Source organism: Macrosteles quadrilineatus, unplaced genomic scaffold, assembly GCF_028750875.1.
Source record: "Macrosteles quadrilineatus isolate MER2022 unplaced genomic scaffold, UCM_ALF_1.0 Scaffold_9__3_contigs__length_116548681, whole genome shotgun sequence".
NCBI classification, from domain to species: Eukaryota; Metazoa; Arthropoda; class Insecta; order Hemiptera; family Cicadellidae; genus Macrosteles; species Macrosteles quadrilineatus.
Genome location: NW_026542602.1, coordinates 71,683,477 through 71,755,565, shown reverse-complemented (window position 1 = coordinate 71,755,565; position 72,089 = coordinate 71,683,477). Strand labels below are relative to the sequence as shown.

Genomic DNA, 72,089 nt, shown 5'->3' with positions numbered 1-72,089 from the left:
GGGCGAAAATGCATTTGGCCGGCGGCTTTCGTTTGTTCAACCTTGTAACGTTGACATACGGGACAGTTCCTTACATACTTGCGCACGTCACGTCTCCAACCGGGCCAGTAGTACTGTTCGCTTACTTTTCTAGCGGTCTTCTTAACGCCGAAATGTCCAGCCGCAGGGGAGTCGTGCACCTCTCTCAAAACCACAGCCCGTTCGTCCTTAGGAACACACATTTTCCATGTCTGTTCCCGGCCATCACCTTCCGTAGTTTGCCGACCAATCGAGCGATATAATTTGCCTTCCCGAATGACATATTTGTCGTTCATCCCGGGATTGACGCTCATTTTATCCCAGAGTTTCTCGTACCACTTGTCCGACTGATTACTCGGCCTTTCGGGACCGTCTCCAGCGTCGGGACCTCCATCCAATTGAAGTGGACAGACCGCTGTCTCAATAGACGTCTCCTCGGCTACACCTACGGGGTGCCGCGATAACGCATCCGCCACCCGGTTGGCGATGCCTTTCCTGTAATGCACCTCGAAATCGTGCTGCTGGAGTTCTAACACCCAGCGTGCTAACCGGCCTGTCGGCTCCTTAAGCCGTAGCAACCATTTCAACGCTATATGGTCTGTGACGGCGATGAAGTGGTACCCCTCAATATAGGGTCGGAACTTCCTCACGGCCCACACCAACGCCAAACACTCCTTCTCTGTCACGGTAAATTTACGTTCTGAGTCAGAGAGAAGCCTACTCGCATAGCCGATAACGTTCTCCTTTCCGTCCTTCTTCTGTGTGAGCGCGGCACCGAGCCCGTCGTCCGACGCATCAACTTGCAGCACGAACGGCTTACCGAAATCGGGACAAGCTAATATCGGTGTCGTGGTCAACTTCCGTTTCAGCCCGAGGAACGCCTCCTCTTGGCTTTCAGTCCAGCTCCATTTCGTCGATTTCTTTAGTAAACAGGTCAGTGGAGTAGTAAGTCGCGCGAACTGGTCTATAAAACGTCGATACCATGACGCGAGTCCTAGGAAGCTTCTAAGGCTCTTTACGTTAGTTGGACGCGGAAATTCGGCGATTGCTTTAACCTTTTCCGGGTCTGTACCAATACCGTTCGCATTAACGACGTGGCCGAGATACTTCAGTTCGGTCCGACAGAACTGGCACTTCTCAACATTGAGCCTTAGCCCCGCCTTTCTGAGTCTACTTAGCACTTCGCACAACAAATCGAGATGTTCCTCGAAGGTTTCAGAGATCATAACGAGGTCGTCCAGGTACGCGAACGCCCTAGGCTCCAATTCCGGACCGACTACCTTATCCAACAACCTTTGAAAGGTCGCGCCAGCCGAATGAAGACCGAATGGCATCGATGTGAACTGATAAAGCCCGCGCCCAGGAACCGTAAAGGCAGTGAGAGGCCGGCTCGCCGCCGCCAACGGCACTTGCCAATATCCATTAGCCAAGTCGAGTGTGGAAATAAATCGTGCCTTTCGCAACTTTTCAAGTATGGCAGATATTCTAGGGAGGGGGTAAGCATCCTTCTCTGAACAATCATTCAGACGTTGAAAGTCTATACAGAACCGATATTTTCCACTAGGTTTCTTAATAAGCACCACAGGGGAACTCCATCCACTAGTAGATGCTTCGATTACCCCGTCACTTAGCATACGATCCACTTCAGCGTTTATCACTTCCTGCATAGCGGGATTTCGCGGGTAATACCGCTGCTTGATTGGAGTAACTCCTTTCTTTAAACGGATTTCGTGTTGGATCAGTTCCGTGCGACCAGAAACGCTTTCAAATAAAGGCAATTCGGCCTTTAGAAATTCGCCCAATCGTTTCTTTTGGCCCTCAGTCAAGTCCGATACTGCGCTTAATTCGACAATCTCGCCGGCGACGTTCGTCCTACTAGTTTCTAACGCGACGTTATACGTCACCAAGTCCAGTCGTTCGAGAGTGTCGATACCGAGAACCACGTCACTAGTGAGAGTGGGGAGATACAATGTATAGAACTCCTCATCGCGACCTTGAATCGAACCCTTAAAACGATAAGATTGGTCCGATTTCGAACAGCTACCGTTCGCGAGTCTCACTACCGTGGGAGTCGAAACAGACATAATTCCAGACCGTTCCAAGTGACGTGCAACCGCCGTGCCGATCAACGTGACTACGGCACCTGTATCTATTAGCGCGGCGAACTCTCGCCCTGCTATCGTCACTGATACGTGCGGTCGTCTGTCGTTGGTCTGAATCTGAGCGTTCTCGGTTTCCGGGAATTTCTTAATTTTCTCTAACCAAGCGCACCAGTCCGGGGAGGTCTTCGTAGTAGTCACTACTGAGGATTCAGGCGACCTCCTTCTTCCTGAACCCGTCGATCGTTTCCCTGGCACCGACAGTCGTGGGTGCGGATGCCCACCTTTTTACAATAGAAACACTTTAGAGTTCTCGGCATACGGCAGTCACGAAACATGTGGCCTTTCTTGTCACAGTTCCAACATGTGATAGTCGATTTGTCGCGCACATTATCGGGTAATCGCGAAACTGTATTGTTCTCTCGGGGTGAACCTTCGCGCTCACGCTCCGAGTAACGTCGTGGGCTCGTAGATGACGAGGTCCTCGTAAAATTACCCGTCCGGGGGTTCGGAGAGTTCTCTCGTGACCTACGTGGTCTCGCCTCTGACCGGAAGCCTACGCGCTTCTCGGTTAATCGTCCCGTCACGCCGTTCGATGACTGACACTCGTCAATCGTCGAAACTCCAAAATTATCTCCCGATTTATTATCGCGTCCTCGTCTCGGGTGATAAGCCGTTTCGGGGACCAACGCTGCTGACGGAGGGGGAGGGGGACGGAAAAGAGATTTTTCCCTAAAATAGCTCTCAACGTGTTCCGCTTGTCTGAGCATTTCGTCGACCGAGAAAAAGTCGTGTCTCCTCATCGTCAACTTATATTCGGGTCTCATATTCGTATACAAAATATTTAATTGTTCGTGCAGACTGAGGGTTCCCTTGCGTCGCATGAGAGTAGTTAAAGCCAGAACAAAGTTTCTAAAAGCTTCGCTGTCACCTTGGGTCCGACGCCGAATTTCTTCGTCTAGATTTCGCTGGTATCCCGGTGGTAGGAATTGTAGTTTGAAACTCGATCTAAATGACTCATAATTATGCCAGGAGTCTTTATAGTTTCGATACCACAACAGTGCATTACTATGTAGTAGCTCGGGGAGTGCTCGTATAATATCGTTCTTATTTATTTCGTAGGCCTCCATAAGCTCTTCCAGGCGTTCCAAGAAAGAAACGGGGTCTTTAGAGCCGTCAAAACGAACGTTCCATTTTCGAACTAAATTACACAACGCCGAGACGTCAACGCCAACCTTACGAATTACGTTCGAATTTTCGTGACACGCAGGCAAACCACTACTGAATCCGTGATTCACGCTTGCCTGTGTAGCAATACCTAGTTGTTCGCTCGCGAACCCACCGTACGGTCGCTGACCGGTACCGGGCACCGTAGTTCGATGAATCGAATCTGTAGAGTGGGAGGTGTCGAAAGCATAGTTAACACTTGGTCTGGTTAGTGTACTATACACTAACCCCTCGGAATTTGTAAAACGATCTGATTGTGTCATATTGACTGGATAATTACTGGGAGGTGTCGAAAGCATAGTTAACACTTGGTCTGGTTAGTGTACTATACACTAACCCCTCGGAATTTGTAAAACGATCTGATTGTGTCATATTGACTGGATAATTACTAGCCTGATTGTTGGCCTGATTGTTATCAGCGCGCATTGTTAGGCTTGATAACGAACGACAAACGTCCTCAAAGTTGGTTCCTGGAGGCAAACCAACTATCTCCCGTACTCTGTCAAGTTCCGCACTTCGTATGTCACTGTTACCCGGTCGCGAGTCGACATATCCCGTGTCGTACCGGTGTGGAAGTGCAGTCGCACCGTCCACGCTATCATTCACGTCCTTACCGTACACTGCTCGGGGAATGCCATGTTTCCAAAATTTACAAAACGACTTTCGAAGTTCCTCGACTGTCCCCATATTCGGCAAACCGTATCGACTCATTTCGTAACGAAGTTCATCCTTGGTTAACGTGTGAATCCACCCAATTCGCGGGTCATCCTCTGAGGGACTCTTAGACGTCAACGTACGATCAGTCGTAGTAAGTAAATTTAAAGTCGTTGGTACTATTAACTGTGACGTAGTTGTACCTACTTGAGGCTGAGTAGCCTCTGCGGTCGTAGTGGGAAAACTTAAAGTCGATGGCACAGTTGGTTGTGAAATAGTTTGTGCTACTTGAGCTTGTAAAGAACCTGCAGTCGTAGTCGTGGTTGTCGTGGTCGATTCAGTCACTGCTTTGACCGTTTTAGGCGTAGTTTTCGCGCTAACACTCGATCCTACCATTTTCGCTTTTTCTTATATTCCAAAGAAAAAAAACCACTACGATATCGATTTTACCGTTCGGGCGCCAATACGTGAAGCACGTATGAATATTACGATAATAACGAAACTTTCAAGGTCCCTGTTCGGAGGCGCCACTTTGTGAGGTGTTTATGTCGGGTAGGGCACCTATCGTAAACTTACCTCCGATTTGCTCGGACAGCTCGAGTAGTCCAGGGTCTCGCTGACAATCCTCGTCGCTCGCTTCCCACTTCTGGATCTTCGTAGATGTTAATGTCGCGCCGATCTGCTAGTACACAAGTACACACTGTGTACCTCGGCACGTCGACGCACCGTACACGAGTTGCTATTAAGGAATACACTAACTATAGTTACTCCTATAACTTGGTGTCAGCACAGCGACGCGCTGACAAGGCCAAGTCTAAGCTAACTACTAGGGCTGATAGATAAATAGGCGACGATTAGGAAATAAAATAAATAACCAGCTCCTAGGCTTAACGAAAGATCTCACTTCTCGAAATAAAACTAAAAATAATCTTCTCGGAATTAAAAGAAAACGACGCTAACTCGCGATAAGTAAATAATGAAATAAAACAAAACGTAGAAGGCACCTAGGCCAATTCTTCTTGGCTTTAAGGAAAATAAATAAAAACTCCTGATTACAATAAAACAAAACCACTTTGGATGACTAAAAGTCGGCGTATGTGACTGCGACACTACACTCGCAGCGTCGGTCGATAAACTACGTTATTCTATAATAAACTACGATAAACGTCCTAGAATAGCCAAATAAATAACGCAATTTCCCTCGCCAAAGTGGATACGGGGATGAATACAACGTATACGCTAGCTATATACAGTGTACTTACGTAACACGACACTTCCAGATTTACATCCGGGTTACTCTCGCCTTCGTCCGGATACCTTATTATTTGGTTCGCTCGCACGGCCTAAGGAGGGTTGGTTGGTGTGCGCGAACCTAACGCTCGACGCCGACTGTCCTAAGAACTGTCCACTGTCCGCTGGTCTCGGCTTCTCCCCACCACGTCTACGGCAGCGCTTCAAGGTGACAGCGGCCGAGTCTCGAACTAGGAGACATGACCAGCTGCAGTGGACATGTGTGACATTGTTGTCAAGCGCGCTCAAGCCTTCGCGGCCTTTAAATAATTAAAACGAACCCCCCAATAAAATGTGACCATTACACCCCCTTTTCACTTTGGCGAGAAAAAAAACGAACAAAAAAAAAATACCTCCTGCCTGCAGGTATCAACTCAAACATAATCCCACGAGGCGACAACCTTCGCACCCCGCACGGCGCTCTTCGCTTGGTCGAGTAACCTGACTCGTCCGACTCGTGGGCGGGGAGAACACTCTCCTCCTGCCTCCTTAACGAAACGAAAACACTCTCGTAAAACAAAATAAAAATTTAACCAAAATAGCTTCTCGCTTAGTAAGACACATATCTTTAATTCCGGCGATATTCGTCCTTTAAGAACTTTCGCCTGTAGGTGGTCCCATCTTCTCGCTGGAAGCGCACCCGGTACGTCTTGCGGACTCGTTTCCGACCTCGGTTCCTCTGTGGGTTCCGGAACCTCTTATGAGATTCTTGTGAATCAGTAGTAGTCGTGGGCCCTTGGGTAGACGTCGCTGTTCCCATTTCCGCCGATACGCGCTCCTCTCGATAAGGTCGGGGTTGGCCCCGTGCAACCGGGTCAAAATCCTCGAATGGGTCGGGACTAGAAATATCCGACAGTATCGGTGACCCCATTGGAATCGCGTTTACCGGGATTGTCACTTGAAATCCCCCCTCACGATTCACGACTCTACTACGGTTTGGAGAAGCCACCACTTCAATCGAAGACCCGTTGCCCTCTACTGATTTGCACATTTCCTCAATCTCGTCCATAAGATCATCGGCTGTAAGTGACAGAGCGGGCGACTCACCCCCCACCGCTTCTGGTGACTTCACTTCTTCCGTCTCCTGCGTCACTATTCGCTCTTCGCCGGAAGCTGCCTCCTCTCTACAAAAAATCGGGACGTATCGCGGTGACCCATACGACCTGAAGCTAACCGGGTCTATCGCTACGTCCACCACCTCTGTTGACGAGTCGGGCGCAGTCACTGTCAACCGGGATAAGTGAGATGGTTGGACACGCCCTCCGTACCGAAGATCTTGTTCCCTAGGGACGTTTACTTCCAACAGGTCGAACACTTCGTCCTCCAATCGTCCCCGTCGTAAGGCTGTCGCAACGTCACGACGCCACCGCTTTTCATCGACTTGGAGTTTCCCGAATGGCGTCGAAAGCGAGATACAAGAAACACAGGCGCACACAAATATACCCGTTGACTCCGACTTCTCAGGTCGGGGATAATCACTCGGCGTATCTAGAAATCTCCAGCTTCTCTCCTCTAAACAGTCTCCCTGTTCTTCAGCTACCTTCGCTAGGAAAGAGAAAACGATTCCCATCTCTCGACGTCGACTGACTAGTGACGGGTCATATGCACCGATCGTCGCCGAACCAGGCCTGCAGACCACAATGGCCCAGAGCCCCTTACCATCTTCACCACTTAACAACACAGGAAATAACAGCAGCGAGTGCGTTAATACGTCCATTCCCGTCGTCAACGAACGAGTACGCTCAAATCCACCATCCGCCCATTCTTGAAAAAAATTAACTGGGAACGCAAACACACTGGGTAGACTAATGTAAAATCGGCTTCGCCTCTCAATCAATCGTAAAAATGCATTCATTACGTGAGGGTTCAACGAGCACCCAGGATGCAAACAGTCCATTTCAGACGGGCAAAGCGTAATAAGAGGTCTTATACATGCCATCGTGCGCAATAACTACTAATACACTTTAGAAAAAACTGTCTCATGCACAATACACTTCACCAAGCACTACCACAAGCATCTAAGATAAGAAATTTGAAGCACAAGCAGGGTGCGAAAGCATGCAGAGCGTGCACACGAAGCAAACCTGCGAAAGAGAGTTTATTAATAAATATAAACTAATAAAATACGACAGGGAATCCTACTAAAGTATTATAATGCACTAGTCACAACCGCAACCACAAGCTAAGTATCACACAGAAATCTAAGTTTGGTGAACTAAATGAAACTACTATGAGTGGAAATGCACCTCACTAAGCGATAAACAATAAAACCGGATTAGACCTCTGACCTACTTATCATCCGAATGGAAAGGTTTAAGGTCCTTTACATGGGCCACGGTGGTTTTACCCGTTGCCACGTCCTTTATCACGTACAAATTATACCCTCGCCTTTTGCTCACTACAAAAGGGCCATCGAATTTTGGCGCGAGTTTGCTCGCGATCGCGTCGACAGCTGACGACAGTACATGGGTCCGCTTAAAAACCTGTTGACCTATTTCGTACCGAACGTCACGCCTTCGTAGATTATAAGATCTAGCCTGTTGATCAAACGCAGCTCTAAGATTCTTCTGAGTGGTGTCATACAGCCTCCGGAAACGGTCCATACGTTCCATATGTATGTCAGCCGGCGTCGGCTGTTCACCTCTCCGACTCGCGACGAACAGCGGGCCTCGAAGTGCCGCAGGGAGCCTAAGTTCACGCCCGTAACACAACATCGCGGGGGTACACTTTGTCGACTCGTGGCACGCTGTGTTTACGGCGAACGCGATCTCCTTCAGATTCGCGTCCCACGTTTGGTGATCGCCTTTCACTGACTGAGCGATAAGAGTCTTAAGCACGCGGTTACGTCGTTCGATGGGATTTGATTGCGGGCTATAGGGCGCAGTCGTCTGAAACTCGATGTCCCATTCCTTCGCCATATCTTTAATTATCCTCGAGGTAAACTGAGTACCGTTGTCCGTGATGAGTACATCCGGCGCACCAAAACGATACAAGACGAGTTCCTTGAACTTAAGCACCACCTGAGACGCAGTCGCGTCCTTCAAAGGGGCTAGTTCAGTCCACTTACTGTATTGGTCCTGAAATGCGACAACGAAGCGATTTCCTTTCTTCGAACGTGGGAGGGGACCTAATAGATCCGCGGAGACAGTATGCCACGGCCCACCAGGTGGGCGAAAATGCATTTGGCCGGCGGCTTTCGTCTGTTCAACCTTGTAACGTTGACATACGGGACAGTTCCTTACATACTTGCGCACGTCACGTCTCCAACCGGGCCAGTAGTACTGTTCGCTTACTTTTCTAGCGGTCTTCTTAACGCCGAAATGTCCAGCCGCAGGGGAGTCGTGCACCTCTCTCAAAACCACAGCCCGTTCGTCCTTAGGAACACACATTTTCCATGTCTGTTCCCGGCCATCACCTTCCGTAGTTTGCCGACCAATCGAGCGATATAATTTGCCTTCCCGAATGACATATTTGTCGTTCATCCCGGGATTGACGCTCATTTTATCCCAGAGTTTCTCGTACCACTTGTCCGACTGATTACTCGGCCTTTCGGGACCGTCTCCAGCGTCGGGACCTCCATCCAATTGAAGTGGACAGACCGCTGTCTCAATAGACGTCTCCTCGGCTACACCTACGGGGTGCCGCGATAACGCATCCGCCACCCGGTTGGCGATGCCTTTCCTGTAATGCACCTCGAAATCGTGCTGCTGGAGTTCTAACACCCAGCGTGCTAACCGGCCTGTCGGCTCCTTAAGCCGTAGCAACCATTTCAACGCTATATGGTCTGTGACGGCGATGAAGTGGTACCCCTCAATATAGGGTCGGAACTTCCTCACGGCCCACACCAACGCCAAACACTCCTTCTCTGTCACGGTAAATTTACGTTCTGAGTCAGAGAGAAGCCTACTCGCATAGCCGATAACGTTCTCCTTTCCGTCCTTCTTCTGTGTGAGCGCGGCACCGAGCCCGTCGTCCGACGCATCAACTTGCAGCACGAACGGCTTACCGAAATCGGGACAAGCTAATACCGGTGTCGTGGTCAACTTCCGTTTCAGCCCGAGGAACGCCTCCTCTTGGCTTTCAGTCCAGCTCCATTTCGTCGATTTCTTTAGTAAACAGGTCAGTGGAGTAGTAAGTCGCGCGAACTGGTCTATAAAACGTCGATACCATGACGCGAGTCCTAGGAAGCTTCTAAGGCTCTTTACGTTAGTTGGACGCGGAAATTCGGCGATTGCTTTAACCTTTTCCGGGTCTGTACCAATACCGTTCGCATTAACGACGTGGCCGAGATACTTCAGTTCGGTCCGACAGAACTGGCACTTCTCAACATTGAGCCTTAGCCCCGCCTTTCTGAGTCTACTTAGCACTTCGCACAACAAATCGAGATGTTCCTCGAAGGTTTCAGAGATCATAACGAGGTCGTCCAGGTACGCGAACGCCCTAGGCTCCAATTCCGGACCGACTACCTTATCCAACAACCTTTGAAAGGTCGCGCCAGCCGAATGAAGACCGAATGGCATCGATGTGAACTGATAAAGCCCGCGCCCAGGAACCGTAAAGGCAGTGAGAGGCCGGCTCGCCGCCGCCAACGGCACTTGCCAATATCCATTAGCCAAGTCGAGTGTGGAAATAAATCGTGCCTTTCGCAACTTTTCAAGTATGGCAGATATTCTAGGGAGGGGGTAAGCATCCTTCTCTGAACAATCATTCAGACGTTGAAAGTCTATACAGAACCGATATTTTCCACTAGGTTTCTTAATAAGCACCACAGGGGAACTCCATCCACTAGTAGATGCTTCGATTACCCCGTCACTTAGCATACGATCCACTTCAGCGTTTATCACTTCCTGCATAGCGGGATTTCGCGGGTAATACCGCTGCTTGATTGGAGTAACTCCTTTCTTTAAACGGATTTCGTGTTGGATCAGTTCCGTGCGACCAGAAACGCTTTCAAATAAAGGCAATTCGGCCTTTAGAAATTCGCCCAATCGTTTCTTTTGGCCCTCAGTCAAGTCCGATACTGCGCTTAATTCGACAATCTCGCCGGCGACGTTCGTCCTACTAGTTTCTAACGCGACGTTATACGTCACCAAGTCCAGTCGTTCGAGAGTGTCGATACCGAGAACCACGTCACTAGTGAGAGTGGGGAGATACAATGTATAGAACTCCTCATCGCGACCTTGAATCGAACCCTTAAAACGATAAGATTGGTCCGATTTCGAACAGCTACCGTTCGCGAGTCTCACTACCGTGGGAGTCGAAACAGACATAATTCCAGACCGTTCCAAGTGACGTGCAACCGCCGTGCCGATCAACGTGACTACGGCACCTGTATCTATTAGCGCGGCGAACTCTCGCCCTGCTATCGTCACTGATACGTGCGGTCGTCTGTCGTTGGTCTGAATCTGAGCGTTCTCGGTTTCCGGGAATTTCTTAATTTTCTCTAACCAAGCGCACCAGTCCGGGGAGGTCTTCGTAGTAGTCACTACTGAGGATTCAGGCGACCTCCTTCTTCCTGAACCCGTCGATCGTTTCCCTGGCACCGACAGTCGTGGGTGCGGATGCCCACCTTTTTACAATAGAAACACTTTAGAGTTCTCGGCATACGGCAGTCACGAAACATGTGGCCTTTCTTGTCACAGTTCCAACATGTGATAGTCGATTTGTCGCGCACATTATCGGGTAATCGCGAAACTGTATTGTTCTCTCGGGGTGAACCTTCGCGCTCACGCTCCGAGTAACGTCGTGGGCTCGTAGATGACGAGGTCCTCGTAAAATTACCCGTCCGGGGGTTCGGAGAGTTCTCTCGTGACCTACGTGGTCTCGCCTCTGACCGGAAGCCTACGCGCTTCTCGGTTAATCGTCCCGTCACGCCGTTCGATGACTGACACTCGTCAATCGTCGAAACTCCAAAATTATCTCCCGATTTATTATCGCGTCCTCGTCTCGGGTGATAAGCCGTTTCGGGGACCAACGCTGCTGACGGAGGGGGAGGGGGACGGAAAAGAGATTTTTCCCTAAAATAGCTCTCAACGTGTTCCGCTTGTCTGAGCATTTCGTCGACCGAGAAAAAGTCGTGTCTCCTCATCGTCAACTTATATTCGGGTCTCATATTCGTATACAAAATATTTAATTGTTCGTGCAGACTGAGGGTTCCCTTGCGTCGCATGAGAGTAGTTAAAGCCAGAACAAAGTTTCTAAAAGCTTCGCTGTCACCTTGGGTCCGACGCCGAATTTCTTCGTCTAGATTTCGCTGGTATCCCGGTGGTAGGAATTGTAGTTTGAAACTCGATCTAAATGACTCATAATTATGCCAGGAGTCTTTATAGTTTCGATACCACAACAGTGCATTACTATGTAGTAGCTCGGGGAGTGCTCGTATAATATCGTTCTTATTTATTTCGTAGGCCTCCATAAGCTCTTCCAGGCGTTCCAAGAAAGAAACGGGGTCTTTAGAGCCGTCAAAACGAACGTTCCATTTTCGAACTAAATTACACAACGCCGAGACGTCAACGCCAACCTTACGAATTACGTTCGAATTTTCGTGACACGCAGGCAAACCACTACTGAATCCGTGATTCACGCTTGCCTGTGTAGCAATACCTAGTTGTTCGCTCGCGAACCCACCGTACGGTCGCTGACCGGTACCGGGCACCGTAGTTCGATGAATCGAATCTGTAGAGTGGGAGGTGTCGAAAGCATAGTTAACACTTGGTCTGGTTAGTGTACTATACACTAACCCCTCGGAATTTGTAAAACGATCTGATTGTGTCATATTGACTGGATAATTACTGGGAGGTGTCGAAAGCATAGTTAACACTTGGTCTGGTTAGTGTACTATACACTAACCCCTCGGAATTTGTAAAACGATCTGATTGTGTCATATTGACTGGATAATTACTAGCCTGATTGTTGGCCTGATTGTTATCAGCGCGCATTGTTAGGCTTGATAACGAACGACAAACGTCCTCAAAGTTGGTTCCTGGAGGCAAACCAACTATCTCCCGTACTCTGTCAAGTTCCGCACTTCGTATGTCACTGTTACCCGGTCGCGAGTCGACATATCCCGTGTCGTACCGGTGTGGAAGTGCAGTCGCACCGTCCACGCTATCATTCACGTCCTTACCGTACACTGCTCGGGGAATGCCATGTTTCCAAAATTTACAAAACGACTTTCGAAGTTCCTCGACTGTCCCCATATTCGGCAAACCGTATCGACTCATTTCGTAACGAAGTTCATCCTTGGTTAACGTGTGAATCCACCCAATTCGCGGGTCATCCTCTGAGGGACTCTTAGACGTCAACGTACGATCAGTCGTAGTAAGTAAATTTAAAGTCGTTGGTACTATTAACTGTGACGTAGTTGTACCTACTTGAGGCTGAGTAGCCTCTGCGGTCGTAGTGGGAAAACTTAAAGTCGATGGCACAGTTGGTTGTGAAATAGTTTGTGCTACTTGAGCTTGTAAAGAACCTGCAGTCGTAGTCGTGGTTGTCGTGGTCGATTCAGTCACTGCTTTGACCGTTTTAGGCGTAGTTTTCGCGCTAACACTCGATCCTACCATTTTCGCTTTTTCTTATATTCCAAAGAAAAAAAACCACTACGATATCGATTTTACCGTTCGGGCGCCAATACGTGAAGCACGTATGAATATTACGATAATAACGAAACTTTCAAGGTCCCTGTTTGGAGGCGCCACTTTGTGAGGTGTTTATGTCGGGTAGGGCACCTATCGTAAACTTACCTCCGATTTGCTCGGACAGCTCGAGTAGTCCAGGGTCTCGCTGACAATCCTCGTCGCTCGCTTCCCACTTCTGGATCTTCGTAGATGTTAATGTCGCGCCGATCTGCTAGTACACAAGTACACACTGTGTACCTCGGCACGTCGACGCACCGTACACGAGTTGCTATTAAGGAATACACTAACTATAGTTACTCCTATAACTTGGTGTCAGCACAGCGACGCGCTGACAAGGCCAAGTCTAAGCTAACTACTAGGGCTGATAGATAAATAGGCGACGATTAGGAAATAAAATAAATAACCAGCTCCTAGGCTTAACGAAAGATCTCACTTCTCGAAATAAAACTAAAAATAATCTTCTCGGAATTAAAAGAAAACGACGCTAACTCGCGATAAGTAAATAATGAAATAAAACAAAACGTAGAAGGCACCTAGGCCAATTCTTCTTGGCTTTAAGGAAAATAAATAAAAACTCCTGATTACAATAAAACAAAACCACTTTGGATGACTAAAAGTCGGCGTATGTGACTGCGACACTACACTCGCAGCGTCGGTCGATAAACTACGTTATTCTATAATAAACTACGATAAACGTCCTAGAATAGCCAAATAAATAACGCAATTTCCCTCGCCAAAGTGGATACGGGGATGAATACAACGTATACGCTAGCTATATACAGTGTACTTACGTAACACGACACTTCCAGATTTACATCCGGGTTACTCTCGCCTTCGTCCGGATACCTTATTATTTGGTTCGCTCGCACGGCCTAAGGAGGGTTGGTTGGTGTGCGCGAACCTAACGCTCGACGCCGACTGTCCTAAGAACTGTCCACTGTCCGCTGGTCTCGGCTTCTCCCCACCACGTCTACGGCAGCGCTTCAAGGTGACAGCGGCCGAGTCTCGAACTAGGAGACATGACCAGCTGCAGTGGACATGTGTGACATTGTTGTCAAGCGCGCTCAAGCCTTCGCGGCCTTTAAATAATTAAAACGAACCCCCCAATAAAATGTGACCATTACAACCTAGGTACTCGTTAAATATAAATGTTAATTTAATAGATTAATTGAAAATCAATCCAGGCAAATGGTAATTCGATTAGTTTGCACTTTGCAGGTTTGCTGCAGCGGGTGTATTTGATTTATTGTGAGTCCAAAACTTAAGTTGAAGGCCTAGAAACATTTTTGTGTAAATTCTATTATTTTCACTGAATGACCACACATGTAGTACATATGGTAGTATTGGCATAAGCTGGTAACCCACTTCACTTTGCATGATACACAAGTCTAATGAAATTGAATGACTTGCCTATCTTAAATCTTATACCTATGCTTCATATTAGGGAATGATTTTAGCAGCAACGAGTTGGCAAGCGTTATTAAAACTAGCTGTTACCCACAGGCTTCAACCCGTTTGACTTCATAAGTATTCATAAAATTATTGATTTGTTAAGTTAAGCTGAAACAAACAAAACAGATTACAGCATTACAAACAAAATATCACACCAGATTTTAATAAGGTAATAAATTGAAATAACAACATACAAAATTAGAACAGCTGAAGTATGTTTAGCATTAAGTATATGGAAAGTTCCCTTTAGAAAGCAATTATGACCTTAAAGGGCAATTTATGAAAAATATGGATAGTTTTGCGCAAGGTTTCTCGTCATGACGAATATTTTAAGTATTGCCGCAACACGTTATTGGGCAGCTGCGTTATCGTTACAACCGTTGCCGGAAAACAACGATAATTTCCATCCCTAACCCCTACTACTTCACCTTAATATCAACATTTGTTCAAAAAACGTATTTGTACATTCCCCATAATAGCAAACCTAAGTATTAGTTAGATCTTTAACTTTACTTAAATTGGGAAAATATGCTAATATGCTTTATGGAAATATTTTTGCATAAATCCAATTTAAGACTAATTGATATTCCCTTAGTCTGCAGGTTTGCTGCTTCAGGGGTATTTCTGCTCTGATACTTTACTCTTTTCTTTGTATGTTCAGTACACGTTGATGGGTGTGATTTATTTAATTAATCATTTCCAAAATTTATTACAATTGAAGTTAGTGAACCGATTTCTGATCTATACCTTTTTCTGATTTATAGATGCTGTCAGGCGAAAGCATCGAGAAGCATCGACGGAGGATATGAGAAATTCAGTCAAGAAGTGGCTGCAGCAAGCCACGCCCAGATTGATGAAGAGGTATTTTTTCAATTTAATTTTAATTATTTCTTTGTGATTAATAAGAAATTATTATGAGTAAAGGGTGTCTATAAAATAACTCCCCATTTACTAGCACCATTTTCTGGCTCATTGCAACTCTAGATATTTTCAAATTTTATATGCCACAGCGTTGCCAAAAATAATGACCAAAAATTTACAATTGGTAGGCCTATATGAGTTGAACTGTTTGTTATTGAGAAATTAACTTCATATTTCCAATCTTTTGAGATATGTATATGTCAAACCTAAGAGTTATATAGACACCCTGTATTTAGGTTTCCATTGAAACTGTACACAGTTCTTCTGTTAGTTTGGCTATCGTACTTAATGAAAATGCCATTTAGATTATTCTAACTATATTAATAAAAACATTTACCATACCTGTGACATATTAATAGAACCAGTTAAATTCAAGGATTATTTAACCTTTTTACCTCACATTTGCCTGTCCACGTGGGCCTCAGGCCTGTGCATGGAGAGTATCATATCAAGTCAATGTCAATTATGCAGGTCAAATCAATTAGATTTCAATTTTAGTTATATATTGAGTCAAGACCCCACTGAGTGTGAGAAAAGCTACATGTATATGGTACAGTGGTGTTTGATACTCTTTGCTTGTTTCCTCTATAACATTTGTTTTGGTGCTGATTTAATTAACATCTGTTGTATTCATTCTTTTTCAAAATATACACAATACAGTCCATTAAAAGCTCTTTCTTATTTTTATTACAAGTTATTAATTTATTAAGATTATATCAGCGCAACGCAGATACCTAACAAGTGGTATTGGATGCAGCAATTTTTTTACCTTTAATGTCTCATTTCTTGCAAAATCGGCAGCTAGGTAGACTCAAGATGTATGGAGTAAAAGTGCACTATTACTCCATGCATCTTGAGGTAGACTATCTAGAAAACGCGCGGCCAAGTCAGTTTACTGAATGAGATAGAGTAGTGCTGCCACCATGCAGGCGATCCTAGCGTCGGCCGCGCAAGACTCATTTCGGCGGCAAAATTCCAATCAGACTATTTTCTGAATTTGTTTGGAAACCTAATCAAAGAAATTACTTAGGCCTAATTAATTAATTTGGAACACCGTACCTATAGTTGTTTTGCAATTAATTGGCTCACACACAGAGCGATATTTCAAAACACAACATTTATCACATCGAATAATCAGTATTTTAAGATCAAATGGAAATTATAATCCATATATTTGTCAAAGTCACATAATTTATTGCGAGAATACCTATATGACAACTTAAAAAAATACTGCAAAACATCAGTTTTATTGAGACAACAAAATATCTTTAATTTCTGTTTTTCAGGTCAAACAGACAGCCATCAACACTCGCTGCTGGAGATGTTCCTCGTGATTAATAACTGTAAAAATTTTAATTTAAACTTATGGAAATATCTTAAAAATATATAATGTTTGGTGCACTTTTTCTTTGTTTGATTTCCATTGTCAAAACTTCTCTCATAAAGATAATTTCTCAATTAGTTTATAATCAAATATAGGTGTAGAGGAATAAATTTGTTTTATTTTTTTCTCATTACAGTTTACTAAAGCTATAAATACAGTTCCATACTGTGTTAGGTCTATTATATGTTGTCCATTTAAACAAGGAGTAAGCTCTATTTAGCATTTCCTGCAATAATAATAATATTCAAGTTTTTTTTTATTAGAGGCTTTTAAATTAAATTTGCTTTGAGTAAAAATTAAACTATTGATTTAGTTAAGATATTTGCGTTTAGGGCACTAGACTTCCGATACCAAGTCTGATGATATTGCCCTACCTTACAACCTACCTTACCTTACAAAGCTACCTTACGGTTAGTTTGTAGGCATTCGACAAAGATAATGTTTAAGTAAAATACCTATTCGAAACCCATACATTTCTCAAAATGATTGTAGTCTACCATGAAATGGATAGTTGTCATAAAAAACATATTTATTTCATGCTTAGAGCTTTATTTTGGGTTTTAGTTAGTTATTAGTTACTTTTATTTTCAAACAGGAGCCAACACATTTATTTTTAATTAGCCTACAGTAAGTATATTTTTTTTAAACCTTTCATTCTCTATCTGGCAAATTAAAAAGTTTTGTTGACCAAGCAAAATTCAATTTAATTTACATACATTACTATAAAACATAAACATAAACATAATGCGCTTCATTTTGATCTGAGCTATATTTTTGATTATTTATTATTTATTTAATGGAACAAAATATATCTGTTCCAGTTTCTAACAAAATAGTACGGTGCAGTGGTGAAAAATAGCGTTCGTACCTCGGACCGAAATGGTTTTACAGCTCTCGATCGATTTAAGTTCTCGACTTCGTCTCGAACTATCTCGAGCCAGCAAAACACCTCATTTTCGGCCCTAGGTACGAAATATACTATTGTTCTGTTAAAGTTATAGAGTTGTAATTTTTCACCACACTATGATGTTTTTGGCTGTATTACATACGTTAATTGGTGGCTGAAAGTTACGTTTTGCTGGCCATGCCAGCTGTCATCGTAATTTGGGGACCGAGCAGGTTTTTACAGGCCGGGGCCGCAAAATCAGCTGTCCGCTTACTTACTTAAAACATGAAAATAACGCATTTTAAATACACAATCAAAACCCATAGCCCCATAGCATTGCAATAGAATTGTGTTATTGTCACCGTTGCCTAGCAACTATTTATTTTAATTTTTGCTGATTCCTCAAATCATTTCTTCACATAACCTTAAAGTTGTAGTTATGTTGAGTAGGCCTAATATTATAGTGTTGAATAGTGGTAATAGGGTATAGTGTGGTGAAAAATAGCGTTCGTACCACGGACCAAAATGGTTTTGCAGCTCTCGATCGATTTAAGTTCTCGACTTCGTCTCGAACTTAAAAACTATCTCGAGCCGGCAAAACCTCATTTTCGGCTTAGGTACGAAATATACTATTACAAGTACATTAAGTACTTAAATATCTTGGAAAACAAATATTTTTCAGCTGTTACTATTAACTAGCCAGTAAAAATACATTAAACATACCACTTAGCCAGTTTTGCTGTGACAGACTAAAAATAACCAGTTTTGCAACAACCATTGTTATAAAAAACCAGTTTTGCTTCAGCAAACATTTTAAAATGGTATATAAGGAGTTTAAAATAAAAGCATAGGTTTGACATATAAAACCTTTTAATAACGTTTCTAACTCCCTAGATTAGAATGACGTGAAACAATTATTTTAAAAATCAAGACTAACTCTTCAAAAGTTGATGTGTAAACAAACTTAAATTCACGTGATCATAAGCTGCGCTACCATTGGTCGGACAGCAAATGACCAGTTTTGCAACAAAAGTCGGGATGGAAAAGGTGAGTTTTGCTGCAACCGCTAAACTTAAATACCCCCGCCGCAGCAAACCTGCCGACTAAGCGAATTTCCGTTTGTCTTAATTGATTTTCAATTAAATATATTTTAATAACATTAGGTTTAACGAGTACCTAGGTTTGCTGCTACAAGAAACTAATAAAGTGTAATATTTTTTGTAAAATATAGATAGCTTAGTACAAAATAAATAAATTCGATCAATATACCAAATAAATCCATAAACAAGCAAACTACAACATTTGACAATATTCTCCATAAGAATAACACGGGAATTTTAAATTTACAATTTTTTTTTAATTTTCTCCGTAACTATTAACCGAACAAAAATACTTTTATTTACTAAATTAATTGTTTTTTAAGCTCTTTAAAAAGGTCTAAAGAGAAATTGGGAAATTTTGTGTTTTGAGGGTCAAAAGTGAGAAAAACCAATTTCAACCCCATAAAGCCCCCCGTAAAGCCCCGTTCCCATGGTCCGATCATGCTGGTTCGATAACTCATTCAAGTTTATCCCGCTTTACACCTTTAAACCAGATTTCATCAAAATCGGACAAAAATTACTCAAGTTATCGCGTTTACGGACGTATATATAAAATTTGAACAAAAATGGGGTTTTTGGCCACTGGAGACATCAAAATGAAAAAGTAAATCGGTCCCGGGTATAGGTCTTACCGTGCCACCTACGGTAATAGCTACTTCCCTATAGGGAAATTCGCTAAAACGATTTTTAAATAGGAAATAGCCAGTTCTGACATAAAGTGAGCACACGGTCTGGTGTATTGACTCCCATAGAATAATAAAACGTCAAAATCTCAATTTCGAAAAAAATGTCACTTAGCCAGTTTTACTATGACCCGCCTCATATATAAATTTGAACGGATGGTGTTTTTGGCCTCTAGGGACCGCAAAACGAAAAGAATAATCGGTCCCGCGTCCAGGTCTTACCATGAGTACTACGGTAAATAGCTTATTCCCTATATGGCAGTGGAGATATATTATGCTGAACCTTTGATTTTAGACAATAGATTAGATCGGGATTTTGAGATGTATGAATTGCTGGAAGTGCTAAATAAAGTAAAAACGGGGAAAGCGCCCGGTCTGGACAGAATTCCGTATGAATTTTACAATTTTCATTTCATTTCATTTCATTTCATATAACTTTATTCATTAAAGTACAATATATAGATAGATACAGGAATGGCGTCAAGAGTAATTTAATAAAACTAACTAACTAACTAAAATACTCATCATTATAATGCATGGCATAACAACATACCATCAATATTAATAGCTTTTCAGATCAAATAAATTAAAACAAGCAGTGCAATATGAAAGTTTATACATGAAAATATCAAAATTAAAAATATAGATAAAATTATTTTAAAACCAAAAGTTTCAATTGATATGAAACAGAGCAATTAATAACTTATAGAACTAAAACTCTTCAAAGGAGTACATAGCCTTGTTGATAAGAAACTTTTTCAATTTTGATTTAAATTTATTTTTGGAAGTTTCTAATTTGATTTCTTTAGGAAGTTTATTATAAAATTTGGAACCGGCATATTTAGGTGTCTTCGTAAAAAGTTGCAGAGTATGTACGCTTGTGGCCAGGTTTTCTCGATTTCTAGTGAAGTAATTGTGATAGTCTCCAATAAGTTGTAATTCATTAAATCTGTATTTTACTGATAATACTGTTTCATAGACATACATTCCATAAACAGTCATAATATTCTCAGTTTTAAAATATTCTTTGACTGAAGTTCTGCGTTTTAAATTGCACAAAATTCTAATAGCTTTCTTTTGCTTTTTTAGAATTGATTTTAATTTTTTCTTTTTTGCTGCACCATAAAGTGAAACTCCAAATGATATGATTGAATGTATGTACGAAAAATATATAATTTTTAAAGTTTCCTTATCACATAGGGGTTTTAATCTTGTTAACGCATAAAGGCCAGATGAAATTTTAGAAAGCAACTGATCAATATGATGATTCCAATTCAAATTTTCATCAATTTCTAATCCCAAGAATTTGATGTGGTCTTTATTTTGAATTATGTTGTTATTAACTACAATTTTTGGCAGATTTTGCGGTTTAGTTTTTCCTGCTTGGAAACACATAAAATTAGTTTTATCTGTGTTCAAACGCAAATTATTCGAATTAAAAAAACTGTTAAGTAATAATATATCAGAATTGGCCTTGGCTTCAAGTTCAGCATAGGTTCCTGCGGCTATTTTTAAATTTGCATCATCAGCATATAGGCAAAGCTTGCTAAAATCACTGAGTTGAGGAAAATTTCTCAAATAAAAGATGAATAAAAGAGGGCCTAGGATCGATCCTTGGGGCACCCCATATTTTAAAAAAATGCTCCATTGCCCTTTCTTCAAATATTGCTTGCTCTATATAATAACATATATTCAAAAGAAGAAGTTCCGGAATCTTTTAAGCGATCTATTGTTTTTCCTTTACACAAAAAAGGTGATTTAAATTTAGTTACAAATTATAGAGGCCTATCTTTTATTGAATGCATCGGTAAAATATTTTCATGTTTAATAAATAATAGGTTAGTTAAATGGGCCAATGACGAAGATATTCGTACTGAGTTTCAGGAAAAACTATTCAACAATTGATAATATTTTTAGTTTAACATGCATGGCACATTTGCAATTTTATAAACAAGAAAAGTTATACTGTTTTTTTGTAGATTTTAGCGCCGCTTTTGACACTGTAGATAGACAATCATTAATGTACAAACTTTCATCTTTAGGTGTGTCAACAAAGTTTTTGAATATTATAAAACAATATTACAACGGTACAAGTGCCTCTGTCTGGAATCGAGCAGGTGTTACAGATAGTTTTAATACAACGATAGGTCTGAGGCAAGGATGTGTGTGTAGCCCTAGTTTGTTCAATTTATTTATTAACGACATGCCGGAGGAGATTGGTGGAGGAGTTTTGTTTGAGGGAGTCAAAGTGAATATTGTAATGTATGCTGATGATATAATTTTAATTTCTCCAACAGCTACTGTCCTCCAGCATATGATCAATCGATTAGATGATTATTGTGCTCGTTGGAATCTTCGTGTAAATCTAAGTAAATCCAAAGTTATGGTGTTTCGTAAAGGAGGCAAACTGGGGTCTGCTGATCGTTGGTGGTACAGAGGCGAGCGTATTGAAGTGGTGAATGAATATACTTACCTTGGTATTACTTTAACTCCCTCATTATCTTGGATAAAACATTTTAAAGTAAAAGAAAAAGTGTCTAAATTAGCTATTAATTCACTTTGGGGAAATCTTATAAATAGCAACGAAGTCCCACTCAGTGCCAAACAATTGTGTTTTAACTCTGTCATACGATCAATTATTTGTTACGGCGCGCAAGTGTGGGGTTTCATTGACAGCGATTCTGTGGAGTCTGTTAATAAGTTTTTCATCAAGAGATTATTTCATCTTCCGAAAAACACACCAAATTATTTAATTTATATTGAATCATTAACAAATAAGATATACTTTTATTCAAGCGTGTTAAATATTAACTATCTATTAAACGTGTTATCAATGTCTGAAAGTCGTTTACCTTTTAAATTAGCCAGACAAATAGTAAACAAGAATATTTACTGGTGTAAACATTGGAAGCGTCTGGGAAACAAGCATGGCAGGGAAATAAATTTTGACGTAGACGAGGTTGGCATCCCTGTTCTACAATCACAGCTGATGAGTGTAGTGGAAGGGGAAAGGGCAGCATGGAAAAGTGATTGCGAGGGTCGAGCGCGCACTCTCTGTATCACCAACAACTCTTATCTATTAACTTCGACCTAAAAGATAAGACATACCTCGCTGACAGATATGACATAACTGTGATGTCCTGGACGATCAAGGCAAGAGCTGAGCTTATCAACCTCAACTTCAAACCGTGGCTTGTAGACAATTATCATTTGTGCACTCTTTGTAATTTACAAGAGAAAGAAGATGTTTTTTATTTTTTATCCGTTTGTCCCATTTTGAAGTCAATAAGGAAATTTTATTTTGGCTGTCCAATTTTGACACAGGAACAATATATAGAGATATTGAATGGGTGGGATTGGCGGGTCTTAAGCAATTATTTAAAAGATGCAACTTGGTCTAAAAGATGGGGGTTAATTCAAGAATTCAATCTGTGAGAATCATTTTCCCAAATGTCATTACTTTTTATTATTATTTATTAGTTTCATTAAATTGTTATTATTAATCAGTTTTGTACAAGTGCTAACCAGGTACGCCAGCCGCAACAGACGGGCTTTTTGTCCATAGTTGTATTTAGTGCTAAGAAGTTATTTTTTGTTCACTTATTTGTAAATAAAAGCACTTTTTCATTTCATTTTCATTTCATATGGGAAATTCGCTAAAATAAAATTTTTATTTAATATCTATATAAATAAAATTAGAGTTTTGTCTGTACATTGCTCAGAATTATATACTTTTAGGTTATTTTTACGTTTTATACATTAAAGAAGCAGAAACGAGTCTTATCTCAATTTCTGTCTGTCTGTCTGTCCCTTTGTCTGTAACACTCAAGATGGCATTTTACGCAATCTTCTCCGTGAAAACCAGAGTACATATCAAGATCCAAGTCATTTTAATGTATTCACTGGATTGGCGAGCGTGTCTTTAATGATTTAAATATAGCCTCACTACTTTGTAAATAAAATTACGGACGTTCAAAAATGCAGTTGGTATTTATTCCGTACAGGTGCCTCCAAACGAATTTTTAATTTTGATATCTTACTTTATAGTTTTTTACCTCCTGAATCCAAATATACCATTAATTTTCCCCGCTGATGAATATTTCTCAAGATATCGCCAAAACAAAATACTCATTCGTACCTACTCATACGTGTTGCGTAGTGCTAGCTAAGTGTTATTCTGTCTGCTACGCCGTCGCCATCACAAGTTCAGATTAAGTTAAGTGAAGAGAGTAACATGGTTGATGAGAAGAAGAACATCGTTGACTAAAGATAATAACATCGTTGTATACACGGCCGCCTTTAACCACGGCCGCAGGCAGCCGTGCTTTAACTTTGTAGAAACATATCAAGTGATTCTATAGTCAATAACTTAATGTTTACTACAATAGGAATTTCGTCACATTATGGAGATATAGACGGAATAATGGACTAATTACTCGTAGTTCTTATTTAGGCATGTCAGGGTGGTAGGTCGTGCTATATGTGAATTGGTGACTGCATTAAGTGTTTTGAAGTTAGGTTAGATTAGGAAGGTAAAGTTTAGGTTATAATGTATCGAGTTGTTAGTTTATGTCGCCTGCAGACTGTTTTTGTAAAATTAAAATCCTGAGAAAATCACTTCAAATTACTATTTCAAAAATGCTTGCATTTTTGAAATAGTAATTTGAAGTGTTTTTTCTGGATTTTAATTTTACAAAAACAGTCTGCAGGCGACATAAACTAACAACTTGATACATTATAACCTAAACTTTAACTTACCTAATCTAACCTACCTTCAAAGGACTTAATGCAGTCACCAATTCACATAAAGCACGACCTATCACCCTGACATGCCTTTTCTTACATCAAAAGGAGTTTGCTTACACATTCTAGAGGTTTGGTTAGGTTAGGTTATGTTAGAATAGCACCATTTTAGTATGTAATTTCTAAACGGCGAAATATAAATCAATAAATCATTAATAAGGATAAAATACTGGTAACAATAATATATTTTTAACTTATTGGTCTTAGAAAGTGAAAAGTGTAACTTAATCAGGTGATTTTCATATTGCAGAATCAGAGTTAGCTAATAAAAGTTGTCACTTTCATTTGCTTGACCATGATTGAAAACAAATGAATAAATGAATTTATTTCCCATAATACAAAACACTTTACAAACATAATAATTGTTGAGAAATGTAAACTGGTCACTTTTTCAAGTAGTGTGGCCAGTTAAAAGGTTAATCATACATAATAAATAATAAATTGTTGAGCCTAGCATCAGATGACAAATATTTTATCCGCCTGCTGTAACATCTGGGCAAAACTTAGACTAAGAAAATGTTAACAAAATACACATAAAATAAGGTAACAGTAACACAATCTTATACCAAAGAGTTGGCAAGATAACCTACATCCTGTTGAGAACTAAGCCAAGTGATTGTTCTTTTACAAAAGTGTTTGAAATTTGTTGTATTTTTAATATGAAGCGGAAGCTGATTGTAAAATTTTGGACCCAAGTATTGAAATGAATGTCTGAAAAAAGTTTTGTTTACTTTGGGTAATTTGATAGATTTATTTGCAAAACTTCTTGTACTGTAAGGATGATTTGGAATTATATTTTCTCTGTTTCCGCTCCGGATGAAGAACAATCTCAGGACTTTAAAAATAAAAAGATGTTGAACTGGTAGAATGCATAACTGTTGGTATAATGGAAAAGAGCTAGTTCGTTTAGGTTTTTTGAGAATTATTCGCAAGAAAAAATTTTGAGTTGTTCTAATCTTCTCTAATAATGTTTTGTAAGTACCTCCCCAGCAAGGCAAGGCATATTGTAATCTCGAATTTATCAATGCAAAATAAAGTGTTCGTAAAAGTGAAGTGTTACAAAAATTTCGTAGAAAATAGAATTTTCTAATTTGTGATCTTAATTTTGAGTGTAGTTCTAAAATATGGTGTTCAAAAGTTAGTTTTTCATCAAGCAAAACTCCCAAGTATTTAATCGATTTAACTTTTTCTAATGGTTGGCAGGTACATAAGTGGATATTGCAGGTAGGGGAATGAAAAATTAAAGGAGAAGGGGTGTCAAAACCAAAGAAGTCAAAATTAACATATTTTGTCTTACTAACATTTACTTGCATTTTGTTTATGGAGCACCATTTTCTGAGTAATAAAAGATCGTAGTTGATTGAATCTGAAAGGAGAACAGTATCATTTTGAGTGTAAAAAAGAGCAATGTCGTCTGCAAAAGCATTTATATTTCCTTTAAAATCAAGTTCAAGAAGATCGTTAATGAATATTAGGAACAGGGTTGCAGAGGTCGTTGACCCTTGGGGAACACCCGTCTGAACAATGAGTGAATCGCTAATGTTGTTGTTGATTTTAAATTGCTGCTTTCTTCCTGTAATAAAACTACGAAACCAATTTAAAGCTATGCCTCTAATTCCTGCAGCCTCTAGCTTATTGACAACAATCAGCTTAATAGTTAGGTCATTGGTTAAAACCAACGCTAGGCCGAGCTGGTTAGCTACAATCAGCTCGTTGGTTTACTTAACCCATAGTACATTCCACTTGTAAATGTCATCCATCCTACCTTGTTTATTGTAATGTTAAGTATGTTTTTACGGCGATATCTTGAGAAATATTCATCAGCGGTGAAAATTAATGGTATATTTGAATTCAGGAGGTAAAAAACTATGAAGTAAGATATCAAAATTAAAAATTCGTTTGGAGGCACCTGTACGGAATAATTACCATGCAGTTTTGTGCGATTTTTGTCAAATTTTCGTTCAATTTTTATCACATAATCGTCTATGAAATAACGAACAGCTGTTCGGATCAAGATTATTTTTTCTAGCTGTCAATGACATGTTTACAAATGTTGTTTACAAATACCGCAACTATTTCGAATCACGTTTTGAAAGCAAATCCCAACCAAGTGAGATTAAAAACGTTTTTCTTACATAACGGATTTAATTAATCGCAAGTGCAATAATATAGTCTAATAGTGTAACCGTAAATGAAATTAAATAACTAGACATCGTCCAAATCGGAACCAGAAATTCTTTGAGTATAAAATGTTTCTTGAGTTTTGACAACCAGAAAGAAGAATACCTTGAATCATTGTTGTATAGGGCTGTGACACTGAAATGATCGTCGCCAATAGCTTACAAAAAAGGTTTCCACTCATTGACGGCGCTTCAATGGCGATTGTGTAAAGTGTAAAGTAAAAAATCACAACTGCAGTGGGTGATTGTAACAGAGGTTTAACAGAGGAAGTGCTAAACTCGAATTTCCAATGTGTCACTTTCTGTTTCTACTCACCGTGTGATGCAATCGCTGGACCATACAGCCAATAGGCCCATAGCTCATATCTTGGGTACGTAAGCCTACATATTTATTCATAACAACCTTTTTGACGACGATCCTTGATACCGGTACTTTTCCATAGAATACATGGCCTACCTACTTAAAAAATAAAATTACAAATGACCAAACCCCCAACATTGTGTGATTTTCGTCACATTTCCTTCTAATGTTAATAGATATACTAATCATTGTTTAGAGAATGCGTAAGCTATTAAATAACAAAAAGTTGTTTGGGTAAGGTTGCTTCTTTTTCAAACTGACACCGATAAGTTTACGCTATAACTTTTTACGAGAAAATCCAAAAGCAAGAGATCAATAACCTCGGGACTAGATATTAATGTATTTAATTGGTCCGATTTACTGTAATTCTTAGGTAGGTTCTTACGTAGGTACTGGTTCTTTTCCTTAGAACCGGTAGTTTACAAATTAGATATCGTTGGTGTTGCACCTTATTTATTAGAGCCGTCCGTATTCAATTTAAGTGATGTCTTAACTCTGTATAAGTTTTGCTTTTTCTGCCTGGATTCCAAATCTTAGCTTACCCGGTATGCTAAGAAAATGATAACCTATTTGAGTAAAACATTTGTTGGGCAAACCATCATGAATTGTTTACGCCTTTATATTGTTTATGTATCAATAGTTCGTGGCCTTTGTTGGATTGTTGTATTGTGTTGTTTTGTTGTATGTTGGTAACGCATTAAAAATGTCCTTATTTCTCAGTGTTTCACTGAATGGACAAGAGCACCTTTGATACTGAAAATGTCAACCGGAATAAAGTGTTAAATGGTGAGGTTGAGGTAGTACTTTAAATACGTTTAAGTTAACCGATGTGGAAAGTAACTTTCAATTATAGGCCTACTTTAGGGCTACGCTTCATGGATCTATAAAACATTTTTAAGTTTAATCATTGGACATATGGACCAACACGATCCGGGTGACAATTAATTGCGAAGCATTTATTTTGGCTTAAACTGTCAGATACTGTATTTGCGAAGGTTTATATATAATAGTTTTGCCAGCATATCTGCAAATATGCAAACTAATTGCTGTTCTTAATCTTAATATAAGAAGGTTTCAACTGACTACTATAAGATCCCCGTGCATAGAACGGGCACACAGCTAGTCTTTATTAAATAAAGAACAAACGATTTTTTCAGGTGGATTTTTTAAGCTGCAATTCATTTAAGCTATACCATTATATATTATAAGAAAACCGTTGTAAGATATATCACATTTCTATGACAATCACTTATAAAGCAGTTTAAATTTTCCATTATAAGCTATGCCCCATTATCACAATTAGAAATTCACAACCCCAATCAATTCAATTCAATTCAATTTGGGAAGAAATTCGCAATTTATAAGCTAAGCTATGCCATTATAAGGTATGACACTACCAACTCGAAATCACTGGGCGCGTTCTGGGAACATGTACCGGTGCACCGCACCGGTGCATGTTATATGTATGTTCCCAGTTCCCAGTCCCAGAGGCCAGAACGCGCTCACTGACTGGCCATCCGTGTCTGCCACTCTCACAGACAGTAAAAAGAAACAAACAAATAAAAACACAAAACATAACCTCAAACCACTGGCACTGGCACTAACCACAACGTCCACAGCAGTGTTTCCATTTGAGGGATAAAAATCCCTTTCTAGGGATATTAAGGGCCTTCGAGGGATTGAAAAGGGATTGAGGGATAACTAGGGATAATCAGTGAAATTGAATGATTTTTTAGATTTTCTAGGGATTTCAGGCCTTTGACATTATAAAATTGAAATATTGATAAAATAATACATTATGGCTGTATTTCAACAACGTTAAGGACCTATTTTGGCTAATTTTGCAAGGTATTGATAACACATTGATTATACTATTTTTTCCCTAGGTTTTGGTAACAAATCTATTGTAGCACAGATAAAAGATACTCCTCGAGGTAACAGCTAACACTGCACGAAACAAGCAAAGGGCTGGAGTCGGTCGGTGGAATGGAATGGTCGATCTAGATTACTGTAATTTGTTTCTTAGTAGCCCTGTGCCCTGTGTCAATGTCGAATATGTTTGTTTTCGTTTTGATTTTGTTTGCCGGTGATTTCTGTGATGTTTTTTGCTTCGTAAGTAACTTGGTGTAACCTTTTCACCAAGGTATGGTGGCCATGTTTGAAAAAGACAATTAAGTTTGAAATTTGGACACTTGAATAGGTAATATTTTTGAAACAGTTGTAAATACTTATGAATACAAATTAAGTTATTAGTTTATAAAATTTTAAAAATAACTATTTGTTTAATTTTTTAGTTAATTAACTTGTTTTGTACAACATACACAGTTTTTAATCACGGCTACCTTCAATTCCAGGCCGGAGGCGGCCTTCGAAGTGGCAACGTTGCAAGTATAGTGTTGTAAAAGGTGTTTGATTGGAGAACGCTAAGCTAATGATATTTATATATTTTTTTTAAGAATACGAAAGCTTGGTTACTGGGCTATGAAAATGTTGACTCCACATTGAATGTACAGAAATAGATTTTCAATTTATATTGCTTTGGTTTTCGATTCTATATTATTGAGCGGAGCGAGCGAAGCTCTTATACTACACTCCTGCTTTTGTTTTACAAATACTCCTCCTGAACGGCTGAAGCGATCTTCACGAAATTTAACACAGTCATAGTACCCAACCATGGGAAGGTATAAATCTGAAATGGTACAAATCGGACCATAGGAATTTTCCCTACATGAATGCAAAATTTTAGAAATTTAACATGGGCCTTATGGGTTAATTGGTTGCCATGACATTATTTGCGAGTCAACACTAAAAAGTAAACAAGAGCCTCGACATATGTTAGTCAACAAATCTACCACATTATAACTACAGTACAAAAGAAAAAAATGTGATGAATACTAAAGAGTATATTAGTTAATTGCATGTAATACGAATTGATTAAGAATCAGTTCTTATTCTTTTTAGTCTACATTATAGTCGAATTGATAAATTTTACTGCACCAAAGGGAAAATTTGAAATTGGTTGACAATATATTTCTTACTTTTAACTGCTAAACTAAAACTAGACCTAAGTTATATGCCTATACTTAAAAACGAATTGATAATTTTAAAAATCGATTAGCCTATCTCAATTATTCGCTGTTAGGAAATGATTACACACAAAAAGTTCATGTATTTATAAAAAATGCATTCTTATCACAAAATTAAGTTATAAATGTCTAAATAAAACTGATCAGTGAAGTTAAGAGAAAATCATATTCTAACTAAATCAGAAGCAAAATTTTAAGGCCGCCGAGGAGATTTGAACCTGCGATCTCAAATAATAATCGTTATTGCCTTTTAATAATGCAGGTATCGCATAGGTTTACCATTATTCATTTGCAGGATATAGAAATTATTGAGCAGAGCGTAGCAAAGCTCTTATATCATTGACTTTAACTTCTCTTATCCTACACTCCTGCTTTTGATTAATAGCATTGAGCATAATTTACTACAAAATGAATAACCATAAGGGTTGCCAGAATTAGGCGAATGCACCATATTGCGTTTGGATTCTGTAAATAACTTTTTCAGTATTTTATGTGAGCAAGACGTGCCATTAATGTAGACTTTGAATATGCACTGCAATTCCTATTTGCAGTCTACAAATAGGAATTCCATTAAGGTGAACCAAATATAACACTCATAGTTTCGATACTGCAATTAGACAATTCTTTGACATGAACCCGACGTATCATTTGACTTACTTTGAATACTGCACATAGACATCCCATATAAGTGAAGCAGAAGTTGGCCTAAGCCTACCATTGACTTCGGATACTGCAATTCGGCATTTTATCTAAATGAACGAAATAAATGGACAATTGATTTAGGATACTGCAACTGCAAGTAGACTATTCATTTACATGCACCATTGAGTTTGGATACTACAAGTAAACAATCCGTCTACGTGAACCGGACGTACCATTGACTTTAGAATCTGTAAATAGGCATTACATTTATGCGAACCAAATATATCATTGACATTGAATTAATATGCTGGCTCCGCTCAATATTGCAAGCAGACAACTGCATTGTACACCTAGTATGTTTTATTTTCATGTTAACAGTGATGTTAACTTATAGGACGTCTTGCGCTAAACAATACTATAGATAAAACATACTCCATGCAATACTCGTATATGCAACCTAAGGGAGTATGTTTTATCTATGATGCAACGTTACCAATTCTACTAGGCCGCAGCCTGCCTGGAGTTAAAGATGGCTGTGGTTTTAATGGTACAAACATGTTTTTTATATAGTATTACTTTATAAATAATATGGGATAACCAGTTACCATATTTTAGGTGGCTATACATGATATTCATTGGTAAGGTATTGCTGCAAAAATAATAAGTTACCTAGATTTGATGAAGAGGGATAATTGGAGGGATTATTAGAACACGGACTAGGGATAACTAGGGATTTTTTGACGTTGGCCTAGGGATATTTTTTTCTTGCGGATGGAAACACTGGTCCACAGTCCACAACACAACCGACTCGACTACCAACACCAGCAGGATAGCACAATTGAATGTTTATTAAATAAACATATACAATTTTTGTATCATTTAATAACTGCAGCATCAAAAATCTGAAAATATTCCCGAAATAACTTGGAGATTCGCTACATAATGACTTCAGCATCCAAAGGAGGCTTTCAACCCGTAAGTTTGAATATGTTTATTTCTTTTAGGTTATGGTAGGGCCCAGTTTCTGGTTTACTCTCCTAAGTAAGTCATAAGTCATTTATTTAGCCAAATCAACCAAATACAATTAGCGTTAGCTATGTCAAAATAAACTTAAATAAACTGGAGTAAAACTTAAAACATCACAGTGGAGATTCTCAAGATTCAGAAAAGGGCCTTAAGAATTATCACCTTTAATGACAGACTGGCTCATAGTAGGCCATAGGCCCCTTTTAGTGAAGCTAGGAATACCTACTGTCTTCGGCCATTACATTCTCCTGTCCCTTCTTCATGTTTGGGATAAACATAGAGACCCAGTCCATTCCTACAACACCAGTCAGAGAAACATGCTGGATGTTCCCTGCGTTAGGCTCTCTAAGACAGCTGCTACCTATCGAATTCAGGGTCTAAAGTTTTTTAACAAACTGCCGATGACCATTGGGGACTGGAGAAGGGGTTATCTCAAGGAAAAACTTATGTTGATTATGAAAGAGAGAGCCTACTAGGCTATAGAATATCGGAGTTCATGACCGATAATGAGATTGCAAACGTACGGTGGCCATCTTTCTATAATTTCTGTAAGTTATTTTTAACCTGTAGGCCTATACATGTAGGCCTATATAACTTACTTAACCCTCCGAGTGTTATGTGTCGTAAAAGCGACTCATAACACATCCGCTGTAGTGTTATGTGTTGCTTTTGCGACTCACAAACACTGTTTGCGGCGCCGGCTCTGGGACTGACTGAATCGGATTGAACTGGATCGAGTTAGGTATCGTTTTTTTCAGCAGATTCAGAGCTTTCTCCTTATGTCTGTTTCTATACGCTTTTCATTTTAGTTCCGAAAATATTGTAGCAGACAGCTGACGTGCGTATATGTAAACAGCTTGGTTAACCTCGCACTGATGACTGATGTGTTTTATTTCGTTTATCATTGTTTTAGTGTTAAAAATCAAAAGTAGTGATATAAGTGGTGCATTATAAGAAGATTTAAGTGATTTTGAAAAGCTGGTTGATGATCCTGAAGAAGTAGGTAGTGATATTGATGTAAATTATCAGCCATATTCCTAGCTATGGTTAAGCCATGCATTCTTAGCTAAACGCTATGTACCGAAATCTGCTTTTTGCCCATAACTTATTTATTTGCTAACCTACTTCCTTATATTATTATATTTTTGGAATCCTCATAAAATTCTGAAAAAAGTGGCTATTTAAAAATATTTGTAAACCTATTAGGCCTTATTATAACAATTTATTGAGCGTAAACATAAATTTTTTTCATTTATTTTAATAGCTTAATTTTTGAGAAATGTTAACCCCACAAAAATTGTTGAACATTTTTTTGTAATGTTTTATATGTTACATTGAAGCCCATAATTTTCTAAACAAAATTATATATAAAACAGTATACTTTTGTGATATGCAGAAAACCCTCTCATACCTCATAGGTTATCCTGCATAAGCATATGGGAGCGTAGCTTTATAGCAAACCCGAATCTTTAATCTTATTCTACTTTATGCTATGAGCTGGGTAGCTGTTCAATAAGAGAACCAGATCGTGTTCATCAAACAGGATTTTTAATTGTCTTTAAGTAATAAAGTTTAATACAGTGACGGTTACTTTCAAGTATAGCCTACTAACAAATGCCTGGTAGGAACCGCTCTGGAGGTAGCTTGAATCTTAGATTGATAATCCCCAAAAACGAAACGAAACTATTCCCTTGTAATCTAATCAAATCAAAGTATCTATCCCCAAAAGAATTCCTTCAAAACAAATCACAAAACTCCAATTAACTTACAGTCCCCTTAAATCAAAAACTTCCCGTACAAAACTCCCGACTACTGGGCCTAACCCCAAGATAGAGAAACCAGTACTCACCCAACTCTCCTGGGCACCTTGCCCCGGGCAACTGACCCCTTTCTCTACCTCAGGTGGCCTATTTATTGATCTAACAGCTACTGAGTGCAAAGCCCTCAGTGTTTACAAAACACCTCCAGCACGCTTCACAGCAAGTAAGGCCTGACCACAGGTCATCAACCTAGCTTGCCCAGGCTACCCTCCTTTACACTTTACATTGTTTTTAAGTTTCTAAGATACATTTTAATAAAACCCTGCGATTACGCAATAAATGGGTGAACATTGAGACCAAAACTAGAGACACTTGGAGGGTTAACTTGATACTTGTACCTAGGTATCCCATTAGTAGCACGGGTGTGCCATGGTTGTCAAAATTTTGGCCTATTCTTGATTTAAAAACTCTTCTACTGAGTAGTAAGGCCTGGTTGTTAAAATATTCTTTAAGCGTGGATTTAAACTTCTCCGCATCTTCAATTTCCCTTATGCCTGCTGGAATTTTATTGTATATTCTTATGCATGTAGGTCTTGGTCCATCTCTCACTAAACTGGACGAAACTTGCGGTACATGTAACATTTCCTTCTGCCTCGTTGAATAGTTATGGATTTGTTGATTTTTTGGAAAATGTTCTGGTTTCCTTTTAACTGTCACTGCAGACTCAAGAATGAACAGAGCAGTATTTTCAGCTGTAAGTACTTATAAAGATTGGTTTACAATGTGATAAGTAAGGTTCTCTCGCAATTGTTCTTACTATGCGTTTTTGAAGCAAAAATATACGCTCCGCCAAAGGACTATTCCCCCAAAATATAACACCATAGTTCATTATGCTATAGAAGCATCCAAAATAAACTTTCAACAGTACAGCTTGATCAACTATCATTTGCAGCCTACGTACCATGTGGCACACAGCTTTCAGTCTTGCTGCTGTGGCATTCACTTGGTTTTGCCATTTTAAGAAACTGGCTATTGTCAGACCAAGATACTTAATAGAGTGATCTACAACAATACTAGCTGCCTCAAGGCGAAGTAGTGGGGTGCTTTCAGGCTTCTTACGGTTGTAGAATTGTATAGCTTTAGTTTTACCCCTATTCAGTATAAGATCGTTTTCTTTACACCATCCGCTCATTTCATTTAGGCCAGTTTGCGCCTTGTCTCTTAGCCTACCCAGGTCACTGTCCTGCACTAAGTGACTCACATCATCAGCAAAAAGCCACACTTTCCCTTCAGTTAAAAATTTGGGTAAATCATTGACATAGGCCTAGATCAGAAACAATACTGGTCCAAGGTTGGAGCCTTGCGGCACTCTGGTGTTTATGGCAGGGGAAATTGTGGAACGGTAGTTTCTTGTTAGTCCATCAGAGCCTGAATATTTTATTGTTACAATCTGGTGTCGGTCCTGTAGGTAGGTAGAAATCCATTTTACTTTTCATTGGAGTGGCTTACCTTTAATTAAAATATTTGCCAGTTTAATTTTAAGTTTACTATGGGAGAGAAGGTCAAACAAAGGCCTTAGTCATGTCATAAAACAAGCACAGGGATTCTTCCAACACATCCAGGTTGTCATGTACTGAGACTAATAAATAAAAAATTGCATCAGTTGTTGAACTGTTTTTTTCTAAATCCATATTGTTGTGGACGTTTTGGTGATAAAAGATTGTTATGTGATAAAAAAGGATTTTTAAGTCTTTTAAGGAAAATTATTTTGAAAATCTTAGAAAATGCACTTTGGACTGCCACTGGCCTGTGGTTTTTTACTTGATCTTTCTCATCCTTTTTGTGGATAGGTACTACCTTGGATGTCTTTAGTTTGCTAGGAAAATCTCCATTTTCACAAGATTTATTTATAATTTTAGCAAGTGGTTTAGCAATTGATTCTTTGCATGGGGATATCATCTACTCCACAGCTTTTTTTAAGACTAACCTTATCTATACCCTCCATTACCTCACTTTCAGTAGTAGGCCATAAGCGGAAATCCTCACCGTCACCAACACCCGATATCAGAGGCTCCTCTTCACTTGTCCCAGTCAGTTTTAATACCTCTTCTACAAAGTAATTAATTATTAAATACATTTGCAACATTAACTGGATTCGTTAAATGGATTCGTATTCATCATTCAGTTTCAAGCTTAAATTAACATTATTTACAAAATTATCACCACAAGTTAAACTTTTTACTATCTGCCAAGATTCCTTGCTAACATTTTTAGCATTATCTATTTTAGAATCGTAGAATTATTTCTTGGTACTATTTAGGAGTTTGGCATGTTTTAAAGCATGGCTAAAGGACATGGCTTTTTACTCAATTGATGAGTTTTTTGCCGATTCACTCTCCTCCCTGCTCACCATTTGTACTCTGTAAATATTAATGATAGGGCTAAACTTAGTTAAATGTTTTCATATTCAATTTTATGTATGAAGTGATGTTTTAATTTTTTATTGACATGAACAATCCAGTTTTCTCTGGTAAAAGTTCACGACAGAAGGTGAAAGGTAAAAAGGTATGTTGATTTTTAGCATTCAAGTATTCTGTTTTTGAATTATTACTAGGCCTATTGTTAGGTATTTCTTGTCTCCCAATACAATTGTGTTAGGTTATCTTGTGACCGTAAAACTTCTTGAGTTACCCATTTAATCGGTCTTGACATTAAAAATGCCCTTTGGAAAACATAGGCTAATTCAAATATATACAAAAATGTTGTGTAAAACTGGTCAAAAATAAAATCCACACTCTGATTTTTGTTATCAATTTGCCAGCCTTGAGTTGCCGTCATTCTTGCAAACAGCTCCAGAGATGAGCTATTTATTTTCCTCTTCTCAATGGTTTTCTTGATAAGGCTGTGTCTCATGGCGAGATTAATTTTGAGGTACAAAATATTATGGTCAGACAGTATTCTTAAGGCTGGCAGTGCTCCAGAAACATAAGCTTTCATCCAAACTAGTAATAAAATAATCAATCTGACTAATACTTTCCTCTGTTACTCTGGTAGGGGTTTTCAAAGATACATGTAGGCCATATGAGTCTAAAACGTCATATAGACATTCTTTTTGCCATGATTCTTTCAAATTGTCCACATTTAAGTCCCCATTGTATACGTAGTGAAGTATTTTTTCTTTTTGTGCATTTAAAAGAAATGTATTTATTTTTCTGTTGAGACGCAATTCATCCCCATTTTGGGTAAAAGATGAAGAAGGAGTAAGTAAGTAGGCCTAAGTACGTGTGCATTTGGTTGTTCTGTAGACTATTATTTTTAATATATCAGTCATCCAATCATTGCAATGACATAAAAATTAAATTATGCGTAAATTTAACTACAGGCCTATCAATTAGATACAGTGCGATTCTTCTGGTAATTATTTATAGGTAAGGTGCGACCGACGGAGGGTTACCAAAACTTATGTGGCCCAAGTGATGTTTCCAACTGACTTCAAATCCAAAGATTTAGCCTAATTAAATATTATGAGGGTACTTAATGGGAACATTCATTATTATCAATGACTTTTTCGATATAGCCTATCTATATTTTATTTTTCAATCCGATATATCGATATTAGGCCTAACAAATTGAAACATATCAGTTGACAACTACGATAAATACATCAGGTATGAAGTAACTAAGTTCACCAGTCTGTGGCAGGACTAGATAGGAGAGTCTCGCATTGGATAAATAATTACTCAGATGTAAATTGATAAGATTGGTGGATATTTAGTTAAGTTCGTTCCACATATGATTAGGCATTTTGCTACTTTATACCCATCTGCACTGTGTGTGTAATGTTATTAAAGTTGTTCTAATATGACTACAATAGTAGTAAAATTAAATTAAATTAAATTAATTAGTAGTAAACTATAGTACCTAGCCTAAATAAGTTAGGACCTGATTTTACGAGAAAGGAGGTATTAAAAAAGTTCTTATTATTTAGTTATTTTATCGAAAAGGTACTATTGACTCAGGTTATTATGGTTTATTGCGTGACAACTTTGTCTTGTTTCGCCGATGAACAATATTTGTTTAGCTTTACAATAGCTACAATTAAAAAATGGAAACACCTCCTATAGGCCTACATAATATTTTAATGTTTGTTTTGTATCGCCCACTTAGGCAGGTCAGTTTTATAGGTCTGATATTTGTTGTTTTTCTCCAATAAAGTCAATTTTCCAAGCACAATGAAGAGTTTACTCCAGACAGTGCCACCAACGTTTTATGTGTGTTTATGGTACATTTCAGTATTTAAATGTTTTTTAGGACTCAGATGTCCATATTACATTTGAAGATCAGCAGAAGATCAATAAGTTTGCACGTCATAATGCAAAACTAGAAGATTTCAAAGATGAACTGAAGCAGAAACAGGTAATACTTGTGAAATATGTAACTAGCTTGGCAATTTATTTATCTATTTAGCCTATTTACGACAAAGCGCCATTTTACATTAGAATACAGTGCAATGAAACTTACATAAACAAATTTTAATACAAAACTTAGTCCAATCAATGTAGAGAAACAAAAAGATAATTATAGGCCTACAAGTTTTAGTTTTAAAAATAGGCTTTTGATTTTATCTGTTGTTAATTTGTTTAGTTGGTGTCTGTTATATTTATAAATCCTTTCATTATTCTTAGAATGAGCTGAAGAACCTTGAAGAGGCCGCTGACGAAATTGAACTTCTGTCAGATGATAAAATACCTTTCCTTGTGGGAGAGATCTTTGTTTTTCAGGACCAAGAAAAGACACAGGTATGTAAGACAATAACAAAATAACAATTGTAGTTTTTTACCAGAACATAAATGGATCTTTTAGGTATGCTTTTAGGTGTGAGTGATAAGCCCAAGTGTGTAAATAAAGTTTATAGGATATGATACTCTGACACTAATGTAAGTTAGATACATTTTTTTATTTTGTTAGCCAATGAAAACAGGTTGGAGGTGTACCAAGCCCCAGTATATGCTGAATATGATGCCTTTCATTCTGTGTTTTCTTATGCATTTAAAACACATTTTCCTAAACTACTAAGGACTGAAACAATTAATAACAATAAAAATGCTTGGATATCCTATGATTTAAAACATAAAAAAGAATAATTATAGCGGACTTGGAAAAGCAATACAGAAAACAAAAAACATATTTCCTAAAACAGGGAGTCAAACAGTTAAAAAAAGAACTGAAATTCCAAATATTAAACGAGAAAAAGCAATACTTTGATAGAAAAATATCTGATTCTACCAATAAGTCTAAATCAACAATGGAAAATTATCAATTTTGAGATTAAAAACAAAACAAAACAAGAAAAGAACATTAACAAAGTATTAAATGGGTAAGTGTAAATCGGACCCCACACGTGTAGGAAACATATTTAATGATTTAATTTAATTCACAAACCTAATCAAATCAAATCAAATCAAATATGTCTTTATTCATAATATGTACAATTTATGTACAATGAATAGTGTCAGATCTTATTTCTAATAAATAAAAATAAGTACATTAAAATTAATCTATTTACAAGTATAATACAGAACACCTCTTTTTACCAACAAATTTTACCAACAACGCCATTTAACTTATTTTATTTAAAAACTCATTAATTGAATAACAAGTGTTCTCAATCATGAATGCCTTTAAATTTTTATTGAATTTCTTAATGTTAGTCTCACTTTTCAAACTTTCAGGCAATCTATTAAAGAATTTGGCACCCTTATATGTGGTCTTTTTTTAAAAAAATTCTAATCTATGTGTTTCTAATTTTAAATCATTTTTGTGTCTAGTGTTATAAGTATGATTATGGCCAAGAAAACTAGTATTAGTCATGCTCTGCTTTACATACATAACACATTCATATACAGTAGAACTCCAATTATCCGAACTCCAATTAACCGAATCTCCAATTATCCGAATCGCTTATTTCAACAATTTTAAAAACATAAAGCTACAGTAATAAGTTTTGCAAAATATCAAAGAATTGTTATTAAACACATTTAGCCAATTTTGGACTTTGATGGAACACTATTGACTTAATAACATGTATAGAACACTTGTACTATGAACATTGTAAACTGTAAAAATGTTCTGATTTAAATTATTATTAATTAAAAGTTCACTTAGTACCGAAAATGAGGATTTTTCTTTACAATTCCTGGAATTCCGGTTAAACTCTGATTATCCGAATTTTTGATTATCCGAATGGGGTCTGGTCCCTATTGATTCGGATAATCAGAGTTCTACTGTATATATAAACCAAACACCGACAAAATTCCCAGTTCCCTAAACCTATCCTTTACATGAGCCTTGTACTTCAAACCTAGCATGATTCTTATACATTTCTTTTGGAGTTTCAATATCTTTTTTAAGTTTTTGTGAGTTGTTGCTCCGTATACACAAAATGTTGTATGCCAAATGTGAGTGAACCAAGCTAAACTATATTACTTTTAAAGTGACTAAATCACAAAATTTAGATAATCTTCTAAGGACATAAATTCCTGAATTCATTTTGCCTTTAACTTTGTTAATATGTTTATTCCAGTTTAAATTGCAATCCACAATTAAACCCAAAAATTTTGCATCCGTTACTTCTGAAATAATGTTGTAGTTTAATTTTATTTCTGTTGAAAACCCATTTTGGTTCTTATTTGTATTAAAATTTATAAAGTTTGTTTTATTAAAATTTATCTGTAAGTTTAGATTTGTCAAAAATGAAACTATGTTATTTAACTCTTCTTCTGCAGATCTTTTAATATGTTCATCGGTTGGTCCTGAAACTTTCAAATTTGAATCATCTGCATACAGAACTACTTTGTTGGCATTCTGATTAACCAATATATAATTAATTCCATTTATGTATATAATGAATAATAACGGGCCTAATATAAATAAACCCCTGTGGGACTCCAAATTTTATGCACTGTGTTTTTGAATTTATTTTTGTTTGTTTTCCGCCAGTTGTAGAAAGCTATTTCAACAAACTGTTGCCTATCGGTTAGATATGATCTGAACCAATCAAGTGCTTTGCCTTTAATACCAAACTGTGTCAAAATGTTAACCATGGTACCATGGCAGACTCTATCAAATGCCTTTTGTAGGTCCATAAATAGTCCAATACATTTTTCACCCCTATCAATGGCATCAATAATGGACTCAATAAATTGAACAGTTGCTGTTTTGGTCGACTTTCCAGCCCTAAATCCATGTTGGTTGCCATTAATTAAGCAGTTACTTTTGAGAAAGTACATTAATCTAGTATAGACAGATTTTTCGTAAATTTTTGAAATTGTGGGTAAAATTGACAGTGGCCTGTAATTTGACGGATTTTTTGGACAATCTTTTTTGTGTATAGGAATAACTTTTGCAATTTTAAGTTTTGATGGAAATATACCTGACACAAAAGATGAGTTTATTAAGTGAACTAAGACCTTAACAATAGCTTTATCAACATGTTTAATCACTTTAATAGGCACTTCATCATAACCACTAGCATGTTTGTTTTTTATATTTTGAATAATGGTTAGTATTTCTTTTTCATCAACTGGTGTTAAATGGAAAGAATTTGTTATATTATTTTTATCTCTTTGACTGCAATTTTCATTGGCAGAACCATAACTATTGCCCGTTAGAGATTCCTTTGTAATATTAATGAAATAATCATTAAAAGTATTAGCTACTTGTAAAGGATCAGTAACAGTGGTATTATTTTTTTCTAAATGAATGTTTTTTGTATTCAACTTATATGAGCCGGTTTCCTGATGAATTATTTGCCAAACATCTTTACTAATATTTTTCGATCTTAAGATTTTCTGCTTGTAGTAATTTCTTTTGTTATTAATGACATTTTTATGGTAGGTTATGTTTTTTTGTTTAATGATTTTACCTAGCAATTTATTTTTGTTTGATCTATAAGTTAGTGCCAGCTCTGATATTTCTTTCTTTTCTTCTATTAGTGAATTACATATCCACATGTTTCTAGCCTTATACTTTCTAGTTTTAATTTTTGGAAATGATATATTAAAATAATATGTAAAAAGATTAAAAAAACAGTTATATTTTAACTCAACTGGAGCAGCGTACACAGAATACCAATTTTCTAGGCACAAATGATTTTTAAATAAAGCCATATTTTCCTCCGAGTAAGCTCTTTTACTTATTGTAATTTTTTGAACATTACTGTGTTTGGCATTGTTTAAACGAGACAACATTAACAATTGGGCATCATGATCTGAGAGACTTGTAATAATACCTTCAACATGAATTTTACCTTTGTCAATATTGGAAACAAAATTATCAATTGCTGTTGCTGTTGACTCAGTAACTCTTGTGGGAAAATTAACATGATATTTGCAACCAAATCTTTTTAGTAAATTAACAAACTCATTTTTCATTAACTGATCTTTAGCATCCTCTAAGACATTAATGTTAAAATCTCCTGCTACAATTATGTAAGGACAAATCCCAGTAATAATTTCTAGAGCATTACTGAGTTTTTCTAAAAACACCTTATCACTAGCTGCAGGTGATCTGTAGATCCCCATTAGTGCAATTTTATCCTTCCCGTTTTTAATTAATACCAAGCAACATTCAAATATTTTATCTATACATAAGTTTGTTATGCTTGTTATATTAAGGTTTTCCCACTTCACACTGCCATTCGCCATTATCACCACCCCACCATTGGATGTATGTCTAGAGTAAAAAGAACACATTTTATAACCATTGATATTTATTTTATCAAATTCGTCATGTTTTAAGTTATGCTCCGTTAATACCAAAAATGCTGGATCAATTTCTTCAAGTATTATTTCCAATGACTCGATTTTATGTATCAAACCTCTTATATTTTGATTTAATATTGTTACGCATTTTTTGGATGTACTACAAACTATCCTGGGTTTGTGATTTTGGCGGTATGGGAGTTTAAAGTGTTGGAATTCATACTGCTATCTACATGATGGATATTGGTATTTATAAAACTATTTACAACATTATTTACAACACCATTATTGCTTGTAATAGTATGCTCAGCAAGAGATGACAACCGGGGACTCACATCACTTACACCCCCACTAACTGCACTTTGCTCTGCTTTCAAACCCCCCTTGTCACATGACACTGCAGCGGCTTCTGCGTAGGAGTGGTGTCCAGGTGTGACTTAGGTTGGCTGGGGCTGGGGCTGGTCTGATGTGATGTGTTGAGGCTTGTCTCCACCGAAGCACCTGGTGATGAAGGGCCATGATGAGTAGTGGTACTGAGATCACTATTTTTACATTTCTTCGCTTGGCTATATATATCATTTACACGAGATGTTCTGTTCCGTCCTATTCTTTTTGAGCGTCTCAGGGGTGGATGAGTAGTTGAGGGAGGAAGACAAAACAAAACCAATTCAAAACCAAAACCAATCACAACATCAAACCCAATCACTCAAAAACAAAACCTAATTCAAAACCAATTGCAAACTGACAAGTTTGCAATTGGTTTTGAAGAGTAGATTTTGGTTCTGCTGCGTCACTGAGATCAGATGAAAAGTTCCCTAAGAGCTTGTTGAATCCTTCACGTTTCTTCAGATCAGGGGTTCTCCAGCCCTTAAAGCCAGGAGGGTGTGATGGAGGAGTAGTGATGATGTTTACACTTGGCTCTGTCTCTATAGCTTCGTCGTGAGTTGTTAAGATAGTCTCTGTATCGGCAGTTTCTCTCTCATAGGACAAACTGGACTCACATTTTTGTTCAGCTGAAGATATAGCAGACCGCAGCTTTTCCAGAAAGTCTGGAAAAGTTAATCCATTAAAAAGTAGAAGATCAAGTTCTTTCTAATATTAACATAAATATGCAACCTCACAATCAAACTTTATAAGTTTACAAAAGCCTTAAAGTAGTTTTACATTTAAAGAAGACAATAAAAAAGATATCAAAAAGATAGTAAAATTCCTCAAAAATACATTACCCTTGTTAACACGTTCAGTGCTAACAATTATGAGTATTGCGACCCAAAAATGAGAAAAAATTATAATGTGATAACTAACTTAAAAATGATGTCAAGGTATCAAAAATGATCAATCTAGATGTCTCAGTGTCGATTTTGGCTGAAAATGGTGACGTCACTTCCGGGGCGGGAATTGCCGTTCTTAAGTACTGATGTCGGTCCTTGTCCAACCCCTTATTTTTCAGCCCCACACGCTCACAGTCACACAGGAAATAGTTTTGTTTATATTCAACAGTTCTTATAACATAAATATTAGTAAAATATATTTCAAGGTGCAAGATGAACTTGAATGAGTTTGCAAACCAGCATGATCGGACCATGGGAACGGGGTTTTATGGGGTAAAAATTGGGTTTTCTCATTTTTGACCCTCAAAACTCAAAATTTCCCAATTTCTCTCTATACCTTTTTAAAGAGCTTAAAAAACAAATAATTTAGTATATCAAAGTGTTTTTGTACGGTTATTGGTTACGGAGAAAATTCAAAAAATTGTTAATTTCAAATTCCCATCTTATTCTTATGGAGAATATTGTTTGTAAAATGTTGTAGTTTGCTTGTTTATGGATATATTTTGTTCAAACTTGTCAAATTTATTTATTTTATGCTAAGCTATTAATATTTTATTATAAAACACACTTTATTAGTTTCACTGTAGCTGCAAGCCTAGGTACTCGTTAAACCTAATGTTAATTAAACCTAACCTAATGTAATTAATGTTTTAACCTAATGTAATTAAATAGATTTAATTGAAAATCAATTCAGTCAAATAGAAATTTGCTCAGTCGGCAGGTTTGCTGCGGCAGGGGTGTTTAAATTTATTGTTAGTAAATGAATTCACAAATAACAAAATCTACTAATAAATTCAAATAAATAATATATTTTATCTTTTTCTACAAGGCAATCAAGGTTAAAATTACAATCAGATATTTATCTTAATGGTTCAAAATTAAATTAATTGGAGTACACTAAATTCATTGGTCTAATATTAGACCAGCATTTAACTTGGGATAAGCATGAGGAATAAATAAATAATAAATAAATAAATAAATAAATAATAAATAAATAAATAATAAATAAATAAATAAATAAATAAAAAGGCCTTTATTTACAAGCGAGTTTCATATACATGATTTTCAAACTTACTCAAGTCAAACTAAAACTAAACTAACCTAATATATACAGAAATTTAATATACAGACAAACTACAAAGAAAAAAAAACATTTACAATTTGCTTTTGTTTTTCTGCATTGCGGCCCTGAATGAGCCATACGATTTGGAGCTCTTTATGTCCTGAGGGAGGCCATTATACAACTGCGGGCCAAAATAAGAAAACGACTTTCTTCCAACTTCAAGCCTCACTTTAGGAAAGTGAAGCCTGCGGTCGGAACGAGTACCACGCAGGCAGATCTCCCCCCTGTACTTAAGCCTCTCGCTGAGGTACTGAGGCTCTCCCAGCGTGAGCACTTTGTGGACCAGGCAGCAGGTCAGCCTCCTGCACATTTCATCCATTGGGATGAGCTTTGCAGCATCTCGGAAGGAGGACACGTGGTCAAAGTGGTTAAGGCCAAAAATGAACCTTACTGCAGAATTTTGAATTCTTTGAACTCTTGCCATATCCTCCTTAGAGATGCTGTTTCCATATGCAGGAAAGCAATATGTAAAGGCTGGGAGGACCAAGGACCGCATGAGTTGCATTTTGGCATATTCTGGCAGTAGAGTTTTAAATCTGCTAAGACCTCTCAGTCTACCCACTGCACGTTGAACTGCAGATGTGACATGGTCAGAAAAAGAGAGGTCTTTGTCAAGTACAACACCAAGTGTGTTGACAGTGTCGCAAACAGACATGTGGTAAAAAAAATCTTCAGCAAAAATAAACCTGTACTAAATTCTACGTCAACAGGAAACAGCTCTTAGAATTATCTTTGGTATAAAAAACAGAGAATCAGTTAGGGTATATTTTTATAAATCGGGTATAGTGACCATCTATGATTTATTTATACATTTTTATTTTTATTTATACATTTGAAGCCATTCTACATGTATAAAGTTCAGATCATCAAACTAACAATTTCCACAGTTACAATTTAAAAAACACCAGGCATGTAGAACAACACAGATTGAAGTTATTTGAGGAAAAAACAGTTTCATTGTCAACCAATTTTTATTTAGCCTACCCAAAAATATTTTCAATGAACATTATAACAATAACTTTAAAAAACTATTTTCAATCTTAAACTATAATCATGTATGGCTATAATCAGTAGAAGAGTTTTGGAATCTATATATTAATTTGAAACTGTTTTTCTTTGTGACAGCTATTTTGAGAGAACGGCTGGGCGTAGAAACTTGGTAGAGGTGTCTAAAGAAAGGTCCTGGTCTGTAGATGAGCCATCAAAAGAGAAACATGGAGAATTCCCTCGGGGCTCTGCCCCAGTGGCCTTTAAATTCCCATACCATGTTATTCTTATGGAGGAAAACGAGGTTTTTGTCACAGCTAATTTGAGAGAACGGCTGGGCGTAGAAACTTGGTAGGGGTGTCTAAAGAAAGGTATTGGTCTGTAGGTGAGCCCTCAAAAGAGAAACGATGTAAATTTCCTTGGGGCTCTGCCCCAGAGGCCTTTAAAGTTCACTCTGCAATTTTGTTTACATTTCGACCATATGGATGATTTTACACTACTTTTAATGAACCAGCTGTTAATATTAAAATTGTATTCAAAGGTCTACTGAAACTGTCAAAATTAAATGTTTACATTATTATTTATGATTTTAAATGGATTCTCCACTGCATGGCAAGTTTTTTATAGTTTCAACAAAATGATGAATATATGATACATTTGAAATGTTTTGTTCAAAAATCTATGCTTTATTGCTCTTAGAAAATTTTAAATTATGAAATAAGTGTGACTTATCAATTTCAAAGGAACATATAACTATTCCTTATCGGGTTAGCTTATACATATTGTAAGGTTGGCACTTGCCTTTTTTTCCTACTTTCAATAACCATTTATTTTTAAATTCAAGAAATAACACCTGAGATTCATTTATTGGTATAACAGTTTTTGATAATCGGGTTGAAAATTGTGTCATAGATGAGTACGTTGAGGATGAGAGCTGTGTTCAATTTTTGGAATAGACTAACTACAGAGTCTATGGTTTTGGTAAAGTAGGTGAACTAATGTCAATTCAGGTATTTAAAAAAAATGTGTACACAGTTTTTACTTTGATGTACACATGTAGCAAGGTTGAACAACGCATCTAAACCTCACTACATATAAAACATTCGGAAACACAACAGTGTCATCACATCTCATTGCATTTGCATAATTTGTTACCAATGCTGGACTAGGTTATGGATTTGGTTCCGCAAATGTTCAAGATTTGTGATAAAATTTCTTACAATTATGGTTCATTCCAATCCACGAAATACATGCACAGCTTTATGTGATCTATATGGCCAAGGCAAAACTACCCCATTCAAGTTAGAATTATCAAGTAAGAACAGGATGATTAAATACATAGGTCGATGTGGCAAGAGAAGGATTTAAAATTGCTGAGATCGAAGTAAGAATGTTACTGCTTTCTGGAGAATCAGATATTTTTATCAAAAAAAGATGAAGATTTACTTATAAATCCGGATACAATCTGAATGATTTTCCTAAAGCAGATGGAATTAGTGGTTAGTAATAAATATTGACTCTTTCCGTAACATGATAGACTAATTATATGAACTCATTCTCCTATATAGTGAAAGTGGCTTTGGTATGAAACAAACTCATGAACAAACAATTATAAGACTCCTAAAAAACCTTTTGGGCAACCTAAAGCCGATAAAAAGAAAGGTAGGAAATATTGTGTTAAACGAATTCATCAATCACTTTTTTTAGGGAACACAATCGTCATACTTATTATTGCTTATCCTCCCTTCATATAACTAAGATTGCTGTAATTACATAAAACCTCAAGATTAACCGTCGATTTCGACGGGGTTCAACTAGTTATTAAATAATTAGAAATATGCTATGTTATAGGCCTAATTTATGTTTGTAATCTTTTTAATTTATTATACTTATACCTAATTTTTTGTTTCTTTTTTCCTTTCTGTGACACTATTCATGTATTTCCTGTAAAAATACTTTAATGAATAAAGATGATTTGTATTGTAATGTTTGTAATAAGGTGTGACGTGTTGTCGAAAATCATAGAAAAATCTATTACAACAGATTTGAGCTCGCTGCACTTTTGTTGCCAAAACCACGGTCATATCATTAACTAACACAAAACTACAATATTACAATAATTGAAGTGAGAAAAAACTAGTTAGTAAAACTAGCTGTTACCCACGGGCTTCACCCCGTTTGACATCATAAGTATTAATCAAACTATTGATTGGTTAAGTTAATCTGAAATAAACAAAATACAGTAAAAGAAACAAATAATCACAGCTGATTTTAATAAGGTAATGAATTGAAATAATAACAAACAAATAAATACAGCTGAGGTATTTTTAACATTAGGTATATGAAAAGTTCCCTTTAGAAAGGAATTACGACCTTAAAGGGCAATTTATGAAATAATGGATAATTTTGCGCAAGGGTTCTCGTCATGACGAACATTTTAAGTATATGGTTTATGGGGGGTGTGACTTGTAGTTTTCTCAAAAGTTCATGGGTACTTTTGGCTTTATATATAGATTTTAATGTAAAATGGTAAAAGTCTTTGCATCTTCTTCAGTGTGTGGACAGCAGCAAACACCCTTGTACAGGTGTTAACCACAGTGTCAATCCAGTCTAGTTTGCTGTGTACATCGTCAAACCAAGACTTTTGACATTGTTTTGGCTTTGCAATACAGTCCTGTTAACAGTGATGTTGGGTAAAATGTTTTGGTCAAGTCGGTTGAGTAGTCGTGTCGTGTGTGGCCAATGATGATTGGTTTGTTTTTGTCCATTCTTTGTTGCTCATTCCGGAAACTATTCTGTTGATGTCGTCGTTCATTAATGTGATTGTTTCATTCGCCTCCACTGAATTTAAAATAATCGTAGATTAGTAAGTCATCAGCATAAGAATGAAACTTGGCGTGTTGTAAAACTGAAGTCATGTCGTTTATGTAAATGGATAAAGTAAAGGGCCAAGTATTAATCCTTGAGTAACACCACAACTGTTTAAGAAATAAACATACTAGCCAGATGATTTTTTTTTCCAGAAATGTTTAGAAGAGGCAAAACAACAAATACAGAAGGAGATTGAAGGGATCGAAGATAAATGCTCTAAATTAAAGGAAATTATGTCAGATTTGAAGACTCAACTGTACGGCAAGTTTGGAAGTCACATCAATCTCGAAGCAGAAGAAGAATAATTATGTTACTTTTTTACTAATTTATTAATTTTTAACACTGTTTTCACCTCTTATGATTGTGCTAATAAACTAATGACACTATCTGTAGGACTTTATTATTGAATACCTAAAAAACCCTTTACCAAAAATATTATTAATATGAACGAGAAAGGTGTTTAGCAGAAGTTAAAAATCAAGTTTGAAATTTGTTTTAACAATAATCTCTTGACATACATTAATTCCAAATCACCTTGTATTTGCTTTATTATTTTATATGGTGATGTGTTGAAGGCTCGATAATGTTTTGTTTTATGTATTCATATAACTGCCGTAGCAAATTCTTCTTAAATATATATCTTATGATTGGTAAATAAATGCATAATTACAACTTCTTATGTAAGTGGTAAATCACCCAATCTGAATAGGTTTTATTACTAAAAAAAATTTCTTATGCTTAACTCCTGCTAAGAAATTAATCTAAAAGTGAAAGTTTATGCAATAAGCTTACTAAGAAATTTAATCCTTTTAAAATCAAAACCACTAATAAACAATTCAAACTATAATTGCTATCTAAATTTAATTGTGAGTTAGTACTTTTCCTTTTGTGTTACTGAGAGTAATAGGCCTATTACAGGTAACAGCTGTTTATCAGTCGTAATCCTTCATGCAGTTGACCTCGTTATCTGGGTGACCTTGTAGCTAACCAGATAACAGCTGTTCTTTAAAGCAGAAACCAGTCTGACTGAAGCGGTCTGTGAAGTAGTACAGTATCTTACCAACATGGCTGAAGGTGGTAAAGGAAAAATTGGAATACTTGGGAGGTAATTATTAGTATTAAGTTTTATTCGTTCGACTTATGTATCATTACTAATATTTTAGAGTAAAACAGATTTTATAGTGTAGTTTGAGATATAGCATGTTTTCAATTCACTAAACTTTGGTTTGGTTAGGTTGTCCAGTAACAGGTCATTGACCCCCTCTTGACTCTCCCGGTTATTTACTTATATTGTCAAACAATTGCTTCATTAAAGTAGATAACTTCCATTATGTCTTTGTATATAAAACATTAAGCCAAAAGTTGGTCTTGCAATATTTATAACAAACTCTGAGAGGAAGGTTAAGTCTTTTTCACAATCTCAATGAAAAGCAATCAATAAAAAATTGTATTCGCAAACTGACACACTTTGCTCCATTAGTCTGACATTTAAAAAGTAACACTACAGATTTTTACGGAAAAAATAAAGATGTCAATCACTTTTGAGTTTTGAACCATAAAATATACAGCCTTGGGTGTTGTTCAGGGTTGAAAGGACTATAAGATACTAAATAAATTTTAATCAAATCATTTAAATATTTTTTGTAAAAAGTCATATTTTTCTGTTATTTTCTGAGTTTTTAGAAATTACAATCAACAATCGAGATTTTAAAAAAAGTTGAAAAAATGCCTGTAGATATTATGGATTTAGTACCTACATTAAAATTTAATGAAAGTCGGATCACAGGTGTAGTCTGTACACATCCACACACACAGATTACTTCAAAACCATTTTGACAAAAGAATACTTTCTCCATATACAGTACCATGTATAGGGGAGAACGTAAAAACATGCAAATATTTTATGTATAGATGTTATATTTATATAATTATTGTACAGCATATGCTAACGGTTGATAGACCGACCTTTACTTTATACCCCTTACAGCTCCAATTTTAGGTATTTAGGTATATTTCATCAGCTCTAGTCAAGAGTGATGTTTTTACTTTCTCCCCCTAAACCCTATACCATAGTATATGGAGAAAGTATTGTTTTTGTCAAAATTTTCGAGTTTGAGTTTTGAGTGGATACATCCATTTTGGGTCCCCCTGGACCCAAAAAAGAGGTTTTCGAAGTGATGTCTGTGTGTGTATGTGTGTCAGAATGTGTGGATATGTACAGAGCTACAGACTACAGTAGACTCCCTCTTATCCGGACTCCTCGGGACCGAGGCCAGTCCGGATAACGGGTTTTATCGGTTAAACCAACGTCCCCAAAAGCTTGTTAAAACAGACTGTTTACTGTGATATTTGATTTAAATTTAGGAGAGCATTGTATTTAGACACATGATAGCTGGTCTCAAAACTTTCCACGAGAACAGTGGTTTCAGTACTGCCCACTTCCTGCCGATCTAGTCCAGATAAACCAATGTGCTGATAAAAATTGTCCGGTTAAAGAGATGTCATTTCCGCCCAAGTGTCGTCCGGTTAAGAGGGAGTCTTTTGTACGTACACCTGTGGTCCGATTTTGATGAAATTTGGTATGTAGGTAATCCATGGTATCTCCAGGCATTTTTTCATTTTTTCAAAATTTGTATTTTTAATGGTGTTTTTCCCATAAAATCCATAAAATAACGTAAAAATAAAATTTCTTCAAAAATGGCCCGAACGATTTTGATAAAAATGTTGTAGCTCTTTAAATTCTTAACAAAATGGTAGAACTCCCTTAATTGTAAAAACTACAGTTAAAAAGTTATTGTAAATTAGGCTATGTTATTTTCCCATCGAAAAAACTTATCAAAAATAAGCAAAAATAATATTTTTGAAAAAACCGGTTTTGATTGAAATTAGTATGTGATAATCCTTATAATTCCAAACAACATAATGCAACCCCCCATTGCTGTAAAAAGTTACGTTTCAAAAGTTATTGTATCTCATGTTATTATCCCATAAAAACCCATTAATAAAAGGAAAGATTGATATTTTGGGAAAAACCGATTCTGATTTAATTTTGTCTGTTATGGTCCTTATAATTCCAAACAAAATAGTGGATCCCTTCATTCCTGTAAAAATTACTGTTCAAAAGTTAATGCAACTTTTGTGATTTTACCTATTAAATATTATAGTTACTATCATCGCTTACCCATGATAAAGGTTGTTGACAAGCTAATGGGACAATGTATGTGTCAGATTGCTGATACCGTTTATTTACTTTCTCCCCCTACAGTAGTATCGTTTTTGTCAAAATTTTTGAGTTTGGGTTTTAAGTGAACATATCCGTTGTGGGTCCCACTGAACCCAAAAAAGTGATTTTCGAAGTGATGTGTGTGTGTGTGTGTATGTGTACAGAGCTACAGACCACACTTCAGTGGCGTCATTTCACCAAATCCTTGGTGGGGGCAAACACCATAAAAAATATGAGTATATTTATTTAAATTTAGGCAGAAAGTTGATGAAACTAAGAATTATTGACAACAGACAGAAACACAATAATTTTATGTTGGTAAGTTAGTCATCTAAGAAACGTGATCAATAGTTACATGATGAGTTAATATTATGTTTGTTATTATAGATTCATGACCAATTTCTCTTACAACATTTAGCAATGAATACGGTTGTTCATAGCCTATAGTTTATAACAGTTTATTTTGGTTTTTAAATAAAATACAAGTATTTGAGAACTTAAAAGCAAATCAAATTTTATCACCAATAACATAATTTGACACAAAAGTACAAAAGGCTATTTAACTATATTAAATTGGTAGTCTACAATGTTCAAAATAAATTACGTAAAATTTATACACATGTAAGTTATAATTTTAATGCTTGAATAATTCATAAAAGTAAATGACAAAGCAATGCTTCTAAAAAATCTGAATTTGTATGTATATATATATAAAGTAGAAGTAAGTGGTTTATCGTACAGCACCAAACAGAAAAAGTAAATGAATAAGAAAACTACTAATTTATTTGAACTCAAAATGTGCTATCTAAGACAATAAAACAATGATAATTTTTGTTTCAAATTACTGTGCAAGAATATACAGATTTTTGTCTGCTGTGCTTTTTAGGATTTGACAGGAGAAAATATTTGTATATTGGCTAGTACAGCATATTTTTTTCTCTAGCCCTGGATCCAGGGGGGGGGGCAAATGCCCCCCCTGCTCCCTACCCCCGCAAATGACGCCCCTGCCACACCCATAGTCCGATTTTGATTAAATTTGGTATGTAAGTAATCCATGGTATCTCCATGAATTTTTTTTCATTTTTTTCAAAATTTTGATTTTTAATGGTGATTTTGCCATAAAACCCATAAAATAACGTAAAAATCTGATTTACTTAAAAATGGTCCGAACGATTTTGAATTTAGTACAGTAGACTCCCTCTTATTCGGACACCTTTTAGCCGGACATCGGTTTAACCGGACTATACTCAGTAGAAATTACATCTCTTTAACCGGACAATTTTTATCAGCACATCGGTTTAACCGGAGTAGATCGGCAGGAAGTGGGCAGTACTGAAACAATCGTTCTCGTGCGAAAGACTTGAGACCAGTAATCACGTGTCTAAATACAATACTTTCCTAAATTTAAGTCAATTACTGTATTCAGTATGCATTAAAACGGTCCGTTTTAAAGAATTTTTTGGGACATTGGTTTAGCCGGAAAACCCGTTATCCGGACTGGCCTCGGTCCCGAGGAGTCTGGATAAGAGGGAGTCTACTGTACATTTAGTATGCTATAGTCCTTTAAATTCTGAACAAAATGGTACAAATTCCATTTCCTTATTGTAACTTATGTTATTCTCATAAGTAACTATAAAATAACAAAATAATTTAGTTTAAGGAAAAAGCCGGTTTTGATTAAAACTAATGTGTTATGGTCCTTATAATTATAAACAAAATAGTGCAACCCCCATTGCTGTAACAATTACGGTTAAAAAGTTATTGCTTATAACTTTTGTGATTTTTTCCTATAAAATATCATATTTACACCCACCGCTTACCCATGATAAAGATGGTTGACAAGTTTATGGGAGAAAGTATGACTCAGATTGCTGATACCGTTTATTTAAATGTTGAATGCATTTCCAACCTGATGTACTTGTAAAGCCCATTAAAAAACAAGGTGGTTATGGAACCCTCAATCTTTTCACTTGGTTATTCATTTTATTGTTTCTCTAGGATTTGAAATATAACAAAATTAAGTTTAAAAAATGATGAATGAGGACCAGGAGACGATTCTGTTCTATCCCTAAATAGTTTTCATAATGCTCCTCATTAAAACCCCCTTATTTTCATTACTCATTCACACTCACTTTCTATGGGACGATGTCGAAGTTGGACAACGTTAAACGTGGCCTACGTTAAAAGCAGACGCCGCCTCAATCAGACAACGATAAAAGCAGACAACAACGAACATGGACACATTCAAATGTGTCCAAGCTTAACGTTGCACGCAAACGACGAACCTGGACACATTTATAAGTTGTCCAGGGGTGGCGTTGCACGACACGACGAATATGGACACATTCAAATGTGTCCAAGTTTAACGTTGCATGCAAACGACGAACCTGGACAAGTTTTTAAGTTGTCCAGGGGTGGCGTTGCACGACACGACGAAACTGGACACATTCAAATGTGTCCAAGTTTAACGTTGCATGCAAACGACGAACCTGGACAAGTTTTTAAGTTGTCCAGGGGTGGCGTTGCACGACACGACGAAACTGGACACATTCAAAAGTGTCCAAGGGTAACGTTGCACGCAAACGACGAACCTGGACACTCTTAGTTTTTGAACAGACTGTACACCAGGCTCATCAAATTCTCAGTCTCGCTCGGTTGGTAAACTCTGAATGAGCTTCCTAAAACAGAAATGCCGTGAATACGCCTTATTGTTACAAGGCTTCTTTCTAACACACTGTTACTAATACACTGTGTTGTAGTGACTCATAGTCCGCGAAACACATTGGACATTATAAATTCGGAAATTTAATTGCATGTTTATTTGGTCGTTGTTAATGTTTGCTGGATATTAATAAAAAAATAAAACCTATGGGACCTGGATACACCGTGTCCCAAATGGATGGTTCAAATCTACAGATTTTGTTCAATATACGCATTGCTAATTGTCGTATAAAAGTTAATTAAGGCTCATTTTAAAACTGCCATATTTATGTGATTTTTAGTACCCTTCAATAGTAATTAGCTGTCCATTGTTTTTGGCACATTTGAATCTTCAAAACATACATTTGCAATATGGAGCTGCGGCTGAAATCAAAATTTGTTAATGGTTTATAGAAACGAAATATGTGGAGTGTTTTTGTCTGGGGGTTTGTCCTTGGTTTTTCAATGATTGAACGTATCAGTCGTCAACCTCTAACATGGATAAACAAGAGGGGGAGGGGCGGGGACTTTTTAGAAAATGTTCCTTATATGATCTACTAACACCCATGAAAAAATCAGCCTTTCACTAATTACTTCCGACAAAGCACTATTTTTTCCCTTTATTGACTGGGCTATATAACAGTTTGTAGACTCCAGGTGCATTTATTGTAATAGGCCTATTTATTTTTTATTCGTTCGTGTATGTGTGTGTGAAAGTTTATGGACATTAGTAAACAATGATAAGTATTTTTTCCAACTGCAATGTTTTGACAACGATGGATACAAGCCGAAACATGTAAACAACCTACTATTTGAGCTGTTTGTCGGATTATAAGGTATGTAAACCTATTTATCACATTGAATATTACAGCTCAGGAGCTAGAATGGAAATTAATTATAACCAAATTACTTAAACTACAAATTACATCTATTTTTTACGAATGGTGTTTTTGCTCTCTCGGGGCATCAAAACGAAAAATAAAATAGGTCCCGGGTCTAGGTCTTTCAATGAGACCTACGGTAATAGCTTATTCCCTAAATGGAAAAGAGTATTCTAGCACAACTAAATAAATAAGATTTTGAGGTTTCTAGTCATAGTATGTCAGCTTACAACCCCTGATGTTGTTGACCTGCTATCACGAAAAATGACTAAGACTCTACTAACTCAAAAATAATAATATGAGCCAAGAAAAGGGTAGGAATTTATTGTAGAAAAGCTCTATATATTTATAATGACGAAGCTATCTATACAGCTGATGATTTATAAAAAAAAAACTCCCAAAAAAATTAAAACGCTTATAAAAATTGTGGCTTTTGTTATGCCTTTAATCCCGGTTATGTCACAAATCTATACTTATTTAATACGCAAGCATGTTTTTAGTGACAAATACTCCTCCGAAACTACTGAACCGATTGACATGTTTTTGGCGTCATTGGAAAGAGCGTAACGTGAAGTTGTGCAGGACTAACTTTATTTTTAGGTAAACTAGTGTACATGTTGCTCGAAATCGAGCAATTGCAAAGAAGTATAGGAGTTATTTAAAAACAAATGACTTGTTTAAAAAACAAATAACAGTCATAATTTCCGATGATTTTGAAAGAGTCGACTAAAAGATTATTAGCTAATGGAAATACTCACAATTTACATAACAGTCCTACTCCAGTTTAAAGGGTTAATTTTTAACTATCAAACTACACATGGATGTGAAAAGGTAAGCTTACAATTTAAGTCAACGTCTTCTTATGCAGGAAACTTTCTTTTTAGGGAAATAATCAGAGAGTGAGGCCCTGGGGCCCTTTAAAGTTTCGTATTTCTCCGTAAGATTAACATGGGAAACAAAAATTGTTATGCAACTCCAGCTGTTGTCAAAAATTAAAAGTGAGAAGAAAAACATATGTTAATTTTAAACAGTCAATAAGTTTGCTAATTTTACAGTTTGCTACAAACATTTACTGACTTGGTTGAAATGAAATATTTACTACTGTATTTGAATTCGGGTTGGCGTAAATATTACAATGGAAAAAGGCGAGAGAGCCTGGATGAATTGATATATTCTGTTATGTACATCTTGAATATTTCCATAATCTTTGGATCAAATCCTTTAAAGTAATCAGAAATTATGAACGTTATTCCTTTAAAAATAACGCCTCTAATACTTAGAAATTGCTCGAATTCGAACAACAGGGACACTAGTATTGTTTCTTTTGCACCTGCTAGTATGTTGTGGTAAATGTACGATTTGTATATTTGTATTTTTTTTTTTATTTAATGATTTATACTATATAGTCAATGTTTATTGTTTTTATATTTTGCACTGTTAGATAAAATGTGTAGGTCAATAAATCCATTGCATTGTTATTAATTATCTGTCATAGGCTATATCATCAAACAGTTTATTGCTCTTAATTCATCTTTATACAAATCTTGTTTTTTTATAGGTTAACTAGAGTTCCAGATTAATAGTTTAGTTTACCTTAAACATGATTGTTTTATTTTCGTTAGACATATTTTTAATGAGATTCAGTAAGAAAACTAACTTCTTAACACTTGTATAAATATGCTCCAGACTCAAGAGCATAAAGTAAAGACCATGACATTTTTTTTGCAAGTCCTTAAAATCAGCATTAGAAAATACATTATACAGCAGAAAATCACATCTTAGAGTCTTCGGAGTGTTTATTTGCAGTTTTATGTATACAAAAATACTTATTTCTAACAGTAGATCTATTATCAGTGAGTGGAATTCATTAGTTTTGGATGAACGTAACCTTTTTTGGCCTAACACAAAACTTTATGATGCGTCTAATTGGTAGAGGAAATCCGATGTTAAAGATAGGCCAATAAACTATATAATATGTGATTAACCGTTATAACATCTAGTCTCAGGCCTATAATATGGTACAGCTTTAAAAATGATAATACTGTAATGATACCATTTTTAAATGCAGAATTTTTATGTTGGTAATTTTTACTGTGTCAATAATGCGAGTTTATTTAGGCCTACAATGGTTTTCAATTACTTGAGATGAACGAAATACGAATGACTCGTTTTTGTGCAGTCACACAAAATGTGTGAAAATGTGCAAATAGCACCGACACTTTTAAAATAAACCTGACCTACTATTTATTTTTTTATTAAGTCACGTTTGAAGATAGAAGCTACGTTACATATTAGTTATGTATGGACAACATGTACAATATTTACATGATAATAAATAGAAAGTCTGGTCTTAATACACACATTCCAATCAACAATAATTTTATGTGAAATGAAAAGGCTTGAAAACCAAACAGATATTTTGAAATAGTCGCCCGAAACTATATTAGGATTGACAACGTAAGACGTATATGTAATCTTATTAATACTGTCATGATTATTTCATTCATATTTAATCCATAATATCCGGAAAATTAAAAATAATACTAAAGCTATGAAAACAGAAAAAAGTATAGTTCAACTGATCTGAAAGATTGGCGACGAACATGGACAACGCAAAACCAAAGCCTGAGGGATGCATTTTCTTTATCCTAAAGGCGGTTCCAGACATGCGCCAGTCACCAAGCACGAAATATTAACGTTCAGCGATTTAGTTGTCTTGCTATTCACCGATTAAAAAGTAGACTTATACTACACACATGTGTTGTTTTCCGAGCAAGTGTTAGTTTTTCCGTCCGTAGGGAATAGAAAATATTCGTTTACTTTTATGTATGCAAAAATACCGACTATGTGCAACACTACGTCACAGTGGTGGATAGTTGTACGAAAATGTAACCGTTAAATCTGAAAACAGCCAGCTTTATTACCTAAAACATATGGGATATTGCAGTGATTCTATCCACTAGTGTGACGTCATGAACCTTCAGCATGGCGTGTTTTTCTAGTGGGGCCTTGGTCGAAATCCCAAACAATGGACTTTGACAGGTAGAATGTACAGTCAGGTCCCAAAACAAGAGACTTAAGACAAATGTCCATATTCGTCGTTGCACGACACGACGAGACTGGACACATTCAAATGTGTCCAAGCTTAACGTTGCACGCAAACGACGAACCTGGACACATTTATAAGTTGTCCAGGGGTGGCGTTGCACGACACGACGAATATGGACACATTCAAATGTGTCCAAGTTTAACGTTGCATGCAAACGACGAACCTGGACAGGTTTTTAAGTTGTCCAGGGGTGGCGCTGCACGACACGACGAATATGGACACATTCAAATGTGTCCAAGTTTAACGTTGCATGCAAACGACGAACCTGGACAAGTTTTTAAGTTGTCCAGGGGTGGCGTTGCACGACACGACGAATCTGGACACATTAAAAGTGTCCAAGGGTAACATTGCACGCAAACGACAACCCTGGAAACTTAATCTGTCCAACTTTAACGTTGTCCGCGTGTGTCGTTGTCCAAGTTCGGCGCGGTCCCCTTTCTATGCAGTATTTCTAAGCATTATTCTTTTGACTATTAACAGATGGTAGGTATTTATTACAGTATATAATATTCGACAGTCTCTTGGATAAATGTACAATGGTAATAAACAAGGTAACACGGAATAAAAGAAAGATAAAACAGTGCAACATGAATAGGTTTAATTATATCCGCTTCAAAGATCAGCTCCTTGAAACTAGCTCACCACAACCACCACCACCCTTGGGTTTGACATATTCTTGTGGTGAGACCATTATATTCTTAATAACACATTTCAGTCAACACTTTTATTTTGTTCTCTAATACCACACACATATTTTGAAACTGGAGAAATGTTCAATTTCTGCATTCATTTTAAAGCTCTGCAAAGTCTTGAGAAACATGCTACCCCTGGACGCCCATTGGTTGAATTGAATTGGCCCATGATAGCCCTTGGCATGGTCTCCCTTAGCAATGTTGTCCACTGGCACTGCCTCCTACATTATCATCTTGCTGAGCAAATGTGTACCAACGTGTTGTTGACTTGCAGTGGGCTGATTGGCCGTAGCTGGGCCATGCTGTATGCTGGTGTCGGCTACTCCGTGGTCCTGTATGATGTGGTAGAGCAGCAAGTGACAGCGGCTCTCACTGACATTGCCAAACAGCTGGAGATGTTAGCGGCTGGTGGGCTACTGCGGGGCTCTCTCACTGCTAAGCAACAGCTCGCCTGCATCTCTGGTGAGCTTAACAAGTCTAGTCTGAGTTGAGACGTTATGTTTTCGTTTATAACCTCTCATTGCCACAGACAGTGATGCAATGAAACATTGTACCAAACACTAATTGCACGACTTAACAATTAAATTGGCCTGAACAGCTGATTAGTTGAAGTTCGAATCATTACCATATTACTTATTCTCTCTCAATCCTTTAACCTCATTAGTTCATTACCGGTGTCGTTATGAGTACAACTATGCTGTAATGGAAGGAAACAATGATGTTATGAGGAACTTTTCAATTCTAAGAACTGTACTTAAACGGCTACTTTATAAAACGGTCGTAGGTAAAAGAATTAACATATTTTCTTATTATTTTTCAATTAGTTTGTTGAGAATTAATTACATCTACAACTTATCCATCACCCCATGCATCTGAAAATTTATTTCATACAATTAGATTTTTTTTTTGAATTGTTAAGAAATAACAATAAAACATTATGTGGGCATATATCACATTTATTTATTTGCTTGAATAAAAAAAAACGTGTTTTGAAACTTATATTCTGATGACTATAGGATCTAAGACTAAGATATTTTATTTTTTGTTAAATTTTAATAAATAATTTATGTTAATTTGAAAATTTGTTTTGTTAGTTTATAATTTTTTAGAGCGATGTCAACAAGTGCCTTGAACTCTTCCTCACACAGACTTGTGAGAAATGTTTTTCCTTTTTATATATTAATTGTACATTTAATGGAAATAAAATAATCTTGAATGACAGTTTTGTTTTGATGGACTACGATCAGCTGGTTATTCAGCCAAGACCAGTCACAGTACAACTCCTCTAATCCGTCTTCTACGGGACCAGTGCTATGGTAGAAACAGTGAATTAATTGCTTAACTGACATTTATTGATCGCGCAAGATCGTGAAAGACGCTAATAAATTTCCTGTGAGCACGGGAGACATGTAATATTTCCATGATCACGGAGGATGATGATAAATGTTTCTGTGATTACGGAAAACGATGATGACGTTTATGTGATCAAAGGTGATGAACAAGATTTTTAGCAGAATTGCAGGAGACGGTGACAATCTTCACACGGCCATGGCAAATAGCCACAATATTACCACAGTAAAATTGTCACCGATAGGCGACTATAAGATCGGATTAAGCGAGGAGTCAGTCAAGATGAATTAGAATGGGTTCTACTGTATTGAAAGCCCAATGATCAAGGACAGCCAAACCAAGCTTCAAGGGTTCAAATGCCAAGCTTCAAATACGGGATTTACAGTACATTTTAAAATTTTATGTTTAAACCATTTGAAATTAAACTAATCCATTACAAGTATTTAAGCTACTAGTGATAATAATGCCAGATTAGTTTGAAAGTCTATGACAGATAACCAACTGAATATTATCTGCTTATTGTACATGGTGTTTTATTCCAATATCTCTTTCTTAAATAATAATGTCAAAGGGATTGAAGTGTTTACAATCTTAATAAACTCAATTTTCTTATAAATAGATATTGCAAGACCTCATTGTACATTATAATTTCTATTATTTTGTTGAAAGATGCGTAGTTAGCACAAAATATGAGACAAAAGTGTACAGTAATCAGTAATTATATTGTTTTTATGCAAACTTAAGAAAGGATTAGGTTAAAAGGATCCCTTAAAACAATTAGGTTTTATTGACTAGACCAGTTATATCACTAAACGGATGTCCCAATCAATTTATGCTATTTCTGAAGGACCAGTACTAGTCTGACATAACCGATTGATAATTACTTAAATTTTAAATCCGATCCATTTATAAGAATAATTTCTATGATTACAGGAACATCTAGTTTAGAAGGCCTAGTCCAAGATGCTATTCTAGTCCAGGAGTGTGTACCAGAAAATATAGAATTGAAAAAGAAAGTCTTCCAAAATCTGGATAAAGTTGTCGGACCAAAGACCATCCTAGCTAGTTCTACATCAACGTTTGTGCCATCACTGTTTTCTGAGGATCTCAAAAATCGAGCTAGAGTTGTTGTAGCTCACCCGGTGAGTAATTAAATTTTATTACTTACCAGTTTTATCATCGCCCAACTTTTTGATACTGTGTTTTATTTTTATGGAACAATTAAAGAGACTTTATAAATTCATGAAACTCAAAATGCTTAATATTGTATATTTTAAAACCTTATAATTTTACCATTCTTTGATCATTATTTTTTTAACAGATATATTATGCATTGCTTCATGTTTAAAGATCCACTCCTCAAAATCTAAATCTAAAAGCTTTTGACTAGAAATTATTACAGTAGAACTCCAATCATTCGTACTTCACTATCCAAACCGTTTACAGAACAAATTTTTATAATTTTAAACTACAGTAGTACATTTGTTTATTATAGAAACCTTAAGCCGTTATCACAGCAAAATCCTGACTATCTCTCATACTCGTATGGATATCATCATCGTCTCCAGGTTTCACAGAATAATCATTATTGTTTACATTAGAGGGCAATTTCTTGTAAAAGGCCAGCATCCATGACAAAACAAACAAAGGAGATTTTGTAAGAATAGATTACTTTCGTCAATAGCTCATTGAATCATGAGTTTCACTTGGACACATTGTCATCATCAGCTGAGTACTAGTGAAGTTTTTATTCACCCGATTAGATGGCTTCGTCATTGTTAAATTAAATAAACACGTAACACATAACACCAATACGACACGACACGGAACATATACATTTACAACACGTAAAGCTTTAAGACATGCAGGCCTGCTTGAACAAAACACACGGTCACGCCGCGGGTCGGGACAGTCACTTCTCATAGAGAGCTATGATGAGGTGGACGCAGGGAATTCATATAAGCTCCCTCACTTCTCATTGAGATCTATGATGAGGTGGACGCAGGAAATTCATATAAGCTCCCTCACTTCTCATAGAGAGCTATGATGAGGTGAACACAGGGAATTCATATAAACTCCATCACTTCTCATTGAGAGCTATGATGAGGTGGACGCAGGGAATTCATATAAGCTCCTCACATCTCATAGAGATCTATGATAAAGTGGACGCAGGGAATTCATAAAAGCTCCCTCACTTCTCATAGAGATCTATAATGAGGTGGATGCAGGGAATTCATATGAGCTCCCTCACATCTCATAGAGATCTATGAGAAGGTGGACGCAGGGAACTCATGCAAGCTCCCTCACTTCTCATAGAGATCTATGATGAGGTGGAGGCAGGGAATTAATATAAGCTCCCTCTCTTCTCATAGAGATCTATGATGAGGTGGATGCAGGGAATTCATATGAGCTCCCTCACATCTCATAGAGATCTATGAGAAGGTGGACGCAGGGAACTCGTGCAAGCTCCCTCACTTTTCATAGAGATCTATGATGAGGTGGAGGCAGGGAATTAATATAAGCTCCCTCACTTCTCATAGAGATCTATGATGAGGTGGAGGCAGGGAATTAATATAAGCTCCCTCACTTCTCATAGAGATCTATGATGAGGTGGATGCAGGGAATTCATATGAGCTCCCTCACATCTCATAGAGATCTATGAGAAGGTGGACGCAGGGAACTCATGCAAGCTCCCTCACTTTTCATAGAGATCTATGATGAGGTGGAGGCAGGGAATTAATATAAGCTCCCTCACTTCTCATAGAGATCTATGATGAGGTGGAAGCAGGGAATTCATATAAGCTCCCTCACTTCTCATTGAGATCTATGATGAGGCGGAGGTAGGGAATTAATATAAGCTTCCTCACTTTTCATAGAGATCTATGATGAGGTGGAGGCAGGGAATTAATATAAGCTCCCTCACTTCTCATAGAGATCTATGATGAGGTGGAGGTAGGGAATTAATATAAGCTTCCTCACTTTTCATAGAGATCTATGATGAGGTGGAGGCAGGGAATTAATATAAGCTCCCTCACTTCTCATAGAGATCTATGATGAGGTGGAGGCAGGGAATTAATATAAGCTCCCTCACTTCTCATAGAGATCTATGATGAGGTGGAGGCAGGGAATTTGCTTCCTCACTTCTCATAGAGAGCTATGATGAGGTGGAGGCGGGGAATTCATATTAGCTCCCTCACTTCTTACATCGATCTATGATTAGGTGGGCGCAGGAAATTCAGATTAGCTCCCTCACTTCTCACAGAGATGTATGATGAGGTGGACGCAGGGAATTCATATAAGCTCCCTCATTTCTCATAGAGATGTATGATGAGGTGGACGCAGGGAATTCATATAAGCTCCCTCATTTCTCATAGAGATGTATGATTAGGTGGGCGCAGGAAATTCAGATTAGCTCCCTCACTTCTCACAGAGATGTATGATGAGGTGGACGCAGGGAATTCATATAAGCTCCCTCATTTCTCATAGAGATGTATGATTAGGTGGGCGCAGGAAATTCAGATTAGCTCCCTCACTTCTCCTAGATATCTATGATGAGGTGGACACAGGGAATTCATATAAGCTCCCTCACTTCTCCTAGATATCTATGATGAGGTGGACACAGGGAATTCATATAAGCTCCCTCACTTCTCACAGAGATGTATGATGGTTTAGGTGAATCCCCCGTACTACGTGCCTCTTGTAGAGATCGTCCCAGCACCATGGACAGAACCCTGGGTGCCACAGAGGGTGCGGGAGCTGCTCACGGAGATTGGCCAAGAACCAGTCACCCTCTCTCGAGAAGTAGCTGGCTTTTCCCTCAACAGGATACAGTGAGAGAAGTCTTTTCTATTTCACCTTTGTTTTACTCTATCAATAGTCACTTTACAAAATAACCTAACAAAATTAGAAAAATCATATGCAATTGGTGTAAAGCCCTTCAATTACAAGCGGGTCAAATTTACCTTGGATGGGCACAAATTTGTAGGATGAAAAACATCTATCCATCTATCTATCTATATCATTTATACGCTACATGAAACTTTGTGAAAAATAAGGCTTTTTTCGTTTTAAGGTTTAACCCCACATATTATTGACCAAAATGTTTGTTCTAGGTGTAATTTGCAAACTGTCCTTACATTTTTGGAAAAGTCTGCCCCAGTGGCTTTAAAAGTTCCCATATTTGTTTACATTATGATCAGCTGGATAATTTAATTGTTAATATTTTAGTTGCAATTTAAGGAAACGTGTGCTATTTACTATTTGAATTTGGGTTGGCGCAAATATTACAATGGAAAAACTAGAAAGCCTGGACAATTTGATACTATAATAACCCTTAGAGTGCCAGGCGAGAAATAAAAGTAACAATCAAAAAATTCCGATGATTTTTCCCGAAGGGCGCGCTAAAAATGCCGAGCGCGATCTGGCGATTTTTAGGTTAAAATTTCGTAAAAATCGAATTTTCGATATTTCGACCAACGAAAATCGATGTATCCCATCTAGTAACTTTCGACTCAATGTTAATATATGGGTTAAAAGAATCCGAGTATCCATTCGGTTGTTATGACAACTGTTCGATCATTACGAAACGTCCGGTCAGCCGGACGTTGGCACTTTTGGCTCGTTCTAAAAACGTCCGGTCGGCCGGACGTCGGCACTTTTGGCTCGTTTTAAAAACGTCCGGTTCCCCGGACGTTGGCACTCAAAGGTTAAATTATCTAGAAAATTACCCCACTACAAATTTTACACTGCTATTTCACAAACTTTAGGTATGCAATCCTGAACGAAGTATGGAACCAAGTAACTGAAGGATTGCTCAGCGTGGAGGATGTTGACAAAGTCATGTCTGAAGGCCTGGGCATGAGGTATGCCTTCTTGGGGGCCCTGGAGGTAGCTCATCTTAATGCTGAAGGTATGACCTACTATTAAATGGCTTAACACTTCAAAAACCTTCTGCCTTTACTCAGCAATACTTTAATTTACATTACTTCCATAAATACTTTAATACTTTTAATTCAAATAGCGACCATAGGAAGGTAGGTATTTTAATCCAAGTATGAATGGGAATGAGTGTAGGATGAGTGGCACCATCTTGTAGTCTTGTTATTGACCAAGGCCGACATGTGTTAAGGTAAGGCCGACATGTATTAAGGTTATTGAGCTAATAGTTAACACAATGCATAATCACTGATAGACAAAAGAAATGTTTCACAACAAAACAAATTCCACCACAGCTTCGAGTCCTCTGTCTATGTACAGTAGTTGTGATGGTGTGCCAAGTGTGCAGTGTTGATTTTTCTTTTATCTGTTTTTCATTTACTTTCTTTTGGGTTTCCTTTGAAATATAACTGCTCTAAGAATCGTTTCAAGTGATTGTTTTTCAATATGTTTTTGTGTGGCAACAAATGGCTTTTTACTAATCTTGTTACGTTCAATATTACACAAATCACTTAATTTTTGTGCAATAGATAATTGTGTAACTAGTGGGCAAAATAAAAGTGGCACTGTACAACTCGTTTTTAGGTTAGGTTAAATCCAAACATCGAACGAAATGAGAAATGCTGCACCAGCTGATTGTAGTCGTAATATCTTGAAGTGTGCCAACTTATTTTTAAGCGTACATGGATAACGTGCATAATAAAAGCACACCATTTTGTGTTGTTTGGTTGGAATACTGGTGTGCACCAATGTAAAAACCGTGCATCAAAGGTAAAAACAGTGTGACAATGTAAGACTTTGTTTACTATAATCTGTGCAAGGAAGCCTAATTTGTCGGGTGACTGTAAGAAAATTATTTTTAACGATCCTTGAAACTACATAAACTCAATAATTTACTTTATATTCAAAATCCTTGTTTTACAGGCATAGAAAACTACTGTGAGAGATACCACAAGTCTATATACGACACAAGCATGACATTCAAGCCAGTGCCCCACATGGTTGGTCCTGCGGTAAAGGCAAGTACCTCATTCATGGAGGAAAGTTAGTTATTTATGGTTCAAAACTGACAGAACTGTGTTGATCATTGTACATTTAACAAATGGTCCTGGCTAATGAAATAGCCTGACTTGGTCAGTAACAAAGCTACACAATACCTTATTCTACACTCATCCTTTACGTACATATTTGGATTAAAATACAAGGTGGCGTTCCTATAGATTGGTAATATAATATTTAAAGACAAACAAAAAAAGCTCTTCTATATAAAATTTGAAATGAAAATGAATTTGTGAACATCAGTTTATTATTAAATAAGGGCTGTTCTTTAAGTTGGGTTTTGTCATATAAATCTGTAGTTTGCTTGTACGCCTCAACGAGGGCTCCTCGCCACTTACTCATATTATTTGTGAACAGAATGGTATAATTTGCAGCTCTGTATCTAAAGTGTACGCTTCACTGTGAAATTTAATTTTTTTTCTAAATTTTTGAATTTGACGAATTTCCCACTATGTGCGAGATAAGGTCAGTAATTTTTTTTTTTTTTTACAAAAACACATCTGATGCCGACATTCATTGCCAGATGACTGAGACTATGTTCCTTATGCCCACCAAAACATTCCTTAATGCCTTCCGATATAAACATTTACACGACCATTTCTTAACTCCCAAGCCTGTTTCCAGCTTCCCCGCTTTCCCCGCATTTTCCCCGCTATCATTGCAATTACGGTCTAAACCCATCTGATGACCAATGTCAGAATCTGATATGTTTCTTGTGGTAAAAAAAGTATCACTGACCTTATTTAGCACTCGGCGGGAGATTCAATCATTAATTAAAACAAACTTGAAACAGGGTGTCCAGTCGACCTGAAAACTGGGAATCGCACGTGAATTATGATGGCTGGGGAAAAAGCCGTAAATTGTGCGTAAAGTTTGTAAAGAACCAGGAAATTTTAAAGTTTTAAAAATCCACCCAAAATTGCTGATTTTTTGTTAGGCATGGCTCAAAACTACAATCACAGGAAACAATCGTGATTAACGCATATTGCCACGATCACAGGCATTGCCACAATAACGGGAAGTCATCTCGAATTTCTTAGTCTTAGGAGTTAAAATAATCGTTAAAGAAGATCGCAGGTGTTGATGCGATCAAGTAAAATAATCACATAATCACAGGTGATTATAATCTGTTGACACGATTACTGGGAAGATAAAAGTTAGACTGTTATCTTATAGTTTAAATTCATAACATTTTCTGTAAAAAATTAGTTTAAATAGTTTTTATTTATATTTTTAGAGTAAAAATAAAATATATATTCGCTTTAATGTCACATAATGATATCTTTAATCATTTAGACTACTTATGGGCTAAAACAAAGGATTTGAAATTTTAATGATAAGGTAAGATAAGATTGTCTCATTATAGCTTAACTTTTTTGGAAAAATGCCTGGTTCGGATACACAAAGTTCAGACTTTTAAGTCAGGTTAAAAGTAAAACAAAATCAGCTACAATAATTTTAGATTAGGTATATTTAGATTATTCTCTCCTCTAGGAATAAATCCGTTTCAAACCAAAATATCTTTTAAAGCTTTAATTGATAAAGAGCATTTAAAAATTAAATTCTAAATGGAAACAAACTTTTATGGATGTTAATCTTATACTCAAAAGGGCTTAAAAGCTATAGTTCGGCCACTTAGAAAACGACTTGCGCGCTAATGCTAAACCAATGCTGGATGAGGTTGCTTTCTATGCGGCCGAACTATAGTCAAATAATTAAACTTTGTGTTATTGTATTTACAAAAAATAATAATAATAATAATAATAACGCCTGTATTTAGCTTTACAAGAAAAAATTAAGTGCCTTAAGCTGTTTAAATAATAGTTTACAACAAATTGTTTATTTGTTGATAAAATATGCTGTTAAACATATGTTTACAAATTTTATTGTCAAAACAAAATTTCAATTGAAGACAGTGGAAAAAACTGTTTGTGTTTTTTGTCTGTTGTAAATTTGTTTTTGCAAACACAATTTGTAAACTGAAACAATGCTGCTTTATGTTTATTAGAAACATAAACATTTATAGAGTCACAACTGACTTGACAAACAATAGAATTATCCAGCTGATAAAAGAAAGTTGAAAAGATCACTGTAGTTATATAAATATACTAAAACAGATAACAATGTCTATCAAGTGACCTTGACCTTGTTTGAGACTTCAGACGTGCCCTAAAACTCCAGTTAGTTCCTGCTGGATTGTGGACTACTTTATCTGGTGTAGAGTCTAGAACAACTACTGTTACAGTGTTTATTTAAATAGCAACTGGTGAGTGTGTGCATCAGTTTTGTAATTTTGCAAAGCAGCTAATTGGTATGTTTATAATATGAGACCTTGCAATAGAAAATTACAGGACATAAAATTAATTTCAAGTTTGAGTGGTACTAATTTATTGACAATAGTAATTTAGTCATAAAACCGTTCTTTATCTCAAGACAAACACTTATACCAACTGTTTATCAGTCTTTTACCTCAAGTGCAGTCTCTCTCTTTTGCAGCTTATTTAATCGTTATTTTAAGTTTCAAAATGTCATTTATGCAGTGTTTTAAGGACAATATTTTGCCACAAATGATACAATCTGGTGTTTTTGGTGTGGATCCTACTGTCTCAAGTGTGAAAGATTGTTCAGAAGATAGAGAAGAGTTTATGTCAAATGTGAAGTTTGTAGATGTAGAACTGAAAGTTGGACAGGCTTCAGAAAAAATTCCTTTGTTTTGCAAGTTTGAAGACAACGATACTAAAGAGGTGAAAAGGGAAAAATTCCAAACCGACTTGCAATTTTCCAATGAAGTCTTTGTGTATAAAGAATTCATACCGTTGTTTCCAAAATCAGTTACAAACATTTTCCCCAAATTTTATTTTGGTGCTGGGACTCCAGGAATATCTTCAGATCCGGGGTTTATTGTTTTTGAAAATCTACATCCAAAAGGTTTTGAAGAAACTCGTGAAAGGTGTTTTTAGATTATGACCATTGTTCTCTTGCTTTCTCAAAACTTGGTGAATTCCATGGATCAAGTATTCAAATGAAAGCTAAGAACCCGTTGGAATTTGGGATCAAGATCAATCAGCTAAGAGAAACAAGATGGCTGAACAAACACAAAGAGCTACAAATCTACTTTTACAAACATACCACTAAGAGAGGGGTGGTCCCGTTGTTGAAAAAAGGTGAACATGTTGATTTGCTGAACAGCTCGTTGGACCACTTGAGCAATGTACACAATGTCATCAAAGAAATCCTAGAAGTAAACGAACATAGTGTTTTGTGCCATGGTGACTTTTGTCGGAACAATATGGTATTTAAATACAAAACCTCTGGACACAAACCTGTTGATGTAAAATTCTATGATTTGGGCACAGCGAGATATGCCTCACCCATCATCGACATATCGTTCTTTTTATTCCTCAACACGACTGCTGATCTCCGCAGAAGATACTTTAAGAGTGATTTTCTTCAAACGTATCTTGACTCGGTGAGAAAGTACGCGGGTACTGAAGCTCCTACTATGGAACAGTTGTGGGAGGAGTTCCAGAAAAAAGCTGTTTATGGTTATTTACTGGCCTCATTCTTCCTTCCGATCATGTGGCACGGACACCATGATCCACCGACTGATGACCTTGAAGAGATGACAAAACAAAACTTGCGTAAAGGAGGAGAAGAAGTAACCGAAATGCTGTCTGATATTGTGAAAGATCTGATCACTTGGGGATGTTTGGAGGGATTTAAAAGCTCATGATATGTAAGTGATATTATGAATACTAAAATTGTTTCTATGGTAGAACTTGACAAATCACAGTTTTTTCAGAGTTTATGTTGATGACCAGTAATAAATTGTAGGCCAAAATTATGCTTTAAATTGGCTGAGATATACTATTTTAACTTCTGTATGGATTTATAATGTTTAAGTATAATTTTTTGCTCACAACAATAAATTTAATTACTTCTTTATACTTGCTGAATGTAAATAAATGAAGATTGTATCAAACCAGATAAATAAATGCCTTTTAACCGGACATCGGTTTAACCAGACTACACTTAGCGGAAATTACCCATCGGATTAGTTGATCGGATTAGTCGGCGGATTAGTTGATCGGTTTACCCAGACTAGATCGGCAGTAATTGGGTGGTATGTTAACGACTGTTCTTGTGGGAAAGATTTGAGACCAGTGATCACGTGTCTAAATACAATGCTCTCCTAATCTTAAGTCAAATACTGTATACAGTATGCATTTTAACAGTCTGCTTTAAGGAGTTTTTGGGGACATTGGTTCAACCGGAAAACCCGTTATCTGGACTGGCCTCGGTCCCGCCCGAGGAGTACGGATAAGAGGGAGTCTACTGTACCTTTTTATTGTTATCTCGCAAATAATGTCATAGGGACCAATTAACCCATAAGGCCACTGTTAAATTTCTAAAAGTTGAAAGTCACGTAGGGAAAACCCTGTGGTCTGATTTGTACCATTTCAGATTTATACCATTCCCATGGAAATTTATACCTTCAGATTGTGTACTATGATTGTGCTAAATTTTGTGCAGATCGCTTCTGCCGTTCAGGAGGAGTATTCGTAAAACAAAAGCAGGAGAAGAGCTTTGCTTTTGAGCAAAGCTCTTTGAGGATGGACCTTATACAAAAGACCCGCTAGGAGTCCGAAGGAAATCATAAATGCATGCGTCCTTTAATAAGCAAACTCCCCAGTTAGACTCTTACGCAACCAACCTGTGACAGTTTTTGTGTTATCATGATTGCTATCCTCTGAGATGGTGATGTCAATATTGATAACTATAGTTGAAATTTGCAGGACATCACTAAACAGATGACCTCTATCTGCCCCTTGGACCAGTTAGCCCGCAGACGAGCCTGGCGGGACATGTGCCTCACCCGTCTATCTCAGCTCAAACAGGAACTGAAGAAGGAAAAGTAATTTGTAATGTTTTTTATTTAATATTTGTTCTATGACTAATAAAACATCCACAAACGCAAAATATTCTGAATTATTTTCCTATTGTAGAATTTTATTTGGTTGTGCGAGGAGTGTCTGTAAGTTAAGTACTTCATGGATCTTCTGTCATATTTGTGTAGTTAAAATCTGAGACCATCGTCATGTTCATTTATGTATACAGTAAAGCCAAGCTAATTCCATTCAGATTCAGAAACACTTTATTCAAGATTTACAGTATACAAATATAAATGCAGAATGGCGTCATTTTCCAACCATTTTCCTGGTTGGATTTTCATTAAAATATTCCCTGAAAATTGTCAGATTAGTTTCCTATTTCAATAATCAATTAAATTTTAATGAGTAGGTTTTCTGCTACATGAGAGGTAGTATAGTGTGTTTTTTATAGCTTACATTTTTATAGCTTAGTAAGACACATTTGATCAAAATATGTCCCTAAACAAGCAAACTTCAACAATTTATCACCTATTCTCCCTAAGAATGACATAGGAATTTTAAATTTAAAGATTTTAGAATTTTCTTTTTAGCCATTTGGCATACAAAGGTTTATTGCGAACTGTGCAATTAGTGTCCCATTCTATTGTGTGAGCTGATTACTATTGAAAGAAACTAACTTGCTCAATGACATGGTTTATAATTAATTAAATCATGTGTATGCTTGTTTTATCTTGAAAACAATATGTTTCTGTAAACACAGTTAATAAAAAGGTTTAACAACTATTAATCAATTATATTTTCTTTCTTTATTTAAAAGGTCATGGTGCCCAGTTACGTTTTATTTTGTGTACCTATACTCTGAAAATTAATCTAAAATGGATGTGAAAGTACAAATATCAAAGCTTGATGGGTCTCAGTCCTGGCGTAGGTGGAAGAGGCAAATGGATTTGATGTTGAAGCATCAT

The 72,089-nt window shown here is 36.9% G+C and overlaps 2 protein-coding genes across 2 annotated transcripts; both read left to right on the top strand.

Moving 5' to 3' along the window:
- Positions 1–31,274: 31,274 nt before the first annotated feature.
- LOC129003957 (probable prefoldin subunit 4) lies at positions 31,275–48,671 on the top strand. Its single transcript, XM_054432311.1, has 4 exons — positions 31,275–31,398; positions 37,521–37,625; positions 37,895–38,008; positions 48,436–48,671. Exons 1-4 carry the CDS (start codon positions 31,366–31,368, stop codon positions 48,586–48,588), a joined length of 405 nt encoding a protein of 134 aa, XP_054288286.1. The 5' UTR covers positions 31,275–31,365; the 3' UTR covers positions 48,589–48,671.
- LOC129003956 (lambda-crystallin homolog) lies at positions 31,321–71,206 on the top strand. Its single transcript, XM_054432310.1, has 8 exons — positions 31,321–31,398; positions 49,202–49,388; positions 59,163–59,350; positions 61,172–61,380; positions 63,911–64,068; positions 65,005–65,147; positions 66,098–66,192; positions 71,029–71,206. Exons 2-8 carry the CDS (start codon positions 49,348–49,350, stop codon positions 71,149–71,151), a joined length of 957 nt encoding a protein of 318 aa, XP_054288285.1. The 5' UTR covers positions 31,321–31,398; positions 49,202–49,347; the 3' UTR covers positions 71,152–71,206.
- The last annotated feature ends 883 nt before the right edge of the window (positions 71,207–72,089 follow it).

Excerpts from the sequence above, each read along its gene's own strand:
- LOC129003957 (XM_054432311.1), top strand. The coding sequence starts at position 31,366 with ATGACTTCAGCATCCAAAGGAGGCTTTCAACCC. Across the intron at positions 31,399-37,520 it reads CCAAAGGAGGCTTTCAACCC|GACTCAGATGTCCATATTAC; the intron begins GTAAGTTTGAAT and ends AATGTTTTTTAG. Across the intron at positions 38,009-48,435 it reads AGGACCAAGAAAAGACACAG|AAATGTTTAGAAGAGGCAAA; the intron begins GTATGTAAGACA and ends TTTTTTTTCCAG.
- LOC129003956 (XM_054432310.1), top strand. The coding sequence starts at position 49,348 with ATGGCTGAAGGTGGTAAAGGAAAAATTGGAATACTTGGGAG. Across the intron at positions 61,381-63,910 it reads GAGTTGTTGTAGCTCACCCG|GTGAATCCCCCGTACTACGT; the intron begins GTGAGTAATTAA and ends ATGATGGTTTAG. Across the intron at positions 65,148-66,097 it reads AGCTCATCTTAATGCTGAAG|GCATAGAAAACTACTGTGAG; the intron begins GTATGACCTACT and ends CTTGTTTTACAG.